The 72,089-nt window shown below is 39.2% G+C and overlaps 1 protein-coding gene, 1 long non-coding RNA gene and 6 other non-coding genes across 12 annotated transcripts; 7 read left to right on the forward strand and 1 right to left on the reverse strand.

Moving 5' to 3' along the window:
- Positions 1 to 1,420: 1,420 nt before the first annotated feature.
- LOC117420982 (ubiquitin carboxyl-terminal hydrolase 46) lies at positions 1,421 to 21,421 on the reverse strand. 4 transcript variants are annotated; one of them, XM_059026613.1, is made up of 9 exons: positions 21,008 to 21,421; positions 17,014 to 17,094; positions 15,749 to 15,926; positions 7,805 to 8,037; positions 7,317 to 7,393; positions 7,023 to 7,106; positions 5,769 to 5,966; positions 3,738 to 3,816; positions 1,421 to 2,461 (listed from the first exon to the last, which is right to left on the reverse strand). In XM_059026613.1, exons 1-9 carry the CDS (start codon positions 21,041 to 21,043, stop codon positions 2,360 to 2,362), a joined length of 1,068 nt encoding a protein of 355 aa, XP_058882596.1. In that variant the 5' UTR covers positions 21,044 to 21,421; the 3' UTR covers positions 1,421 to 2,359. The 4 variants fall into 4 exon arrangements, with proteins under 4 accessions (XP_058882596.1, XP_033890697.2, XP_058882588.1 ...); XM_034034806.3 differs by having other exon boundaries at positions 15,749 to 15,962; positions 21,008 to 21,420; XM_059026605.1 differs by lacking the exon at positions 21,008 to 21,421 and adding an exon at positions 19,267 to 19,374 and having other exon boundaries at positions 15,749 to 15,962.
- Positions 21,422 to 33,392: 11,971 nt separating this feature from the next.
- LOC117420763 (uncharacterized) lies at positions 33,393 to 41,567 on the forward strand. Of its 2 annotated transcripts, none has more exons than XR_009329077.1 (8): positions 33,393 to 33,461; positions 35,798 to 35,862; positions 36,432 to 36,506; positions 39,244 to 39,308; positions 39,876 to 39,950; positions 40,220 to 40,247; positions 40,846 to 40,899; positions 41,472 to 41,567. It is a non-coding gene; the product is annotated as an uncharacterized LOC117420763 (long non-coding RNA). The 2 variants fall into 2 exon arrangements; XR_009329078.1 differs by lacking the exon at positions 33,393 to 33,461 and adding an exon at positions 33,503 to 33,585.
- Positions 35,908 to 36,025, forward strand: LOC117421596 (small nucleolar RNA SNORA26). The gene has a single exon (XR_004547531.1). It is a non-coding gene; the product is annotated as a small nucleolar RNA SNORA26 (small nucleolar RNA).
- On the forward strand, positions 36,556 to 36,673 carry LOC117421595 (small nucleolar RNA SNORA26). The gene has a single exon (XR_004547530.3). It is a non-coding gene; the product is annotated as a small nucleolar RNA SNORA26 (small nucleolar RNA).
- Positions 39,354 to 39,471, forward strand: LOC117421594 (small nucleolar RNA SNORA26). The gene has a single exon (XR_004547529.1). It is a non-coding gene; the product is annotated as a small nucleolar RNA SNORA26 (small nucleolar RNA).
- LOC117421597 (small nucleolar RNA SNORA26) lies at positions 40,000 to 40,117 on the forward strand. The gene has a single exon (XR_004547532.3). It is a non-coding gene; the product is annotated as a small nucleolar RNA SNORA26 (small nucleolar RNA).
- Positions 40,286 to 40,361, forward strand: LOC117421589 (small nucleolar RNA SNORD47). The gene has a single exon (XR_004547523.1). It is a non-coding gene; the product is annotated as a small nucleolar RNA SNORD47 (small nucleolar RNA).
- LOC117421598 (small nucleolar RNA SNORA26) lies at positions 41,020 to 41,137 on the forward strand. The gene has a single exon (XR_004547533.1). It is a non-coding gene; the product is annotated as a small nucleolar RNA SNORA26 (small nucleolar RNA).
- Positions 41,568 to 72,089: the final 30,522 nt, after the last annotated feature.

Consider the following 72,089-nt stretch of genomic DNA (forward strand, 5'->3'; position numbering starts at 1 on the left):
CAGCATTTACATGCAGTACATACTCGGCCCACGTTAAATAGTTTTGTTTTCCCCATTAACGACCTGTTCTGTAATGTGTCACAAATAAAGGGCACAGATTACCACTCTTCTGCAGCCATTAACGGTTCCTGGTCCCTCAAACCCCAGGCCTGGATTCACTTTTACTTGCTCCTTTAACCTTTGAAAGACAATCTATTTCAAATGACATTGCTAGGTTATCCAAAAACAGGAAATACAAAAGTATTTTTTTTTCACTTTTACAAAACTAAAACGTTGCTATCACAATTATACACAAAAAACAGAACATATCTGTCAAACAATATCTATACAATATGACCTTCAAGAACGCTGAAGAAAATAAATCTGCAACATTGTGTGTGTATATATATACACACACACACAGTGTATATATATATATATATATATATATATATATATATATATATATATATATATATATATATATATTGAAATAGTTTTTTGTTCTCTCAAAAATTCAGATATTATCAGGTATTTTTGGATATGTGCTTGAGAGCTGTTGTGCCCACCTGAGGCCTTTTTGTTTCTTTTACACAGTATAGGGTGTGTTAAGTCACTTGTTATGCCAGAGTACTTGTATGTGCCATACTGTAATGCAATGAAACTTGGCAGATTTCCAGGAGGGTACGGCTCGCACCTTGTTCAATGTGACTATTTATTTCAGTAATGGCTTGTGCTCTTGGGATGACATTACCACTGCAGAACGTAGCAAAACCACAGAAAATGCTAACAGCATCATGAGTGCTTTCAAAGCTCTTTTACAGGCTGTTTTAAAGCATCTCCATGTACCGTGATGCAAGCACACACGGTCTTCTGTCGCAACCTGCCAAGTCAGCTGCTTACCTTACTCCCGACAGCCAAGTTTATAGTCCAAGCTGCCCACTATACAAGGGCAAAATACAGTTTTAGTTGTTCTTGTTTTGAGGGAGGTTGATTGTGTTCTTATCAGTACAAAGTTTGCAGATTAAATTGCAGATTTAAATATATATATTAAAAACAAGCAATTACACACATGAAATGCTTGTTATTTCTATGGTCTCTAAAGAAAAGGTCTGTAGCATTGCAAAATAATGCAATGCCATGAGAATAGACATTGCCTTTAGAGGTGAAAAAAAACAACAAAATGCCATCATCACATGACCATCACAGTAAAACCATCACTGTACCTACTGAAGGTTCCCCCACTGCACTGCATAACCCTGTTTGTTAAAACGTAAATAAAAAATAGGCCAATGCCTACCAATAAACACAATAAAAACTGAATCTTAATTGTTGACAATGATTTGTGTTGTTTGTTTCTAGAAATCTTACGATTGCACTTTTCCAGAGGCAATGATTTTTTAACAGTCTATTTACATGAGAAATACTCTTTCAATCACAATTTCTAAATTAAAAATACTTTATTGCAGACTAGAACTCACATGGCTACTTAATACAATGTCACGAGTCCGACGCCTACTGTTAACCTGAGTCAGTCTTGAACATTTTGGCAAGGAGCGGCAACATGTGTAATGAGAATAATCTTCAGGGTAGTAGAAAGTGTAGTGTGTACTTTGTCCACTACATAAACAGCATTGTCTTGCCCATTACACCCAAGCACTGAATATTTCACTGCCAAACTTAATAAAAATAAATAAAAACCCATTAAGCACTGAGATAATCACAGTTTTAAGTTGTTGTACACACACACACACACACACGGGTATTTTGCTTTTCACCTAATATCTAGATTACAAAAAATAATTGCTTAGGCATTTATATTTAAAATGTGGTAGTTTATACTTGTATTTTATTTACTGTTATGTAATAAAGCAGAATACAACTATATGTTGATCAGTATTATTTATATATAAAATACATTACGCAATTGTGTTCTTTTTTCCTGTGGATTTGGTTCATAGGCAGGATTCAATCAAGACAAATGTTATTGGATACTAATTATTTTGAAACCACTACCTATATACATTTGAGCAAGCTTGCCAAATTCTCTTCAGCAAGTCTAGGTTTAGTTTTGATCTGAAAGCATTATATCTTAAGATAAAGTGCTTTTTTTCCTATAAAATTGGATGAACTTGATCTTTTCTCGTTAATCCTAAACTCAGAACAGATAAAGTGACCGCATGATTAAAGCTCTGGATAATGTAAAGAATGCCTCATATGTGTGAATCATACCAAGCACGGGTATTCTGCCATTGATTACTCACTGGTGCAGCAGCCCACCTACAGCTAGTGAACATTGTCACTATTATCAGATATCCTCTTAATAGGGATGGGGAAGGGCCGCAAACGTTCCTCATTTTTAGTCTACTAAACTGCTAATTCATTCTCTCGATTGGTAAAATAAAATGTATCCAGACTCAGAGTTTTTGGAAATGTCAGAGGTTAGACCATAGAATTCTTCAATAGCCTGGGCGTCGATTTTCTGTGAAAACAAACAAGAAAAGGCTAAATTAAGACAATGCCTTCTCTTGATGTCGGTTCAGTATACCAGTTGCCTGCTTTACTACTACATATATTATTATTATTATTATTATTTATTTCTTAGCAGACGCCCTTATCCAGGGCGACTTACAATTGTTACAAGATATCACATTATTTTTACATACAATTACCCATTTATACAGTTGGGTTTTTACTGGAGCAATCTAGGTAAAGTACCTTGCTCAAGGGTACAACAGCAGTGTCCCCGACCGGGGATTGAACCCATGACCCTCGAGTTAAGAGTCCAGAGCCTTAACCACTACTCCACACTGCAACCACTCCTTACTCCTTGCTTGCCAACCTGTTCTGGAGCTATTCTTAGTATAAATAGTGCACACATATAATTAAACTAAATACAGTTTATAATCAAATAATTATTTAACGATAGCACCACTTGACAGTGATAAGTCAGTTTAACAATTTAATTTAAATGGAAGAATTATATATGTTGACATTGTGTAATGTATACATGTCTTAGTGTATTACAATGCTTCACGCTAGCTTCAGTTGTGTCACTTAACAGGTGCTACAGACATTGTGTAATACTGTTTTGGTTGTATCCATGGTTGAAGAGAAAGTGTTTAAGCTGTAGTATAAAATAAACCAGACACCTTTAATAGGGGTTTAAATCCAGATGGAAGATGCATCAGAAAAAGTTTAAACATTTTCTATCTTTCCTGTATTAACTGTGCTGAATGAAGACAGATCTGACTTTCAACGTGCAGATATAGCATGGGCAAAGTAATGCTGCTTTTTGTAGACAACCCTATTTTTTTGTAACTGTGCAAACTACTCGAGAGTACTTAAGAAAACTTGGTTGTTTGCTTCTGTTTTTTTTTTTTTTTTTTTTTTTAATTAACAGACATTTATCCTCTTTCAAAAAATAGGAGTTAATTTAAGACTGGACTAAACACTTTGAAAATATGGCCTAAAGGCATCTATTCAATTGATCTTAAGAGGTGGATTTAAACACGGCCATGGTGATCACGTGTGCACCAAGGTTATGAACATCAAATATCTACCAATGCATGTGTACCAAGGTTATGAACATCAAATATCTAACAGTGTCTCAATAGTGCTTTCTAGTCTGTAAAAATATGTAGCCCATACCAAGGACTTCAGTATTTAGATCTGCCACCTTTTGGATTGACTAAATAGACCCCAAAAGCATGTATTAGGAAAACTATAGCAAGGTACAGTACCTTTGTCATACTAACCTCTACAATGTCATCGTCAAACAACAGCCAAAACCCATGACTTTTCACTATGGTAATGTAGTGCCCTCTGTTAGGACCGCTGCAAAAGAATGGAAGAAAAAAATGGATACTGGAGAAAGTGGATGCATTCATTGTGTGCTCCCAGCAATTAAGAGTACATGCGCAGTATTCCATCTGCTCTTTCAAGACACAGGCTTTGTCAAGGAGTAGCTCAACAAGCAAGGCTGGTACAACTATCATTTAGATTATCTATGGCTTTCACAATAGATCAGTGGGCTTTATCGGTCCTTTTGTGTAAAAGGTCTTTCTTTATATTGTTTTCTATGGTGTAATACCCAAGCTAAGGAAAATGTAGATTTCCACTAAAGGTAGTTGAAAATTATATCTCTTGGCCATAGGGAGAAGAAAAGGATTCACTTTCTGTAGATTTATTTCTTAATTTGTTGTCATGAATTAGTTAATACAGTCTCAGGGTTGCAAACACTCTGACCTCACTTCCCAAACAGTCCACTACTAAAAAAATGTGCTGAGCTAGAAATTTAGCAATTTCCTACCATGTTCCACATGAAATCCAGTGCAAACACAGATTAAGCATCTTATTTATAAATATTATGTCTCTTGGGTCTGATATATAAGCTACCAGCTATGCCCCCATGGAAAACATTTAGCCACCTAAGTGCCTCTGTCTATTCCAGTATAAGATGAACCACACTCCTAATAAAGAGCCTATAATCTGCTCACCTACCATGTACATCATGTTTTGAAATTAACATTTCTATCTATCCTGGAACAAAACCAACACATTTCTAAATTCAATCAACCCCTAAAGTGGTTGATGATTTTTTTTTCCCTACCAGTCATAAAGCTAGGATAACTTAAGGTCTAGCTGACATGAATAATTGTATTTGCTGGTAGAAAACATTTATATTAGTTAGCTTATTGTATGGTTAATTGCTTGAATTACTCCAGTGCTAGCAGGTATCATTGTAAGAAATATCATTTGGAGTGTCCCTGTAACAAAGTGCCTTTGTCAAGGTTAATATATGGATTGGTATAGGTCTCAGGATTTATGGTCTAATACCGACAGCTGAACGTGAGAATATTAAAGATGTACTGAGTCCTTGGGATGGCCTCAACTAGAACTAAGATTGTGACTCAAAAGAGCCTGTTTGCTCTCCACCACAGTGCTTCTGAAATACAATCTATATGAAACTCGATTTTAGGTACTGAAGCAAAAAGAAACAAACTTTTTTTATTTTGAAGCCATATAAAAGGTATTCCTGATTTGTTATATAATATTGTTAAAACTGGCCTGGAAACAACTTTCAAACAGCAAAAGCTGTCAAAGTTCAGATACTGTGCTGCCAAGACGCATTCCCGACTACATTTCAGGACTAGGCATTGGCATTGCGGAGTAGACAGAAACACAGAAATACTCCTACCCCCACAAATAATATACAAAGAAAAATGTGCCCGATATAAAATTTTAAAAAAGACAGAAGTTCAAGATTCTGTTACTCTGGACTGCTTTTGCTCAAACAACCCACCCTTTTGTAGATACATTTTCCACAATAAAGAAATCACACTAACAAGGCAAATGTCTGCAACAATTGAACTAAAAATGGAGTAAGATAGCTAGTTCTTTGTTGGCTGCTCAGTGTTTTGAAATTGACCAGTTGCTTTGTTATGATGTTGTTATGAATTGCTAGCAGATTAATGTAGTTCCCATGGAATCTGAAGAGCAACCGCACTGGCTGCACACTGTGCAAGCTCCCTACAAAGCTTGGCTAATGCACGGCAGTCCTGTTAAAGCACCTCAATTACAATTGTGGGGCATTAACAGGACAATTGACAACTGTGTGGTGTACTGAGGACTGAAGGACTCCATCGAAGTAATTTCACTTGTGGCTTTAGCCCAGGCTTCCAAATGAGAAAGGTTAGTTGATTAATTTGGCTGTGGCATTTTTTTTATGATACACAGTTATGTATATGGCAAGTGCTCTGTGAGCTTTCAAACTTTCAACAGCATACCTTCCACAATGGACAACAACAGCTACGAGATCATACATGCGATCCAAATTGACAGCATCGCCTGAAGTGTTGAAGAGGCGTAACTCCAAAGGAAACACCACGCGGTAGGAGAGCTTGGTGTATCGGTGCAGCTGCTCCATGTACTTGAACCTCTTGAGGTGCAGAGCCAGAATCATCGGCAGCTTCTTCACTCGCATCCTGCACCATTGTAAAAACAAACATGGCATGTCAGGATTAACTCCTCCACTAAAAGTACACACCAAACTACAGCAACAGTCACTATCTAAATAATTCAGTATAGCTTTTCTGTTTATCAAGGGACAAAAATCTGACTTTGATGCAAATAGGCACATTGAAGATTACAAAGTAGTCCATTTGACATAGAATATCATATAGGCTGATATCCATTCTACAAGAGGTCAGAGCAGCTACCCACGAGTGGGCTTACTGACCACTGAGCTTGACTGGGTGAATATCAGCTTGTATCTTGCACAGAACCCTAAACTATATTGTTATTATAATATATATATATAGGGCTTCTAGCTTTCGGTCTTTATTTTCCATCTCTGCCTCCCTTTAAACCCTAATTATTAGTTGTTAAGCCTCAACTGAATACCAGATTGTTTAAATTAGCAACGCACTACTAGAAACCAACGCAGTGGAAATTAAGAAGCTGAATTCGGCGATTAGAGCCACAACGAAATGCAGGTTCAAATAGAATCAGGTGAGATCAATGCACGTCGTTTGTTAACTCAATCAAGATATGAGGGTAAAAAGAAACAGCTTCCTTTGGTAATTAGTGTTTGATTAAGACAGTGAATCGGCTCAAAATATGTTTAAAGGGACATCACGTGATCAAAAATAAAACCTGAAAACTAGAAGCCCTAATTATATACTTTTAAAAAATCCAATCATATCCATATCAGGGTATACTCTATATTACAAACTCCTAGCAATACCCCATTTTGCAAATTCACTTTGCTCCTCTGTCTCACTGACTTTCCACCTGAAACATAACCTACATTTACTTTGCAGAAGGATTTTCTTTCGTTACTGTGCCAAACCGGGATCAATATAAAAGACAATTGTTAATTGTTTAAATAAACATAACATAGTCTGTAATACTTGAAAGTGAGATGTCTCAAAGCCAGCATACTATTTCCTATCTTGTTTTAACACAGCATTCTCTGATCGTCAGAAATCTACAGCCAAGTTTCTCCCAGTAGTGCTCCTCTTGTCCTGGTGCAGACTGACCTTTTCTGTGCTTCCTGCTTACTGCAGCACATTTCACAGTAGTACTTGTATTCACTGCATAGTGTTTCTGTGTTGCTGAAATCCCTGTAAAAGATCACTTTAAATTAAAATTGTAACATTCAGATATTAAAATTAGGGTGACAGATTACTGTATCATTTCAAACCCCAGTAGAAGAGAATTCAAACTTAAAAGAAAGAAGATATCTGCAGCTTTCATATGAGCAGCAGAACAGAAAATAAAACATAACATGCTGGAGCCAGAACATAATCAGATCCAGTCTCATTTTTTCATACCTCAGACAATGCGTAATTGATGTGTTCTGCTCCACATCAACCGAAAGGTCAAGGAAATCCTCATCTTTGCTGCTTACCTACAGGGAGCAACACAGATTTATTGTTACTACACAGCTCAAAAGAAATGTACACATTAAAACTTTGATAAAAAAGAAATAAAAGCTTATTCATTTGTAATGAAACAACTTATTTCTGCTAAACACCCCTAACACCCCTACCATTTTCAGCAGTCAAATGCAGGCATGAAGTAACTAGAATGGGGTGTTTTCGTGAATAAACGCAAAGCATCCTCATGGGCCTAAGGTAAAGAGAACGATAGAACGTATTGTAAATATGAAAAAGTAAAAGTCAGTTGATGTCAATAAAAGAAAGGATTTCACTCAATTCTACCCTAAGCCACTTCTCCTTTATGTGCCAAAGATCTGTAATAGAATACGAGTACAAGGTATCAAGTAAATCATATGGAACTGGGTTTGTAAAGAACTCACTGTTTCACAGTTCAGGCACCGTGTCTCGTTGGTCAGTGTCCCCTGAAAGATGTCGTGCACCCAGGTGGGTTCGATCTTGTTGCTCTCCTCCACGTCGCTGGTGGTGCTGCCGTTCTTCAGCTTCCCGTTTTGTTTCTCCTGTGTCGTCTCCTCCTGCAGGATATCTGCCACCGTGTTCAGCAGGTAGTTCAGGAACTCGTGGGCGTCCTGCTGCATGTAATTATCAAAGAGATCTACAATAGGGAGAACCGAGAGGATCAAAAACCTTTCCAAGGAAGCCTAATGTATTGTAAAGATTTTTTTTTTTTTAAATTTTATTTTATTTTATTTATTTATGATTGTCGTTTTCCCTCCCAAAACTTTAAACTGCTCCTGTTCGCACGCGGTGTAGCCAATCAAAAAAATAATAATAATAATAATAATAATAATAATTTAGCAGACGCCTTTATCTAAGGCGACTTAGAGGGACTAGGGTGTGTGAACAATGCATCAGCTGCAGAGTCACTTACAACTACGTCTCACCCGAAAGACGGAGCATAAGGAGGTTAAGTGACTTGCTCAGGGTCACACAATGAGTCAGTGACTGAGGTGGGATTTGAACGGGGACCTCCTGGTTACAAGCCCATTTCTTTAACCAATCAACATGAAATTTAGCAGGTATCATCCTATGTAGATTACATATGGCCAAGATGGCAGCCTGATGCATTTTTTGGGAAAAACCTTTCAAAATCTTCTTGGGAACCAGTAAACCGATTGATCTGAAACTTTGCGTATCTCATCAGCAACCAAACCCGCTTCAAGTTTGTGAAGCAGAAGTTGCTGCGATACATTTTACTATCAAAATGGCTGCCACCAAATCCGCCAAAACACACCCAAATATATCAAACTGCTTCTGTTTGCAAACCGTTTAACCAACTAACTCCTAACTTGGTAGGCGTCATCCTGGGGACAATGTAATTCAAATATGGCAAAATTGTGTTCTTTCGTAAAAAAACAAGATGGCAGACCAGCTGAACACGGTTTAGTTGCCACTCTCTGTCAGACTGTAAAGGAGGTGGATGGAAAGCATCCAATTCCACAGACTGGTTGACATGAAATACCGAGATAGTCTTCGACAAAAAAAGCAGGATTGGTACGGAGTGTAACCTTTGTCCTGGTTTCTGCAAAAATGAAGCAGGTTTTCGCAATTGAGAATGCCTGCATCTCACTCACCTGCTTTGCGAAGGTGATTGCAAGCAAGAAAGCTGATTTGAGCTATACAAATCTCAGCTCTGCTGAAAGAAGGGCTCAAATGGAAGCTTCATGAGTGCATCAAGCACCACGTTAAGTCTCCAGCGAGGAACAATATCCTTCACCGAGCTCCTTTCAAAAATTGCCCCCGCCAGGAAGTGAGCTCCTGGGGAGACCAAGTCCATTTTTCCATGGCAAGCTGAAATAGCTGCAAGATATACCTTTAAATGTAGAGGAGGATTTCCCCTCATCAAACAGGTCCTGCAAAAATTGCAGTATAACTGCCATGGGACAGGTCACAGGGTTGAAACCCTGAGATAGGCACCACGTCTGAAAGATGCTCCACTTGTACCCGTACTGGGAACGCAGGGACGCTGCTCTGGCATTTTGCAGGGTGTCAATAACCCTATTGGACAGACTCGGATGGCTCAAATGCAGACCTTCAGGGGCCAGACCCAGAGCAGCAGGCTCGACTGGTCGGGATGCCATAAGGTCCCCCGCGCCTGACTGAGCAGGTCACGCCGCTTGAGCAGTCTCAGGAGCTACATTAGGGCTTAAAACCAGAGCCTCCAGGGCCAATAAGGGGCTACTAAGAGCACCTTGGCCCGGTCCTGCCTAATTTTCTCCAGACACAGCTAGGAACTCTCCTTGCCACCCCGGGCAGATGTACTGCCCGCAGTGAGAGAAGGTTCTCGTGTGCCCAGAGCAAAAGCTGTTGTCTCCCTCGAACCTCCTGCAAAAAAATCTGCAAGGCCAGGTAAACTGTCTGCAGCTCGAAAACATTTATGTGGAGACCCTGCCAAGGGGGGTTTCCAGAACCCCTGTGCCCCCCTGCCATTCCACACAGCGCCCCAGCCCAGGCTCGATGCATACACGTTGACGACCTCCCTTCTGGTGACACTGCCCAGCACTACCGAGAAGTCTGAGAAGGCGTGAGCTGGCTCATCGCATGATTTACCATAAGGCCCAACCATTGAAGGTGGCCGGTGACAATTTCTGTGTTGGCGTCTGTCTGTGCTGGAGACTGGGCACAAATATGCCAGTCGTCCAGATAATTGAGCACTCTGATGCCTTTGAGTCCCAGTGGCAACAGAATAGTTTCAATACACTTCGAAAAAGGCACAGGGAGCTAGAGAGAGGCCAAATGTTCCCTGAAAGGCGAACCTCAGGTACATCCCCATAAAACCAGCGCACAGGATGTGCAATGACTGCAATAGCTGTTGCATCGTCTTTCGGCTCAAGTACAGGTTGACCTTCCTGAGGGCAAGGATCGGACCGAAGTCACCATCCCAACTGGGCACTAGGAAGTGCCTGGAGTAGAACCCTTTCTCTCACTGGAGGGAATCTATCAGAGCTTAACTGCAGAGGATATGCTGCCTGACTCCACGTCCTCAGACATGAACACCAGCTCCTGTTTGCCCACCTCCTCAGAGGTGGCAACGGAGAGCACGTCATCCTGTTGCCAATCTGTGCTCGTAGCCCCCTGGGACCCCAAAGAGACAGGCGGGGCCCAAACGTTCACGCAGTAAATCTGCTAGAACCGTTGTTTTATGTTAAACAGCTGCCCAGAGCTTTTCCATCTGCTCTAAGTCCGCCAATCGTTTGGAACGGGGGAAGAGAAGAAGAGGCAGAGGAAGATGAGGAAGACTGTGAAGATGGCTTCCTGCGTGGGCTACTTTCCCGGGTGCGTAGTCCAGTCTCCCTTGGCACAGAGCCATGGGTTGAGGACACAGCCACCTCTCTACCAGAGGGTGATGGAGAAGAGCGTTGTGCAGGAGTGTGGAATGCAGAGTGCACTGTAGAGCTGCGGGAGAGACGTTTCTCAAGTGTGCGCTTAGAGAAATGTGCACAAAAATCGAAGAAACTGAGGTTTGCCAGTACCTCCATGGTGTGCTCTGGCCCCAGGCAGGAACAGCATCTGCTGTGCCTGTCCTCAATAGGCAGACTGGCCTTGCATGTCTCGCAGGGTTAAAACCCAGGCATGATGCAAGCAGCAATCAATGCAGTGTACAGTATACAGATGTACAGGTGCTGCCTCAATCTGCTTATAGATTGCAACCAGGTGAGTAAAGACCCGAACAAGACCAGTTTTGCACTGGACCGGGGGCGTAAGCACTGCTTGGTAGCGGGTCGGTTCGGTAGTGGTTCGGTGACTTTAGCACAGGGTTGGTACAGTACCGTGTCGGTTCGGTGGCACCGGATCGGTACTGGTTCAGTACCGGGACAGTACTGATACTGGTGCGTAGTCACAGTGGGCGGCAATGTACAGGGTTGCCAACCTGTACAAACTACTAGCAAAACCACTCAGTCAGTACCATACATGAGACTGAGGGAGGCCTGCTTGTTAGAAGTACTAGCAGCCTTCGTAATGGTGATGCAAAGCAGTCACCAAAACAGCAGCGAGATACTGTGGATGAGATTGCAAGCAAGCGCAGTGCTGCTGAGCCCAGCAGCTGTACACGTATTTCTGTAAAAAAAAAAAACCCAAAAAATACAAAAGAAAAATATTTCTCCACAGAAAACAACAATACAACAATTACAATTCACAAAATAAACGTCTCGTAATTTTGAAACGAGAATTTAATTTAGCTCCAACCGGAGATATGCAGCCTGGAGGGAGCACAAATTCAGCCGACTTACGTTGCTTGATCCCTGGGAAGGAGCAACTCAAGCTGCTGGCTTCACGCAGGTCACAAGGCCGCTGCGGGACGTAACAAACAACAGGCTGTAGTGCACAATATACGCATAATTACATTTAAAAAACACTACTGCAGTGTAAATTTAATATTGCATAAATTATGTAAAACACAATAATTAGCAGAAACTATAGAGTCATAAGTAACAAGTACTTATCGGATACCAGGCTTCCCTGTCCGTTCACTTCTTAAAAGGAAAAATGGTGCTGAGATCTGTGCGTGCAATCCTTTAAACCCTTGGGGGCGGGCATGACTGCGTCACAGGCTCGGCTGAGCAGCTTAAATATATCTAATTCAGGTTTCGGGTCTTTATGAGGTAAACACCCATTTGGTAATGGTTACATTTCGTACTTGAAAGGGAACAGTGGCTGATGTGTGGTCCTGGATTACTCCTAAACTGTGCCAAAATGGAAACACTGGAACATGAAAAAACAGCCCACATAAATCTAGAACAATTAAAAGGCATTTGCCAATTTCATTTGTCATTTACAATTATTTTCTGTCTTTGTTTCTGCTGTTTATATTTAATAGCTGAAACGGTTTAGACAGCAAGTAGTAATGCCATCTGCAACCAGACATTACACCAAGGTCACAGATTACTCATAGATTTTCATCAAAATTAGTTTAAAAAATGGATTACTGCCAGTCTGCAAAACTAATTGGGTCCCAACGGTTTGGTAACAGCCTGCCGCCGACAGAAATAAATGGGACTGATTTCAAAGCACATTCAATCCAGTGGCAGATGGAATCAAGAAATGAGTCTGTTAAGATAGCCAGACCTGCTGCTATTTCATTTTACAGCTAGGTGCAACATAGATGCAAAGAGGATGAGCTGCTTTGCTGGTGTGTGCAGGCAACACCTGACCACTTCACAACTGAATCCAAATTTATATATATATATATATATATATATTATACAGTACTGTGCCAAAGTTTTAGGCAGGTGTGAAAAAATGCTGTAAAGTAAGAATGCTTTCAAAAATAGACATGTTAATAGTTTACATTTATCAATTAACAAAATGCAAAGTGAGTGAACAGAAGAAAAATCTACATCATATCAATATTTGGTGTGACCACCCTTTGCCTTCAAAACAGCATCAATTCTTCTAGGTACACTTGCACACAGTTTTTGAAGGAACTCGGCAGGTAGGTTGGCCCAAACATCTTGGAGAACTAACCACAGTTCTTCTGTAGATTTAGGCAGCCTCAGTTGCTTCTCTCTCTTCATGTAATCCCAGACAGACTCGATGATGTTGAGATCAGGGCTCTGTGGGGGCCATACCATCACTTCCAGGACTCCTTGTTGTTCTTTACGCTGAAGATAGTTCTTAATGACTTTCGCTGTATGTTTGGGGTCGTTGTCATGCTGCAGAATAAATTTGGGGCCAATCAGATGCCTCCCTGATGGTATTGCATGATGGATAAGTATCTGCCTGTACTTCTCAGCACTGAGGAGACCATTAACTCTGACCAAATCCCCAACTCCATTTGCAGAAATGCAGCCCCAAACTTGCAAGGAACCTCCACCATGCTTCACTGTTGCCTGCAGACACTCATTCGTGTACCGCTCTCCAGCCCTTCGGCGAACAAACTGCCTTCTGCTACAGCCAAATATTTCAAATTTTGACTCATCAGTCCAGAGCACCTGCTGCCATTTTTCTGCACCCTAGTTCCTGTGTTTTCGTGCATAGTTGAGTCGCTTGGCCTTGTTTCCACGTCGGAGGTATGGCTTTTTGGCTTCCATGAAGGCCACTTCTGACCAGACTTCTCCGGACAGTAGATGGGTGTATCAGGGTCCCACTGTTTTCTGCCAATTCCTAGCTGATGGCACTGCTGGACATCTTCCGATTGCGAAGGGAAGTAAGCATGATGTGTCTTTCATCTGCTGCAGTAAGTTTCCTTGGCCGACCACTGCGTCTACGGTCCTCAACGTTGCCCGTTTCTTTGTGCTTCTTCAAAAGAGCTTGGACAGCACATCTGGAAACCACTGTCTGCCTTGAAATTTCTGCCTGGGAGAGACCTTGCTGATGCAGTATAACTACCTTGTGTCTTGTTGCTGTGCTCAGTCTTGCCATGGTGTATGACTTTTGACAGTAAACTGTCTTCAGCAACCTCACCTTGTTAGCTGAGTTTGGCTGTTCCTCACCCAGTTTTATTCCTCCTACACAGCTGTTTCTGTTTCAGTTAATGATTGTGTTTCAACCTACATATTGAATTGATAGCACCTGTCTGGTATAATTGTTTAATCATACACCTGACTATATGCCTACAAAATCCCTGACTTTGTGCAAGTGTACCTAGAAGAATTGATGCTGTTTTGAAGGCAAAGGGTGGTCACACCAAATATGGATTTGATTTAGATTTTTCTTCTGTTCACTCACTTTGCATTTAGTTAATTGATAAATATAATCTATTAACATGTCTATTTTTGAAAGCATTCTTACGTTACAGTATTTTTTCACACCTGCCTAAAACTTTTGCACAGTACTGTATATATATAAATTATGGTGCAACATACTTCTGTACTGAGGACAATTCCAATAGCCCCATCGGGATTAAAACAAAAACAGTGTTTGGTGACAAAAACTTGTATCTGGAAACAACGTATAATCTACTTGGGAGTTAAAAAATATTTTCTTAATAAACAACCTATTTTATAAAGAAAAATATTCTTTGACAAAGAGACCTCAGGCGTGAATTATTACAAGTCTGTTTATTCTTTGAAACAGAAAAAGAAAACAGTTCCAGTCGCAAACATCAAAGCTTCAAAGAAAACAGACACATCTTCCAAACAACAGAACACTCTCACTGAATAAGATATTTATCTTGTGGCAGATGTTGTGTTTACGATGCCCAGCTGTGTCAGACCAGGAACATTAACTTGACAATAAATGTCATACTGATGACATGAAAATACACGCCACAATTACATTTTCTATGTTTTAATTCAGGAGCTGGGCATAGGACTAATAAAATATGCCCTGTATTTTAAACCAACCAATCATAAAAGCATGTAACCAGGGGCAGCTGCTATTCATTGGAAGTTTAATTTTGCTTATATGATTGGTTAAAGCCATGTGCGCTCACACTTTCTGCTGATAATAAATCTGTGAATCTTCTGCAAAGCAAGCGTGCATCTTGAAACTCCAGATGGGACGCTGAAAGTTCACCATTTTCTTTTCATTTATACGTTGCCATGGCAACTGATGAAACTAACTTGAACTACTAGGGACTCTTCTTGTGAACCTGTTTAAAACGTTTGTCAAACCCAGGCAAAAAAGAGTGCCTTGGTTGCAGCAGGACTCATCTTGCCGACAGTGATACCTAACCTTTTAACTTATACCTGCTTTGAACTCTGCATCCTGATAATGCTGCTTATGTTACCACTAAAAACTGTACTGAATGAGACATCTTGCTGAGGAAGGACAATCCAGAGCTTCTACAAGAATCGTATCAGCGATTCTTCACAAAACTTATTTCTTCAAAAGCTAAGAAAGGCCAGATCAAGGAACAACGACCGTCGGGCTGCTGCTGCTGCTTCTGCTTCTTCAGCTGCTGCTTCTTCTTCTTCTTTATAAGACTACTTTATTTCTTCATAAGAGACTCCTGCACATCCCTCCAAGTCATAAAGGAAGGTAGGATAATAAGTGTTTAAATAAAATGTAAATTATATGTGATGTTTCATGGTTCTGAAGTATCCCTCATATATAGTTTTTTTTTAAGCATGTAACTTCTGAATAAACACATTTTTGAATGTTCAAGTAGTCTGTTCTTTCTTTGTCTGTTAAAGAAGCACTATCAAGTATTTAGAGGAATCCAAGGCGTAAAATAAATGATTAAATTGAGCCCTATATTAACAACTACTTAATAACCGTTTATCATGCTTAAAGAAGAACTATATTTTTACTTTAAATATGTGTATCTGTGGTAGACCAATAAAACCCTAGACATAAACATAATTAATAACAATATTTATCTCTCTGTAAAGTAGACCGATCCTGTTGTGCTCGACACTCACCATTCTCTTTCCGTAACCTGGAAATGAATTTCTTGGGAGGAATCACCCCGACCTTCTTCTTCTGCGTGGTGATGCTGTGAAACAGGTCAGCCAGGCACGTGAGCAGGTTCTCTTTCTTCTTCTGCTGGGCCTTGTATGCCAGCACATTCTCCCGGAATGGTCGACAGAAGTACAGCGCCTGCAACACCGAGTTACAGTAGCACGTGTTGCCAAACTGTCACAGAAAAAAAAAAAAAAAAAAAATACTGAAAAAACTAACAAATCTTTCCAAACTCCAGTCTCAAAAGAACCCTAATAATTGACACTTGAAAGGGAAGTTAATTTGTATTCCTTTTATTAATTTTGCAGCTGTCTTAAAGCTAAGCACTAACAAAAATTTGCTCCATAGATTTGCATTTAGAAGCATCAACATATTTAAAGTAATAAAGCAGTCAAACTTCCTGGAGGGCCGCAGTGCATTCGGATTTCCGTTCCACCCAAGCTCTCAATTACTTAATTGGTCTAATTATTTGATTAATTGGACATGTTTAACACATCTCTCCAGGCTTCAGAATATTTCATAGGTAGTGTACTTTGAATCAAGTGCATTTTTAAAATCATCAACTGTAAAAGACCTTGAAAGAATATTACATGTCCAATTGAACAAATAATTAGATAAATTAAGTTAATTGAGAGATTAAGTTGGAATGAAAACCAGAAGACCCTGCGGCCCTTGAGGACTGGAGTTTGACACCCCTGTAATAAAGGAACACTTACTTTGGGAACTTACTATGTTTTTTTTTTGCTGCACTTTTTTTATACTGAAAGCACAATAGAAGTTAGTATTTTGTAGCACTATAAAACTTCTTGTGAAAAACTTTTACCAGCTGCACAGAGACTTGCACTGTACCACCCCCTCCCTCTAAGGTCACAGTGAAAACGAGAACGACTGTATAATGACAGCTTGCCTCTAGACTTGTATGGAGGTACAGTAAGAGAGAACAAGTGTCGTTGCTTAGGGTCACTGTCAGTGATGACGGCTTCTATATGCAAAGCCACAGAATTTACCACGCTTAAAAGGGTATTCATGATTCAAAACATATTTTAAATGTGTTTGTTCACAGTAAGTTTACATGCTATTGTTTAAATTAACAGTTAACCCACTGATTTTGTACAGTTAGAAAACTATTACTCTATCAACACTTCCTAAATAAACCGTGTAAGTGTACGTTTTATCTTGTACAGTAAGCGTACAGTGAGGTTGATCAAAAGTGCCAGTTACTTACATTGACCAATCCGAAGTAGTGTTCATTGATTGGGAACTGCTCGGGACCAATGTCTTTTTCCAGAGCAGAGGCATTGGTGCCCTGTAAGAAAACACAATGAAGTATTTCATACTACAAGGCACTGGTAATTACAATGTTAAAATCCATTCACAGTAAAGTGTATAGTGGGTATAATCTAATTTCACTTTTGTACAGTAACCTACAAACAATAATTGAATGTCACTTCCAGCATTGAAGTTCATTAGCAGAGAAAGACATATTCAACCAAACATAATCCAATGTTTATACTGAATTAGGCTTTCAAGCATAAGTTCTCATTGCACAAATATTTCTAATAGGCAATTTCAACTTTCCTTTGACAAATTATTTTTCCTTCTCTTCAGTTGGAATGTCACTTTGTTGCTTCAATCAACTATCGATCTAGGAGGACTGAAGATCTCTCTCAAGCCAATCGCCAAAAAGGTTGCTTCCAGTACTATATATATGTATATAGTTTTTCATAGTAACTTCCATAACTTGCCTACTTCGGTAATTCTCTTTCCCTTTCTGAATCTTGAACCTTTCTTTGGCACGCAAACTCAATAGCAAGCTGATGAAATATAATGCACTTTTGTACATCTATTAGGGGGTTAAGTGGTTTTGAGCCCTGTTGTACTGCAGTCCAAAATGATGTGACCAATCTTACAATCTCACACTACACAGTCATAGTTGTGTTACTGTGGCCATATCGCGGACAGAAAAAAAGACTAGCCGACTGAAAATGGCAAATTAAGTAATCAAGAGTCTGGTCATGTTTCTTACCCACTGTCATTGCATAATTTACGAATATGGTCAGACAAGAAAGCTAGTACTGTAATGGCCATACTGTGATCGACCATTAAGAACAATAATGGTCTGCAACGATAGCAAATGATAGGATGAACAGGTGGCAAAATGATGGGTCTTTAGAACAGCTGGTTACAGGGACTCACAGATGCTAAATTTGTCAGGCTGAACTAAGAGCCAATTTATACATGTTCAAATAGATACAAAAACTAAATTAGCACTTTGCAAAACAGCTCTCAATGTTGGTTTACATACATTAAATGCAATTAATAAAAACATACTATTTAAATAAATAAATAAATAAATAAATAAACAAACAAACATCAACCTGTTAGCATACTAAAGCAGTCAATTGCTAAACTAACATTTTAAATGATCACGCAGTGGGTGAACCACCTGCCTTTTATTAAGCATGGTACCCAGAGGTACAATTCTTGAAACAGTTTATAATTAATAAAGCAATTAATAAAAATACCTAAACTAGTAACGAACAAGCACAGCTACTTCTAAAAATCGCAACTACTCATGTAAATGACATGCCATAACCCTGTACTGGCCTATACAAAGGCCAGTTATATATATATATACCACTACTACTGTACTACATACCAGTAACATCTAGGGGTAGCCCCCTCTTACCCAGTGACTCCATAAAACCCATTGGAACACATTTCCATTGTCCCTGTAACTCTCCTGCCAGGAGACCTAGCTAGCATGCAACATTATTTACTGTATTATAAAATGGAAGATCTTGATTAATGCAAGAGCTCCCATTAAACTATAAATTGATTTCAAGATGTGGTCACTGTACTGTAAATTATTCTTAGAACCTGCATTTCTGTATAGAATGCTCAGTGCATGAGCACTAAACAGAAGACCAAGTGTAATGAACCATTTCATAAAACCATTTCACCATTTCACAATAGGTGACCGGGCTATATTCAGTTATATGAAAGAACAAGGCTACAGCTAAGCAAAACATCTTGCTACCACTGTGGTTTTAAATCTTAATTAACCTAATTTATAATTCAAGCAAGCCCACTGTTTTGTAGATACCCCATTATGTCTACTTGCATGTCAGCAGCACTGACTATTTATTTATTTATTTTTTTACTCAACAGCATTGTGAGGAGTAAAGATTATAACACTTTAAAGTATTGGTTTAGGTGGGTCTGTGCACCATGTATATATTTCAAAGTCAAGTGAAGCCTAAAATAATAATACTGGGGTAGTCTATCTACTTGGTGATACTCAACAGCCTAAATCAAAAATCTATGTAACTTTTACAACTATATTATTATTATTTATTTCTTAGCTGACGCCCTTATCCAGGGCGACTTATAATTGTTACAAGATATCACATTATTTTTACATACAATTACCCATTTATACAGTTGGGTTTTTACTGGAGCAATCTAGGTAAAGTACCTTGCTCAAGGGTACAGCAGCAGTGTCGCCCATCTGGGATTGAACCCACAAACCTCCGGTCAAGAGTCCAGAGTCCTAACCACTACTCCACACTGCTTCCCTGTAAAATTCAAAAGATTCCCAAGTGAAAACCTCTTTGCATAACCAATAAGCCAGAACTCATGCAAGTCGGTCAAATCTGCTATCTAGAATCCGAGAGCATTATCTATACACTATAGTAGTTATACCTTCTGAAATAATTCCATGACTCTTACTTGTCATGCTCTTACTGAAAATTTGCTATGCAGGGCTCATATGTGCTGTACTGAAAGAAACACTTTATTTTCATTGCAAAAAATATATCTGGTACCACTACTAGATTAGAAAAAGCTTGGTTTGCACACCTGACTTCCATGCAGTCTTGCAATTCCTTGATCATTTCACCCTTTAATGCCTTCTTTACTGTCATTAACCCACCAACTGCTCCTAATGACTGACACGATTTAATCCAGAATATGCTGCACAAGTCAAATGACCTTGGAAGTGCATGCTAACAGAGAGCTGTAACCTAGCATGGCACCCGGTTTATTTAAAGAAAAATGAAACAACATGTTTTCTATGGCATGTACTTATTTCAAAACTTAACATGAAACCAACGGCAAATGCAATTGAGGATAATACAACTGCCATGGTGACCAGCAAGTAACCTCACGAAGTTTGCCAATATTTTTATCCTGAAAATAACAGAGTGCTGAAGTGTGGCTTTGCTTACACTATACTGTCAAATAAATGGCATTTTGCAAAAGCATTATATTATCCAGACTACAGTTGCAATTACATTGCATCCCCAAGACCTAAAAAGCACTTTTGGCACAACTGTCTTGAAGTGACTATACAATTTAGTGTTTCTTATATTGCTGTTTCCCCCCTTTTAAAGTACCGTAGTGTCATACAAAAATGGATTCGCCATAACAAGCTAGTGTTTTACTGTTGAATAATCCACAGAAAAAAATGCTGTGGTGACTCACAAGTGGAGTAGAACCACAAGTACATCCAATTTCACAATAAATGGGTTTCTGTAATGGTGGGGTTTTTGGTCTGAACAGGGTCTGCATGGGGACTGAACAGGGACATTCAGACTTTGAAATTACTAGGTGCCATAAATGTGAGACATGAGGCACCTGCTAAATCTGCACTTACCAGCTCATGAATAGGGCTACTCTGAGTCTGCGTGCTATTATAGATGTTTTCATGCAGCTATTTATGCTTAAACTCCTGATCATTTAAGTACTAGACTGAAGGTGGTTCTGAAACCCAAGGCTGCTGCGAGTTTGCTGTATGCATGTACAGATTACCCTATTATTTTCCCTACACGGCATCAACTCAAGTGCAACAAAACTGGTAAAATCACTTACAACAAAGAGAAAATTGAAGATAAAACGTTACTTTAAATCTAAAACTCGAATGCAAGTTTAAAATCAAAACAAGAAAAACGAATAATAATAATAATAATAATAATAATAATAATAATAATAATAATAATAATTCTTATTTATTGAGTGCCCGTGAATAAATTGGCGGTTGGTGTGCAATTCATTATCAACATTCACAGGTTTCTTAGGGCCTGTGCGTGGTTCTTTTCATTGGCATCACCGATGTGATGATGGTACTGTAGTACCAAACATTAAGCGAAAAAATCAGCTTTACACAGCATGACATTACATTGCATAAGTTTTGTCCCGTCTTTATATCGTTCACTTACCATGTTACAAATGGAGGCGATATTTCTGACAGTCATTTAAAGTGTCTCCCACACCGCCATCTTTATAAAATAAACATGATATATAAAGAAAACAGGAGGATCCTGGTGTGGAGAAATGCCGTTTGCAAGCCAGGGGTCACACTCCATCCCCTGCCCGCAGAACAGCAACACAGTCCTGGTAACACAGAGCAAAACAACCCGGTGTAGGATAATAATGTGTGCAAGTGGCAGACAGCGCAATATCAATCAATAGACTAGCGCCCAGCTCAACATCAACAGTTACAGGTAACACTGATAAATTGTAACCTTTAAGCTATGAAAAATACACCCCCGCCCATATCGGGTAGGTAGGGTCTGTCTATCTTTGCATCTGTGCAAAGATACGGCTTGAGAGACAGCGCAACCCCACAATCAGAGGCCAGGGCGGGGCCATCGTCGTGCTCCTGACCAATCAACTTGACAGCGGAGCAGCAGTTTCACCTTTTAAACTCTTTAAATTACATCAATGTTGCAGGTCGGGGAATTGTTTTTTGTGTGTTATTTTTGCTGATTTAATGTTATAGAAATCAAATGCCCAGTTACCATTGGTTTAAAAGCCTTATACCCCGTTATACTGTATTAGATATTTGAAATTTTCTGTGAAAACAACCATGGGATTCTAAATTCTATAAAAATGCATGTTTTTTGATGAGTTTATGGTGAATAAAGGTAAGGAATAATGGAAAGGTTAAACCTGGGTCAGTTCCAGAATAGAGTTCTAGATTGCAAATTGCCCTTTGATCAGACAAATTCAAGCAATCTGGGATGGTGGGTTGTATTGTATTTTATGGTGAATATTATATTGTGTGTGTGTGTGTATATATATATATATATATATATATATATATATATATATATATATATATATATATATATATATAGTTACGTTTGCAGTATACTGTGTATATTATATACTGTATGTGCATAATTTAATACATTGAAAACATAAACATTATTTTTTTCAACGATTTCCTGATCACAAGTAAAAAAAAAAAAATCTAATTAAGTCAACATGATGTTTTGATTTGTATAGATTCCATTGTATAGTTTCCATGAAATTTAAATATCAGCTTTACAGATAAAACATTTTAATAAAAATGAATTGGCCGGTTACTGGAGTCTGGCAGAAAAGTGAGTTACTTCCCAGCCAAACCAGACTGCAATAAGTCCTTAGAAGTGGATCAGGAAAACCATTATGACAGTGTCTATTAACGCTGCAAACATACAACTCTGAAGGTCGAGCAATTGTTTTGGAAACGGTATAAATATACCTTGTGCTAAACAATGATTTGAATTGTTTTGAAAGCTTTAGTGTAAAAACAGTTGCGCTGTGTGTGTGATTAATAATAATGCGCTTCTAAGTGGAGTTTGTTGATAATAAGAGGATAAAAACGCAAGGGTGTCTCTATGGCAACGCCCTTTTGTTAATGTGCTGGCTTTACAATTATTTTTAGTAGTAGTATTTATTTCTTAGCAGACTGACAGTTGTTATTACTAAATATCACAGTGCACTGTATCACATTACAGAATTGAGAGGAACGGAAGTTCTGTTTCAAATTGAACATTTGCCTGCAAAAATAGGTTTTTTATATAAATATAAAATAAGGTCTGGTATGCGTGGGACTCGAAACTATAACGTGAGGTTTGTTTTATACTTGCGACTGCAACCCAATTTCTGGTCTCAGTCAGTGGTCTTCGACGGTCGAAATGAATCATCTGCACTGCCGCGAGCTGCGTCTTTTTTTTAAAAAAAAAAGTCGTACGGCCTTTTCTTGTGTGTCTGCGACAGCAAAACACACAAGATAGGATGATGTTGAAAAATCCATCACTTGCCCCTAAACTGAATGAATTAAAGCATAAACGAACCTTTGCTAAAATGAATATTGACAATTAAAAATACAATGCGCAGGAAATGGTTGTATAATAAATAATAACAATAATAAATACAATACGACCGTCGGGGACCACTGACTGAGACCAAAAATTGGGTCGCAGTCGGAAGCATAAACCAAGCGTACGTGTTGTTATACTGTCAGTGCTGCACGATTAGTTGAGACAAGTAGTATTTTAAAAGATGAAGTCAGCCAGCTGATAATTCTCGGGACTTTTTTGGAGATTCTTCGAGTCATCATTCATCTTCTTCATCATCATAATCATCATTCTGAGATTCTGATCCTTGAGATCTTCAGCTCTGACAAATGTTTGTTTACTGTCAGTATAACGTTTTTTGTGGTCCCTATTGGTGCAAGAAGTTTTTTTTGTTTATTTTAAAGAACTTTATTAACAAAATATTATTCACTATTATAAAAACACACATCGAAAAAATCAATTTACAAATTCAAGACAATTTTCAGTATTTTCAAGACAACGAAATACAATTAGAAAGTGCCGTGAAAAAGTATTTGCCCCCTGTCTGATTTTCTGCATTTTTGCATTTTTTGACACTGAATGTTATCAGATCTTCAACCAAAACCTAATATTAGATAAAAGGGACCCTGAGTGAACAAATAACACAAAAATTTGATACATATTTCATTTATTTATTAAAGAAAGTTATGCAACACCCAATGCCCCTGTGTGAAAAGTAATCGCCCCCTTAGACTCAATAAGTGGTTACGCCACCTTTAGCAGCAATAACTGCAACCAAACACTTCCTGTAGTTATTGATTAATCTCTCACAGCGCCATGGAGGAATTTTGGCCCACTCCTCCATGCAGAACTGCTTCAACTCAGTGACATTTGTGGGTTTTCGAACAGGAACTGCTTGTTTCTGGTCCTGCCACAACATCTCAATGGGGTTAAGGTCTGGACTTTGACTAGGCCATTCCAAAACTTTAAATTTCTTGTTCTTCAACCATTCTGATGTAGACTTGTTTGTGTGTTTCGGATCATTGTCTTGCTGCATGACCCAGCTGCGCTTCAGCTTCAGCTCACGGACGGATGGCCTGACATTCTCCTGTAGAATTCTCTGATACACAGCAGAATTCATGGTTCCTTCAATGATGACAAGGTGTCCAGGTCCTGATGCAGCAAAGCATCCCCAAACCATGACACTACCACCACCATGCTTGACCGTTAGTATGAGGTTCTTACTGTGGAATGCAGTGTTTGGTTTTCGCCAGACATAACGGGGCCCATGTCAGCCAAAAAGTTCCACTTTTGACTCATCTGTCCATAGAACATTGTTCCAGAACTCTTGAGGATCATCCAGGTGCTTTTTGGCAAACTTGAGACGAGCATTCATGTTCTTCTTAGTGAGCAATGGTTTCCGCCTTGCTACTCTGCCATGAATCCCATTTTTGCCCAGTGTCTTTCAGATGGTGGAGTCATTAACAGTGACCTTAGCCGAGGCGAGAGAGGCCTGCGGATCCCTGGATGTTGTTCTAGGGTTCTTTGTGACTTCCTGGACAATTTTACGCCTTGCTCTTGGATAGATTTTGGCAGGACGGCCACTCCTGGGAAGATTCACTACTGTCCCAAACTTTGTCCATTTGGACAATATGGCTCTGACTGTGGTTCGGTTTCATCCCCCAGAGCCTTAGAAATGGCTTTGTAACCCTTTCCAGACTGATAGACATCAACAACTTTTTTTCCGGAGGTCTTCAGGAATTTCTTTTGTTCGTGGCATAATGTGCCTCTAGAACCTGTGTGCTGACAACTTCACTCTGATGGTAAGGGCTAAAGTTAGTCAGATTTATATTGGGCAGGGCTGGCCCAAATCAGGCCTGGTTGTTAACAAAGTACTCAAACAGCTGACCCTAATTATCCCTTTAATTGGTTTGAGTTAACTAGGGGGGCAATAACTTTTTCACACCTGAAAATTGCATGTTTGATTACCTTGCACACCAAACAAATGAAAGAAGCACCAAACTTTGGTGTCATTTTTTCTCTCAGACTCCCTCTATATACTACTACAACCCACAACAAAAATCTGACCAAATACAATGTGAAAAATGTGCAAAAATTGAGAAAATCAGACAGGGGGCAAATACTTTTTCACGGCACTGTATATATATATATATAGATATATAGATATATATATATATATATATATATATATATATATATAAGAAAAAAGAAAAGGATATTTCAGGTACTTAAAAAGGTAGAATAATTGATTACAAATCAATTATCAGGACGTTCTGGACTACAAGTCCTTCATCGGCTGAATACAAAAAAACTGTTTTTTTCTCAAGGATGAAAGCCACAGGATGAGCATACTTGTGGTGGACTGGATTGGGTGCCGCAGTGGAAGAACTAGTGAAATCTTGTAGTGAAATTATGTCAGCAGTTGTGGAATGCTCTGGCAGAGGCTCCCATTTGCCCATGGGAATGGACCGGGCGGCCATGGACTTGAATTCACATTGACTATGCAGGCCCATTTATGGGGGATACTTTCCTGGTTGTGGTAGACGCCCACTCCAAGTGGCTGAATGTGCTACCCAGTAAAGTCAGCCACTTCAGCTGCTACCATAGAGCACCTGGGACAGCTGTTCAGCGTTCATGGTTTGTCACACACTGTTGTATCGGGCAACTTCACAAGTACAGAGTTTGAAGGTTTTCTGTCAGCTAATGGGGTGCGCCACATCACCTTGGCACCTTATCACGAATGGTTTGGTGGAGAGAGCAGTACAAACCATGAAGTCTTCACATAAAAAAATTAAGGAAGGCACTCTGAAGAGACGCTAGTCCAGGTTTTTGACTTCTTATCGCACACGCGACAACTGGACTATCCCCAGCTGAAATGATGTTCAGCAGGCAAGTGAGAACCAGATGGGATCTACTTAAACCAGACATAGATGGTAGAGTCCTCCGTGGTCAAGAGCAGATGAAGCAGAGTCAGAAAGTCCAGCGGCCGGCTCGGGTGCTAGCCTCAGGATCAGCTGTTTGGGTTAAGGACTTCACCGGGAAGGCCAATGGTTACCCGGTTCCATTATCGGCCCAACAGGACCTCTTGCTTACAAGGTTATTGTGGCCAGTAACACAGTGAGGTGTCATGTGGACCATCTCTTGTCCAGGCTGGTGTCCTGTGTGGTTTCTGAGTTCGACCCATCATCTGACAGAACACCTACAGTGTTGGTCCCAGTACCGTTGGAAGGTCCCAGCAACAGCTCCGTCAACATCGAGTGTTCAACCTAGTCCAGCAACAGCAGGGTCTGACACTGTGATGGCTGCCCCATTGAACCCTGCACTAGTGATGCCAGAGCCAGCTGCAACACCTTTGCGCCGTTCGGCAAGGGTTCGGAGAGTGCCCTTGAGCATGGATATATAGTTAGCACTAGGGGAGAAGCTACGGGCAGAATAATCCTGCTTCCCTTTACCGCTAGAGATGGGGCAGTCCACCCCCACTCTGTTAAGTTTCTCGATTGCAAGACTGTTTGAGAGTTCAGAATCAAAGTTATGTTCGTATTATGGAGGGAGGAATGTGATAACCAAGGGGTTATAGTTGTGTGTATGCGTGTGAGAGTGTGTGTGTGTGTGAGTGGATAGATAAAGCTGTGTTGGAATAACAATAAACAGTTCAGTTACCTGCAGCCTGGTGTGTTCGTGTCTTCTATGAGAGTCTCCGATTTAAGTCTCCCAGTTCATGGCATGTCATTGACAGAGTGTCTGGTTATACCTTCTCACCAGGTTTGAAATTGCTGGCTGCGAGCACCCAAGACAGCGAGCCACAGTACACTGCCCTAGTCCAGCCTCCAACATGCTGTCGTGACAGACGTGGCATATTGTTTTTTTCGGTGATTTTCTTTATTGCTTTCATTCAAGCTTGCAGTTCAACAGCTGAAATCACTCCATATCCAGTGTACAATCAACTGTCTCACTAATTAGGTGATTAAGTGCATATGCTTCAGTCATAGTCACTCAAACGTGTCATGGTCAAGGATGAATGATCAAGTGATTAAAAAGAAACCAAAAACATTTTGTCAATGTCCATCATTTATATACCTTATTTTTTTTTAAATAAATGTGTTATAATACCAATAAGTTTCTTTTGATGCTCGATATATATATTGTAACCCGGCCGGCACTCATGGTCGTTCGTTTGCCCCTTTAAAAGCAGACCCAGGACACAGGAAATGGAGTTTAAGCATGGTTGCGCTATTTTTAATAAACAAGCAAAACACAAACAAAAATAAACACCTAACTCCGTGTTGGAGCACTGACTGTACAGGCAGGTCCATGACTAGCTCGCAGGACAGCTAAGCAAGCACAACAAACCACACAGGTTTAACACAGAAACAAAAAGGTTTTTACACTACCTTTTCTTTTTACGCTTGAGCACCCTGTCAAGTGGGCTTCTAAACACACCAGCAGCCCTGAACAGACTGGCTGCTTCCTTTATATACCCTGCACCTGGCTCTAATTTAAAATGATCACCAGGTGCAGGGGATAATTACTAATAAAACAATTAACAAAATATTTAAACAATTAAACAAAATGTGCATACGCACATGTTTTATGCAGGGAGGATATTAACCTCCTCCCTGCTGTGTTACACATCCTGTCCCTCAAGTGTGCAACACTGATCGGCCATTCCAAGACCACCCACCCTCAAGTCTGATTTCTTTAATCTTCGCCCTATTCCACGGGCAGGCTTGAGGTTGGGTTGGTCCCTCCGGCGCTTCCAGGAAGGGACCGTGAACCGGCGACACGGGACCCCACTGGGATGACAGGGGTGACTGCAGCGATGGCCGGGGAACAGGAGGATGCAGCAGCGGGCAGAGGTCTTCACCTGGGGACAGGCACAGTGATGTCTGATCACCCAGGGGGAGCGAAGCAGCGAACAGGGGGAGTACCAGCGACGTCTGGCAGCAGCCCAGCAACGTCTGGGTGCTCAGGGAGAACGGAATAGGGAACTGGGGGCAGAGCTGTGGCCGATGGTGCAGACTCCTGGGATCCAGGTCAAGTGCAGGGAGGTCTAGGCAGACAGGCAGGGTGTCCAGGAGCAAGGGCCAAGGGACTGCACTGACCAGTGCCGGACAATCTTCCGGGGTTGGGGGCTGGAGCTGTGGTGGAGGGGAGCTCTTCACCTCCTCTGGCTTGGGAGACAGCACCTCTTCTCCCTTGATTGCAGCCGGTGGCTCCAGAGACAGCTACGGCTCCACTTCCTCTGGCTTCAGGAAGGACTCCTCCTCCCGCCCTTGACTCAGCACCAGCTCCTCTGGTGCAGGAGACTGCTGGGCTTCTCTCGCTGGCTTCCAACATGCTCGGTCTCCCCTACTAACTCACCCTCCTTCTCCTCCTTCTCTCCCCTCTCAGACTGTGACCTCTCCTCCCTCCTCCACGTGCACCCTGGACCCTCTCCCCACTCACCTCTTTCAAGCTGCTGCTCCTGCTTTACTCTCCTTCATCTCTTCCCTTCTCAACACCTTCTCTCCTCTCTGGCCTCTTTCCCTCTGCCTTTAAACAAGCCTCTATCACCCCCTCCTCATAAAACCCCACCTCCCTCCAGTCTACCGTCCTGTCTCCCTCTTACCCTTCCTCTCTAAAACCCTCGAACGGGCAGTACACCGCCAGCTCTCTGCTTTCCTGTCTAACCACTTTCTGCTCGATCCTCTCCAGTCTGGTTTCCTCTCTGCTCACCCCACTGAAACTGCTCTCCTGTCTCACTAACTCACTAAACTCTGCCTGTGCTGCATCTCTCTTCTCTGTCCTAATTCTCCTCAATCTCTGCTGATTTTGACACTGTCGATCAATCCTCTGCATTGCTCTGGCCTGGTTCTCCTCCTACCTCTCCGACCTACCAGGTAACCTGGTGCGGCTCAACCTTCACACCTCACCCTCTCTCAACAGGTCCCCCAATGATCAGTCTTGAGTCCTCTCCTGTTCTCTCTCTATACCCGCTCCCTGGGCCCCCTCATCGCAGCCTCTGGTTTCTCATACCATTTCTATGCTGATGATGCTCAGATCTTCCTCTTCTTCCCCCCTCCTCTGACCCCACCATCCCCTCCCGTATCTCTACCTGTCTATCTGCTATCTCCTCCTGGATGCACTCACATCACCTCAAAGTCAACCTCTCTAAATCTGACCTTTTCTTCCCCTCCTCATCTCTATCTCCATTCCTCTGGAATCTACCACACTCTCTCCCTCCTCCTCAGCCAAGAACCTCGGAGTAACCTTATTATTATTGTTATTATTTATTTCTTAGCAGATGCCCTTATCCAGGGTGACTTACAATTGTTACAAGATATCACATTATTTTTTACATACAATTACCCATTTATACAGTTGGGTTTTTACTGGAGCAATTTTAGGTAAAGTACCTTGCTCAAGGGTACAGCAGCAGTGTCCCCCACCTTGGATTGAACCCACGACCCTCCAGTCAAGAGTCCAGAGCCCTAACCACTACTACACACTGCTGCCCCCAGCACATCTCCACTCTAGCATGCACCTGCCGTTTCTTCCTGAGCAACATACAAAGAATCCGACCCTTCCTCACCAACTACGTCACCCATCTCCTGGTCCAGGCCCTGGTACTCTCCCACCTAGACTACTGCAACTCCCTCCTGGCCGGCCTCCCTGAGTCCGCCACCCGTCTGCTCCAGCTCATCCAGAACTCAGCTGCTCGCCTGGTGTTCTCTCTGCCTCGCTTCTCCCATGCTACTCCACTGGCTCCCAATCACCGCTTGCATCCAGTTCAAGACTCTTGTACTCGCCTACCGATGTCTTGACCAAACTGCACCCAGCTACCTCCAGACCCTCATCTCTCCTTACACCCCCACCCGACCTCTCTGCTCCACCTGCACTAGAAGACTGGCTGTACCTCCTCTACGCTCCCCTGCCTCCAGAGCCCACTCCTTCAACACCCTCACCCTGCAGCGGTGGAACGACCTTCCTATGGATGTCAGGACTACCTAGTCCCTGACCACCTTCCAGCACCTCCTCAAGACACACCTCTTCAGACAGCCTTTAATGCACTTTAACTTGCACTTATCTGCTCCCTTTAAACCAGCACTTAACCCAATCTGCAGTATCTTGTATTTCACTCACACTCGTATCTAACCCTCATGAAACTATCAACACTGTTATCTGCTCTTGAACTGCCCCAACATCAAATCATACTGTGTTTTGTATTTGCTCTTATTAGAACTGAAGTCACTGTATTTTGTATCTTGCTCTTAAATTCTTGATATGTATTTTTTGTATACAACCAGGGAGGCTGTTTAGTCCAGTGGTTAAAGAAAAAGGCTTGTAACCTGGAGGTCCCTGTTCAAATCCCACCTCAGCCACTGACTCATTGTGTGACCCTGAGCAAGTCACTTAACCTCCTTGTGCTCCGTCTTTCGAGCACTAACTAACACACCGACCAAAACCTAACTGAAAACAGGACAGCTAAGCTATTTCCCTGTAACAAAACCCAAAACCCAAAACAAAATAAACACAGGTTTCACTATACCTTACTTCTTTGTACGCCTGCACACACTCACAAGCAGGATCTTCATACAGCAGCCCTGTGGAGACTGACTGCACTCTTTAAATACCCTGCACCTGGTTCTAATTTACAATCACTACCAGGTGCAGGGGATAATTAACAATAAAACAATTAAACTAAATGTAAGTAAACAATAAAGCAAAATAATTAAATTAAACCAAAATGTGCCTACGCACATGTTTTCTGCAGCAGGGAGGATTTTAACCCCCCTTCCCTGCTGTGTTTCAATATATACTATATATATACAGACGTGCTCAAATTTGTTGGTACCCCTCCACAAAAAACGAAGAATGCACAATTTTCTCTGAAATAACTTGAAACTGACAAAAATAATTGGCATCCACCATTGTTTATTCCATATTTAATAGAAATCAGACTTTGCTTTTGATTTTTTATTCAACATAATATTGTAAATAATAAAACAAATGAAAATGGCATTGTGGCAAAGTGCCCCCCTGTGTATGTTATATGTTACGTGTTGTGTGTAAATGTTGGTGTATAGGCATTGGTACATGGGATATAAGCGGGTTTGTGTTTCACGTGTGTGTAAATTGTATATTTGTATTAGGCACGGGGATGACACATCACATCACGTGCAAGTAAAAAGTAATAATATGTGAGCACAGGGAATTGCACTTTAATTAATTCACGTGCAGTTGTACCGAGATTCCAATTGAATGATTGACTAGCAATCGAGTCTCGGTACAACTGCATAAAAGCTGCATGTTTTCACTCACTGGTTGTTGGGTGTTCGGTGAGTGGAGAACAGGATTGGAGACTGAGGTAAAAAGAATAAGAGTAATAATAGTTAAATCTGCTCACCGTGTTTTGGTCGTCTGTCTGTGCACTGTTTAGTTCGTTTTGTTTGTCTTTTTATTTTGGCGTATAGTGCCGTGTCCTGTGTCTGTTCAAACCTTTTATTTTCTGCGACTGAGACAGAGCTTTCTGACACTGGGCAGTACGTTTCGCTCCAGAATGCCTTGATAGTCTTGAGATTTCATTGTGCCCTGCACAGATTCAAGGCACCCTGTGCCAGGCGCAGCAAAGCAGCCCCAAAACATAACCGAGCCTCCTCCATGTTTCACTGTAGGTATGGTGTTCTTTTCTTTGAAAGCTTCATTTTTTCGTCTGTGAACATAGAGCTGATGTGACTTGCCAAAAAGCTCCAGTTTTGACTCATCTGTCCAAAGGACATTCTCCCAGAAGGATTGTGGCTTGTCAATATGCATTTTAGCAAATTCCAGTCTGGCTTTTTTATGTTTTTCTTTCAAAAGTGGAGTCCTCCTGGGTCTTCTTCCATGGAGCCCACTTTCGCTCAAAAAGCGACGGATGGTGCGATCAGAAACTGACGTACCTTCACCTTGGAGTTCAGCTTGTATCTCTTTGGCAGTTATCCTTGGTTCTTTTTCTACCATTCGCACTATCCTTCTGTTCAATCTGGGGTCGATTTTCCTCTTGCGGCCGCGCCCAGGGAGGTTGGTTACAGTTCCATGGACCTTAAACTTCTTAACAATATTTGCAACTGTTGTCACAGGAACATCAAGCTGCTTGGAGATGGTCTTGTAGCCTTTACCTTTACCATGCTTGTCTATTATTTTCTTTCTGATCTCCTCAGACAACTCTTTCCTTTGCTTTCTCTGGTCCATGTTCAGTGTAGTGCACACAATGATACCAAACAGCACAATGACTACTTTTCTCCATTTAAATAGGCTGAATGACTGATTACAAGATTGGAGAAATGTGTGATACTAATTAAAGAAACTAATTAGTTTGAAATATCACTATAGTCCAATTATTTATTATCTTTTCTAAGGGGTACCAACAAATGTGTCCAGGCCATTTTCGAATATCTTTGTAGAATAAGCAATAATTCATCTCTTTTCACAGCTTCTTTGCTTTATTCTATGACATACCAAAGGCATGCAAGTATACATGATAAAATAGCTTTTAATTTCTTCACTTTTCAGGAGGAATGAAGCATTATTTCAATGAGCTGTAAGGGTACCAACAAATTTGAGCACGTCTGTATATATATATATATATATATATATATATATATATATATATATATATATATATATATAGGTAAAAAAAAAGGCAATTCAAACAGCAATACATTGCCTCAATATATTGTTGAACAATTTTGCTATTCCCATAATGTGTGTGTGTTTAAAAAAAGAAGTGATATCTGAAACAAAAACAAAAATGCCAAGTTATCAAAAGTTTCTACTTGGCTTGTGTTTTTCAGGCTCAATAAAAGCAGATCCTTTCCCCCCACTGCTTTGACAGTTGTGCTTATTTGCTTTGTGCTGGGCAAGGTTGCCCCAATGGTTTCTTGAAACTTGGCTTGTGTTTTTGATATCTCCACTTTAAATGGCTGGGCACTTTTGATAACTTGCCATTTTTATACATTTCCAATGTGTTTTTGTTTCAGATAGTACAATACAAGAGAAACTTCCTAACACAATAAGATCTAATTCAGGAATCTAATATTCTTAAATGTGAACTACATGAAATTTCTAGAGCATTACAAAAGAAATGTCTATGCTCCCAATGTTAGTCTTGACATGTGTTTATGTATAGCAGTTCAGTTTCTGAAATAGGTCAAATTAGCATGAAAAAAATAGAGGCAGTGTAATAGCAGTATAATTTAAACTGTTCAAAGGCAAGTAAAATTAAGTGTATCTGTGCCAATGGGATTTGTGATTGTGACGAAAAGTTTTATAGCATCAGTACAATGCAAATGCAGTCTTGAAATATTGTTTTAACATAATTAACATTGCAATGCAAATCTAACTTATTATATACACAGTAACAAAGTTGCTCAAATGTTACAACTCTGTATGGGCAAAGATATTTGGTATGGGTTCAAATAAAGGTGAGCTATACCTTTAAGAAGAAGGAGCTGAAAGTGTCGTGTATGTAGCTCCCAGCATGCTCTACTCGTTCTCATTCTCTAGAAGGAAAACCAGTAGCATGGAGGTATGTATTGCTGTTGCTCAAAACAAAAAAAAAGAAAAAAAGAAAAGAAAAGAAAGAAAGAAAGATCAGATTCTAATATTACTATCATAATTTATATTGAACACTCGGTGAGCTCAGAAGTGCTGTAAGTAATGTTCAGGTTATCATTAATCTAAGTTTAGTACCGGTAATACAATAATTGTAGATGTGAATTATGACAGTTAAGTACATAATCTGTGCTTTTGGTAGTGGGGATTCAGAATTGAACACGACTAGTAAAATAAAATTGTTTTTAGATTTTAATTAAATCGTGTAGTTGAGCGGGGTACATTAGAATTAAGTTCACGGGCGCTTCACCACGTGGGCTATTTGCCTGAAATATATATTTTTAATCGTTTCCGTTCTTAATGTATATATATATATATATATATATATATATATATATATATATATATATAAATATAAATTACAATAGACTCGTTCTTCGCTGGATAATTAGGTTTTATTGTACTGTATATGCATAGTAAATGTAGGCCATGCAAATGAGCTGTATATTATCTGGGCCTAAGGTTTTCCCTTATTCAGCCCAGAAACGTGACTTAGATTTGATGTGTTACATTGGTATTCCGTTGTAATGGAAAACACTGGAAAACATTTTAAGTGCATAACATTCACAAATTCAAAAAAAATAATGTAGAGATCATAGGCCCTGCTATACCAGGTAGAATACCATTGCTAGATCTAGGCACATGATAGCTTAAAATATAAAAAATTAGGACCCCAATCTGAAATATGACCCCATCGGCTTGGGGTTAATTGACATTATTAGAAACCCGAAATATTTTTGGGTTGTCTTGGGAATGACCCCATGGAGACGCAGACAATACACTTTACCCGAAGCCGATCAGAAGATCCGACCAACCATTCATCAAAGTGAGACAGGTTAGGTGCAAATGTGTCCGACTACTAGGCTACTTTGGAAATACAATTTAATTTAATGCAGAGATAAATACGTTACGGACCTATGCTTTTAAATAAAACGATCAAATCATCTTTTATTTATTTTACTTTACTGAAGCCGATCTGCGTTGGGCGGGAATGTGCTTCATCCCTTTTTAAATGTGGATGTATTTTAATATAAATAGTTTGACAATTGGGGCTACTCTGGAATAATTAAAAAGTCTGGTTAAAATTGTACATTTTTTAATAGTTACGTAAGATTTATAATGTTTTAAAGCTGTGGTTGAACAAAAGCTTACAATACAGACCCTCTTAGCTTAGATTTTCTTCAATGTATTAGTACCGCATTAACCTTTTTTGTAGTTTTTTTTTATTTATTTATTTTTATTTCGAAAGTAGCCAAATTTGACACATTTGGGGATATCCGAAGAGTAGTGGGCCTCGCGCATATTTATGTGATACAAACCTCAGTCATCAATTGGGATAGCAATGGTTTCCCACTTTATGAAAGATACTAATAATGTACGTGTTGCAGGAAACATAAAAAAAAAAAAAATCCCCGGTGATTATGTAAGTGTTAGCTCAGGGTCGCTCATATAAGTTAACTTAGAGCCTTGATAATATACAATATATAAAAATCACTACACAACATTGAGGAAGTTTGGAACGGTTTAAACGAGTCATTTCAGAATGACTTGCTTGCCTTTTGTTCTGTCCCATGAGATTCTGGCTGGCGCAGCACAACGCATTTTTGTCACAGATGGCTTTCCATAGAGATAATTGTGTGCCCAAAATCTGGTTTGTTTAGTTTTTGCTGTCAAACTTTTAAATAGAGGCTCAAGAGCTGCTGTGTTGATACTGTTATATATATATATATATATATATATATATATATATATATATATATATATATATATATATATATATATAATATATTAATATTTTAATATTTATAATCACACAGAGCTCTCTTTTCATTGCCATTTTGTTAAACTGTTGCGCAAATTCTGGTGAGGCGGTAAATGAGTGCAAGGTATTTTTGTCATTTGTAGCGAATACGAACATCCTGATTTTTGTATCTGAATGCATGTAAAAATTTGTCCCAACACATTATTTATATTTGTATGTGTGTGTGCACCCTAAATACTGTAGTAATCTACTCCCTTTTAAGGGAAACTTGTTCCAGCAAAACCAATAATGAGACCACTCAGGTTGTATGTCAGTGTTATGACCTGCCTTAGTGGCACAACTCTCCAATAAGGACAGGCACCCTCTTAGTCAGGCAGTGTTTAATGTACATTATCCGAAATGAATTGCACAATTAACAGGTTTCTATGAAGAACCTGGCGGGAATGAGTTCTAAAATGTCTTTTGAAATGTTTTCGCTCTAATTGCAGCATCTTTTGTGCGGAGTAATGGGAAGATTAGCATTACGAAGATCTGGAAAGCCTGACTTTTTAAGGTACACTACTACTGTACGTTTTGTGACATTCATGTCCCCTTAAAACTGCCCATTTAAGACAGATTGTGTTTTAAGTGGCCAACACAGGGGGGTAGACTAGTTCTCTCATAAACCTGAAGCAGAGGCGAAACCCCTGCTTTGGATCCTGTCGGGAGGTACAAATGTTATCCTACCACAAATATCTAGCTCCAGCTTTACAGGCAGGTGCTTTAGAGTTATCATGTATTGAGAACCGCTTATTCAGTTATGATTACCTTGCTAAGGACATTCTTTAGCACAAGAGATGTATCGGCCTAGATGTGAAGTTTATTGTTTGCATCAGATTCTGGGGATATGCGTGGCAGCTGCCTTAGCTGTCTGTCACACTTGGATGTAGTTAGAGAAGCCCTAAGCAATTATGATGAAACTTGGTTAGGATGTTCTTAAGCACAGTTGAGTATCAGTCTGGGTGTCTGTGGAGACATTCCACTGTCCCTTTTAAATCCTTCTAAGGAAACCTATAAAATGTAGTTTTATAGGAAGTTTTGTGTCTGATCTTGAATAATTCATAATTTTTTTCCCGTTCGTAGTGACTTTGGCATCTTGTGTGCACAGCAATGTGAAGTTCGGTATTCTGAGAATGACCTAGAAATACCGACTTGAAGGTATGAGCTACTTACTGTGTGAATTTATGGCATGCATGTCCCCTTAAAACTGCCCATTAAGACCGATTTGTGTTTTACGTGGCTAACACAGGGGGGTAGATTAGTTCTCTCATAAACCTGAAGCAGAGGCGAAACCCCTGCTTTGGATCCTGTCGGGAGGTACACATTTTATGATTGGGGATTATAACTGGGGCTTGAACTTGTGTTTGTGTGTGTATGTATATTACATATTAATTGGTGTGTAATTAGGGCTGTCAATTGCAGGTAACATCGGCGATTTAACATTTAAATATTTAACGTGTGTTAATCGCATTGCTGTGTTTTGAGCCATTCGGCACACCGTACTTCAGTCCCAGCTGCGGCGACATTCGATAGAGTGTCTGAGTGCAGTTATTGTTTAAATAGAAAGTTAGTCCCTGAACTGCGTTCTGGAGCAAAGCACTAAAAATGAATGGGAGTTTTTTTTTTTTTCTTAAATGTTCTGATAGCTCATTGGACAGAAAGATGCTTGTCTGCTGTTAAAGTGAGTTTTACAGTATCACACATGAGTACATCTAGTCTGCTGCGTGCTGAACACTCCTTCACTTCTCAAAATACATGAGCAGCTCTTCTGCTACAACCAACAACAATACAACAAGAAGTGAAACCCACCAGGTCACTGCAAGCCTATGAATCAAACTAGATGAACGATAGTTTTTTTTTTTTTATGTTCATTTCCTAGAAATGCTTACATTAGCTACATATTTATAATTATAAATAAAAAGTTTGTCCACAGTCACATTTAAAAATAGATATCCTGTTTTATTGTTTTGTGATCTCTGTATGCTGCTGATCAAGCTTGGACTGCACGTTTTATTGTGTTGGTTGTATTTGTAATTTCTAAATTATTGCCCATAGTAAATTTTGGTGCCGGTCTCATTGTATACATTTCCTGGTTAAATAAATGAGACACCTCGCGGTACTGTTGTACCCTGGTCTCTCTCGTTCATATTACATCATAAGAATATTCCTGGTTCCCACTAAACCAAAATGGCTACGTGTGCAGGTGGACACTCGCAGTTAAAACATAAACGAAATACTACTCGTCAGACACGTCAACAACTAGTAAAAGCACTGCAGAGACTCAGCAACTCCGCACCTTCTCGCATGCAGAGGCTCGGCAACTCCGCACCTTCTCGCAGAAAACAGGGTGCACAGAGACTTGTTGGACGACATAAAAAAAACTGCCGCAAGTTCAAGTGAGCCCAAACAAGCCAATGTTCTGCAGTTCGTCCTTGGTAAAGCAAAAACACACGATAACTGAGGTAGTTTGTAAATTGCTTCCAGTGATTAAAAATTGAAAAGGCTAATCCTAGTGTTTTGATTTGTATTTATTTGTCTAGTTAGGATTGCCTGCTTGTTCGAGTTTATTTGAACAAGTTATTTACAGTTTTCGAAATGTTTACGTGAATACATCTCTTTTGTATAACTGTACTAATTATTTACTTGCACCTCACAACATTGCAGGCAATGTGACAATCAAACTTGCATCTTGTTAATACTTTTTTTTTTTTTTTTAATGGTTTTGTTTTACGCATTTGGGTCAATGCCAAAAATAAATAATTTGACAAAAGATGGTGAGTTTGCACGGGGTACCGCATTCAGTCTCAAATACATAACTACATTTTAAACAATTTTATTTATAGTTAACCCTTTGCGGTCCATTTATTAAATGTGCGTCAGGCACGTCAGGTCTAATTAATTTTCACACGCGCAGTTAATTTTATACGCGCTGTTTAAAAGTATTTTTTTTCACAGTCAAACGGGTTTAAATGGCCCTGCATATCAACAAAGCACTCACTAGGCATCTCCAGCCCCACCCCACCCTTTCGTTTGCTATAGCGTTCAGCTATGTAAGAAATAAATAATAATAGTCGTACATACCGATCGATCATCTCTGGATCACTCGTTTTATCACCAAACTCCTCAATAATGCGATCCAAGTCATTATTTTATTACTATAACATCTGAAAAAAGCTCTGCAAATGTCCATGATAGTCTCTGTGCGCTGACGCACTCAGCCAGCTTGTTTACTATGAACGCCCCATTATCTGATACCTGATACCATGTATGACTATTCATGAGATACGCCTTTTTTTTTTTCCCCCCCCCCCCCGACTTGTCTCGGCTCCTGTCGCTCCCACTCGGCAATAGAATGGTTTTCTCGGCTTTTTCCGGAGAAAAAACGACTAAACACCCGTTTATTGCTTTGCTGTAATGATGTCGGACCCAGTCCGACAAAGGACCTGTGAGGAATAATTGCAATGTCGGACCCAGTCCGACAATGGACCGCAAAGGGTTAAGGATAATGGCATCTGTAATAAAACACATTTTTAATTAGAAGGATGTACTAATTGTATTAATTTAATATGTGATTAAAACCGAGATTAACTAAGATTAATTAATTGCTTGACAGCCCTAATATATTTTACACATTGACAAGTGCCCTAAATACTGTAATAATCCACTCCCTTTTAAGGGGAGCATTTCACCATTATTGAGACCACTCAGGTTGTATGTCAGTGTTACGACCTGCCTTAGTGGCACAACTCTCCAATAAGGACAGGCACCCTCTTAGTCAGGTAGTGATTTAATGTACATTATCCGAAATGAATTGCACAATTAACAGGTTTCAATGAAGAACCTGGCGGGAATGAGTTCTAAAATGTCTTTTGAAATGTTTTCGCTCTAATTGCAGCATCTTTTGTGCGGAGTAATGGGAAGATTAGCATTACGAAGATCTGGAAAACCTGACTTTTAAAGGTACACTACTACTGTACGTTTTGTGACATTCATGTCCCCTTAAAACTGCCCATTTAAGACAGATTGTGTTTTAAGTGGCCAACACAGGGGGGTAGACTAGTTCTCTCATAAACCTGAAGCAGAGGCGAAACCCCTGCTTTGGATCCTGTCGGGAGGTACAAATGTTATCCTACCACAAATATCTAGCTCCAGCTTTACAGGCGGGTGCTTTAGAGTTATCATGTATTGAGAACCACTTATTCAGTTATTATTACCTTGCTAAGGACATTCTTTAGCACAAGAGATGCATCTGCCTATATGTGAAGTCTATTGTTTGCATCAGATTCTGGGGATATGCGTGGCAGCTGCCTTAGCTGTCTGTCACACTTGGATGTAGCTAGAGAAGCCCTAAGCAATTATGATGAAACTTGGTTAGGATGTTCTTAAGCACAGTTGAGTATCGGCCTGGGTGTCTCGAGACATTCCTCTGTCCCTTTTAAATCCTTCTAAGGAAACCTATAAAATGTAGTTTTATAGGAAGTTTTGTGTCTGATCTTGAATAATTCATATTTTTTTTCCCGTTCGTAGTGACTTTGGCGTCTTGTGTGCACAGCAATGTGAAGTTCGGTATTCTGAGAATGACCCGGAAAGCCTGACTTGAAGGTATGAGCTACTTACTGTGTGAATTTGTGGCATGCGTGTCCCCTTAAAACTGCCCATTTAAGACCGATTGTGTTTTAAGTGGCTAACACAGGGGGGTAGATTAGTTCTCTCATAAACCTGAAGCAGAGGCAAAACCCCTGCTTTGGATCCTGTCGGGAGGTACATACTAATCAGCATTTTAACATGGCTCTGGTCTTATTACATAAGCCGTCATGGTTTGATATGCAAGACATAAAGTACTTACATTTGTGATCCTCCTTATTTTTCAGATGGTGCTAAACACCAGAGTGTTAACAGGTAAGCAGTTCTGTATTGCTGTGATTCACAAAAAACCTAACCTGTGGTGAACAGATTCTGACAAATTAATTCAGCTGATTTATACTACTTTACCATTCCATTTATTCTGAGGTGAACTTGACATGCTGGAAGTGGAGTGTTTCTACTTTTTTTTTTGGTTTGTATCTTTTATATAGAGCACTTGCATGACTGAGAACCTTTGGCATAGTGAAGGTGACACATATTTTAAATGCAAGTTGAGAGTACCTATATAACTCCTTTGATCTAAAATAAATGGCATGTACATCACTTAGGATAAATGGATGTATTCTTGAACTCTCTCACTGACAGTTGACGACAGTAAGAATTCTGATCTCATCCCATCCTGACTACTTGATGGTTGTTGCAATAGTTGTGGGCCACTATAGCCCTGTTGCTTGGATACATCCCAACAGGGATGGCCAATGGGACACGAAGATGCTTGGTTTTTAAATGGCTTTCGGCTATGGACCCTAAATGTGTCAAATATTTATGATCCACTCTGAGATGCTGTGCTAGTCATTGTACTGATTGTAAAATAAACCATCTATATGTCGTCTAATTTTCTAAAGTTTTTCAGGAACCATCTGGGATTTACTTGTACGCCACAGGTTGGGAGAAACTTGGCATGAAGGTATGAGATTATATTAGCGGTTTCATAGAATTAACGAAATTCTAGAATTATTAGAATTAACGAAAGCTTGACTTTAAAGGTATGATATTTGTGTGAATTTATGGCATGTATGTCCCCTTCAAGCCCATTTAAGACTGATTTTGTGTTTTAAGTGACCAACACGGGGGTAGACTAGTTCTCTCATAAACCTGAAGCGGAGGCTAAACCCCTGTTTTGGATCCTGTCGGGAGGTACAAATGTTCATACACCAACATGAAAAGTATACAGACCTTGCACACTGGGGCAAACATATGTGTTGCACTACTGCGTTGTACTGGAATTTGCTGAATTGACAAGATTTAAAATTAACTCCATTTACTACCTAATCAGATACAGTAATACCACTGAGAAATAAGCAGTTTTGTGTTCATATATAGGACATTTGTGGAAAGTCTATTTTTAAATAGGGTATATATTAAAATGGTGAAGCAAGCCAGTCATGTGTTGCAGGTTTTTGCAAAGCAAAATTACTGTTCAGTATTGCTTGACTTGCCTGAAAATTATGATAAATTGGTCTCCCTTTTCTTTTCCAGATTGGAATCCCAGGTAGAGATGGCTGTTTGAGTTTGTGCATGATTTCTGAAATGTTTACTTCAGAACACTAAAAATAAACTTTTTTTTTTAAAGTGTCCAGTGCTTTGGTTTATTATTTGGTTGAATGTGGCATGAATGTTTGCAGTGCTTCTCATATCCCAGGTACAATGATATTGTGGAGGTCTTTTTATGTAAGTTACACTTTAGAGAACCACTTACCCAATTGTGAAAAATACCAAGGACATGTATCATGAGTCATTGAGTACAGTATTGGAATCTCTGGATATGGATAGGTCCTGTCCATCTGTCTCTGGGTATATGGATGCGTCCTGTCCATCTGTCTGGGTATATGGATGGGTCCTGTCCATCTGTCTCTGGGTATATGGATTTGTCCTGTCAGTCTGTCTCTGGGTATATGGATGGGTCCTGTCCATCTGTCTGGGTATATGGATGCATCCTGTCCATCTGTCTCTGGGTATATGGATGCGTCCTGTCCGTCTGTCTCTGGGTATATGGATGCGTCCTGTCCATCTGTCTCTGGGTATATGGATGTGTCCTGTCCATCTGTCGGTATATGGATGGGTCCTGTCCATCTGTCTCTGGGTATATGGATGCGTCCTGTCCATCTGTCTCTGGGTATATGGATTCGTCCTGTCAGTCTGTCTCTGGGTATATGGATGCATCCTGTCAATCTGTCTCTGGGTATATGGATGCGTCCTGTCCATCTGTCTCTGGGTATATGGATGTGTCCTGTCCATCTGTCTGGGTATATGGATGCATCCTGTCCATCTGTCTCTGGGTATATGGATGCGTCCTGTCCGTCTGTCTCTGGGTATATGGATGCGTCCTGTCCATCTGTCTCTGGGTATATGGATGTGTCCTGTCCATCTGTCGGTATATGGATGGGTCCTGTCCATCTGTCTCTGGGTATATGGATGCGTCCTGTCCATCTGTCTCTGGGTATATGGATTCGTCCTGTCAGTCTGTCTCTGGGTATATGGATGCATCCTGTCAATCTGTCTCTGGGTATATGGATGGGTCCTGTCCATCTGTCTGGGTATATGGATGGGTCCTGTCCGTCTATGAGGGGCTTGTATGAAATTTCAAGTATGCTGCTGCTGCTATAACAACTGGTGGCATCTCAAACAACTTCAGTTCACTTTTATTGAAACTTCTAACTGCACCTTGACCTCTGACCTAAGATGACTGCTTTCTCCATTAGTGTTGCCACCTGGGCTGGTCAATGGGCTGAGTTTAAGCTGTACATTTGTTTGCTTACTCTTGTATCTACTTGTCGTCTGGATGCCATGCTGTGAACTGCTCATTGTCTGGCATTCTTGGTTATCGAATCCAGGATACACAAGACATAGAAATGTTGTCAGGATGGCAATAAATGGGGTGGTGTGCACAAGATAAACAAAACTCATATTTGGTATATTGCATGGTATCTCTCCCTGTGACATACTGAACGTTATATTTTTCAATGAAAAAAATAAGTTATAAAGACCAATTTGATTCTAAGATCAGCTTTTTATTGACTAGGCTTGGAATCCTGGAGCTCCTACAATAACTGGCTTTTGTTAAAGTAGCTTTATACACTTAAATGAGAAAATAAGAATTGCAGCAAGGTGTGAGTCACTCACTTCTGCTTGCTTAAACTAATGAAGTTTTAAACTACTCGCTTGGTTTTTTAATAAACTGATGTATTCCTATAAAGCCTGTAGGTCACTTACTTTTCATGGTTCTTATTGCAACCTTTATTTACTGTGCCTATAGAAAGGCTACACCCCCTTGAACTTTTTTCTCATTTTGTGTCAGTGCCTCAATTTCATGCATTTAAATGAGGATGTGTTTCCACTTATCTACACACCATACTTCACACTGTTAAGGGGGAAACAAGTTTTTATTGAGAAAAAAATGATATATTAAAAATACAAAACTGAAAGATAATTGGATAAGTCTCCACCCCCTTGAATTAATACTTGGTGGAAGCACCTTTGGCAGCAATTACAGAATGTTCTTTACAAAACTATTCAAGCTCTGTCAAGTTCCTTGGGGAGCGTTGATGGACAGCAATCTTCAACGGGTCGGCACCACCAAATTACCGGACTCAGTGACGGACGTGGGGGGGTGTATAGCAAACATCAGAACACAGTCTGATTTAAAGCACATTTTCCCCTATAAATAGAGGAGCTAAGCACATGAACATCAATGAAGAGCAGCACAACTGTATATAGCTACAGTAGTTATCTAGGCATAATAATAAATTCAACTTAGTGTTTTTGAATGTACCTCGCCGCTGCAGCTACATCGAAGTCCTTTGTGCTTGTTGCAGTTGCAATACGTAGACATGCATCAACACGACAGTTCTCGAGGCGATTCCTTGTGGATGTTTTAATTGAGTTTGTGTGGCTGAAGCCTCGTTCACAGCAACAGGTGTCAGGGCTCAGTGTCAGTAAAAGAAGTGACAGCCTTGCTAGTTCACTGTATTCATCCTCACTACTTGACATGAACAAAATACACCATAATATGGTAACGTCACTGCCACAGCGTCACTGTCACAGCCTCATCCTCGCAGTACAACGTATATTGCATTTCAACTTTGCTGGAGTCAATGTGCTTTATAAGTCTTGCAGCAAGTTTTTGAATTTGTGAGACTGGTGGCTTTTGGTTGCAGGGGTCCAAGTAAAGCATGCATTTCACCAGCTCTTTTTCAGGAAACCTGGCCTTGAATGCCTGTTCAGGTTTTTTTGCATATTCAGTGAACGTTGCATTTACCTTAGCAATCTCTTTCTGGCAAGTAGTGCTGCTCCTCGCACTCCCTTAGTATCTCTGTGACCTTGGCACTAGGGATGGACAGGTCGCTTGGAGTTACGAAAGATTCCAGTGTAGAATCCTCATTTGAAGGCTGTTTAAATGGCTTCAGAATTACCTTACAGTATTTCTCCAGAGAACAGTATGCGTTGTATAGATTAGAGTTCTCTTTCTGCAGCGCTAGATTCATTGATGCGAGAAGTGGCAAAACCCAATTCAAGAAACTTAGATATAGAATGAATTTAGGAGATTGTAGCATGTCATGGATATTCGGGCAACTTGTTCTATAACTCGGTGACCCATTCCCAAATGCCTCTCTCAAAATATTGCACTAGAGAATCCCGCAGTAGCTCAAACCTCTCAACGCAGGCAGCCAAACTTAACCAGCAAATTTTTTTGTAGTTAACCAGGTTTGAGTATTCCTCTTCATTCAGCTCACAGATCTGTCTAAACGCCTTTTTTTCTTATAACCCCACTGAAATGTCTAAGTGTTGTTTTGATTATGTCATCCACAAAGTCAGGTATGACTGATTCAGCGTCTTTAGCCATTAAGGCTTGGCGATGGGTCTTACAGTGCTGGACAAATAAATTGCCATAGCGATCTTTCAGTTGGCTTGAAACACTTTCACGTTGGGCTAGCATTACAGATGCCCCGTCTGATGTAAATCCCACAATTTTCTCTATAGGGTACTTGTTTCGGTCATTTTCCAAACAACCAACGATGGCTTCACTCAGATTTTGTGCATTACAACGCTTGGTTAGTTCAATTAAGCTCAAAAACTCAGAGCGAATTTCACCTGCGTCAACATTCACAAAACAATGATAAATTATTATTTGACTCTTGTCACTGTGGCCAGTGCTCTCGTCACACATTAAGTTTACAAACGGAGCATCTACTGCTGCTTGAACAGTTTCACTGCAAAGATAGCCATGAACGTAACTAATGCTTTGTCTGATTGTATAACAAGGCTTCAGCTGGCGGTTCAGTGTCATCAAGATTCTGCAGTAACCATAGTTACGGTAGAATATTTTCATTGTCAGTTTACGGGGAGAAGCAGAGGCCAAATCTAGCCTGTTTGCATCGCAATTGCAATATGTACATAGATAAATCATGTCTTTTTTCAACAGAGATTGTAAATCGTACTTTATTTGAATAAATTACCATGGACCGCAAACTTTTTACAACAGACACCTTGCCGATCCCTGATCTTCAAGTCATGCCACAAATTTTCGATTGGATTTAGGTCGGAGCTCTGACTGGGCCACTCAAAGACATTTACCTTTTTGTTCCTTAGCCACTCCAGTGTAGCTTTGGCTGTGTGCTTTGGGTCATTGTCATTCTGAAAGGTGAACTTCCGTCCTAGTTTCAGCTTTCTTGCAGAGGGCAGCAGGTTGTCCTCAAGGACTTCTCTGTACTTTGCTCCATTCATTTTCCCTTCTACCCTGACAAGTGCCCCAGTCTCTGGCGATGAGAAACATCCTCATAACATGATGCTGCCACGACCATGCTTGGTGTTCTTTGGGTGATGTGCTGTGTTGGGTTTGCGCCAAACATAACGCTTTGCATCTAGGCCAAAAAGTTCCATTTTAGTTTCGTCAGACCACAAAACTTTTTGCCACATGGCTACAGAATCTCCTGAGTGTTTTTTTTGCATACATCAAATGGGATTCAAGGTGGGCTTTCCTGAGTAATGGCTTCCTTCTTGCCACCCTACCATACAGGCCAGATTTGTGGAGTGCTTGGGATATTGTTGTCACATGCACACTTTGACCAGTCTTGGCCATAAAAGCCTATAGCTCTTGCAAAGTTGCCATTGGCCTCTCGGTAGCCTCTCTGATCAGTCTCCTTCTTCCTCGGTCATCCAGTTTGGAGGGACAGCCTGATCTAGGCAGGGTCTTGGTGGTGCCATACACCTTCCACTTCTTAATAATCGTCTTGACCGTGCTCCAAGAGATATTCAAGGTCTTTGATATTTTTTTATACCCATCCCCTGATCTGTGCCTTTCAACAACTTTGTCCCGGAGTTCTTTTGAAAGTGCCTTGGTGCTCATGGTTGAGTCTTTGCTTTGAATTGCACTACCCAGCAGAGGGAACCTACAGGAACTGCTGAATTTATCCTGAAATCATGTGAATCACTACAATTTAACACAGGTGGAGGCCACTTAACTTGGTGTGTGATTTTGAAGGCGATTGGTTACACCTGAGCTAATTTAGGATTGCTATTACAAGGGGGGTGGACACTTATCCAACCAAGCTATTTCAGTTTTTATTTTTAATTAATTTTCTACAAATTTCTAGAATATATTTTTCACCTGGAAGTTGTGGGGTAGGATGTGTAGATAAATGAATATATATATATATATATATATATATATATATTAATGCATTTTAATTCCAGGCTATAAGGCAACAAAAGCTGAAAATTTTGAAAGGGGGTGTAGACTTTCTATAGGCACTGTATATCCCTGCCAGGGCATAAGAATGTTACATTAAAAAAAGAAAAGAAATCTTGGGCACAACATTAACCCTTTGCGGTCCATTTATTCAGCATGTCTCAGGCGCGTCAAGTCCAGTTTATTTTCACACACGCAGTTTATTTTAGACACGCTGTTTAAAAGTATTTTTTTTCACAGTAAAACAGGTTTAAAAGGCACTGCATATCAACAGGACACTCAGTACTGCATCTCCAGCCCCGCCCCACCCCTTGTTCGCTGTATTTTTCACATACCTCTTCATAGTCGTGCATACTGATAAATCATCTCCTGATCACTCGTTTTATAACCAAACTCCTCAATAATGCTATCCAAGTCATTATTTTATTACTGTAACATCTCAAAAAGCTCTCCAAATGTCTGTGATATTCTTTGAGCGCTAGATGCGGAAGCAGCTATCTTGTTTATTTATGTCCGTGTTATCTCTGGTGCCGGGGCTATGTGTATTGCTCAGATCCGCCCCCCCCCCCTGGTCCTGGTCCAACATAGGACAGCAAAGGGTTAAACATGTAATCATACAATGCTCCAGCAGAGGTATTGCAAGCACAACTTTGAAGAAGAGATACTGTGTGAGATTTACTCACCCACTCTTTGAAGTTTTGACTTGCCATTTTAGGATTTACTTTGCATTATTTCATAAGCAGTCTTTGAATCTGGCACTTTGTAATTAAAAGTTTGGCAAAGGACAGTTGGAACTCATGCTACTGCTCAAAGCTAAAGTGCAGCTGTAATTTATAATTCAGTCCATTACCATTAAAGATAAGAGTTATAAATCATGACTAAGAATAACAGACATGTAAATCTACACATCCCTGTCACTGATGCAGACTAGTTTCATCCTGTCCATTGGGTAACTTGATAGAACCTGTGTGTTTTGCAGTTAACAAACTGACATTGTCATATTATATATTTAATTTCCAGTAATAACAAACCAGTTTATTTTCTTTTTTCCCCGCATGAAGAACTTGCAAGGATTTAGTTCAAGATCTGTTGCCAAATGATAATCTTTTGACAGATGTAGCAGTGGCTTCATATTGCCTCCCCACTATAGTTTGGAAAACATTCAAGTGGTATAATCAGTGTGCTCTTACTATCAAAAAAAAGAAAGAACATGGTTTAAATCCACATGATTTGGGCCAGGAAGTACTGCTTTGTCTGCCCTTGTTAATAAAAAATAGTGACCAAAACCTGTACATGTAACAGCTTAATTACTGAAAACATGGCACCAAAATAAATCTGCAATGAAGGGGGAAAAGAAAGAACAATTTCAAAAACTGCACCAAAAACCACCCTAATTTATTGTAAATGTGACAATGCTAACTACACAATAAATCATAGTTCTTTAATGTTACAGATTATGTGCAGAAGCCCATATATCTTGTCCTCCAAGGCTCAGTCCTGGGACCACTCCTGTTTTCTCTCTACACCCACTCCCTGGGTCCCCTCATCTCCCATGGCTTCTCGTATCACTTCTATGCTGATGGTGCCCAGATCTTCCTCTTCTTTGCCACCTCTGACTGACATTTCCTCCCGTATCTCTACCTGTCTCTCGGCCATCTCCTGGATGCATTTGCATCATCTCAAACTCAACCTCTACAAATCAGACCTCCTTCTCTTTCCCCTCTTCCTCTCCCACTACTGATCTATCTCTAGTCCTCTTGAATCCACCACTCTCTCCCTCCTCATCCACCAAGAACCTCGATGTCACCCGCAACCCTCGCTCTCCTACTCTCAGCACATCTCTACTCTGGCACGCTCCTGTCGCTTCTTCCTGAGCAACATATGCAGAATTCGCCCCTTCCTCACTGACTACTCCATCCAGCTCCTAGTTAAGTCCTGGTACTGTCCCACCTTGACTACTGCAACTCCTTCCTGGCCGGCCTCCCTGCCTCTGCTATGCGTCCGCCCAAGCTCATCCAAAACTGCTGCTCGCCTTGTTTTTTCTCTTCCTTGTTTCTCCCACCCTATACCGCTGCTCTGCTCTCTACACTGGCTCCCTATCGCTGCTCACATCCAATTCAACAGTCTTGTACTCGCCTATAGCAGTCTCGACCTTTCTGCTCCCTCCTATCTCCAGACTATCATTTCTCCCTACACCCCCTCTCTCCCCCTCTGGCAGACTAGCTGTACCCCCGCCTCCAGAGCCCGCTCAGCTCAGCTGTATTAGGGCAGTATTGTGTGGTTTCTTTCACAGCACAGGTTTGTGACTGATCTTTGATCATTAAAATCCAGTACCAAATCATTATACGTAGCAACTCTATATGGCACTGCTGCCATTTATGGAGCAGGGTATAGTATGCCAAAGCACTGCGGGGATACCTATAGCTGTTGTAGTGCTTCAGTAAAATATGAACTGAATACCTAGTGTACAAGACAGTGCTGTGGTAGAATATGTTTGAAACATACAAAATATACAATAACACTAATAAGTTTAATTTTGAAAACTGAGCACCGTCCGTCCCTCCCCCCTCCAGCTCGTTCAGAGGAAAATCTTTAATGTCTTCATTCGCCATCTTGACAGCAAAGCGTTGTATAGCGTAAGATGTATTGAAAGAAATGTCTCAAAACCCCTCTGCTGTTTGGGATTTTTTTGTTAAATACCCAGACAACCAAAAAAAAAGTTGAATGCAAACTGAAAGCGACTGTTGATGTATCATGGAGGCACAACCAATCTCTGGGGTCACTTGACAAGCGTAAATTCATATTATTATTTTTATTTTTAGTAGTAGTAAAATGTGAATTGGGTTGGTAGTGTGTCCTACTGACTTGTTTCAATCTGCCATTGAGACTGAGTTGAATACACTTTGGAATCAGTCCAGTTAGCTTGCATCGGTAGCAGACAGAGCTCAAACCAGTTTGAGTTGAGTCGCTGTCATACTCAGGTAATATAGTGGGCTGGAAATCATCAGTCTTGCCAAGCAGCTTTAAAAGAAGTTACCTGATGACATCCAAAGTATACAACACTGCTCATGTAAAAAAAAACATAAAAAAAACATATATAAGTAGATTACTGATGGATCTAGCAGCAGTGCCAGATATTGAAACAGGGTAAGATGAAGTTTTACAGTGTTTCAAAATGAGAAACCAACAATTGATTTCTACATTTATTTTCTACATTCTTTATTGTGCCCATACAACAGGAAGGTCTATTTTTAAAATGTAGAATGGTAGCTTGATTTATTATAATCTGCAGCTCAATTGTAAAGGTATGGTGCTACATATGGTTACAGACTCTGGTATGCTTTCAATTCTTGTTTTGTTAGAGCTCTCCGCAGCATTTGATACCGTTGATCGCGAGATTTTGTTAAGTCGTCTGCAGTCTCATGTAGGTCTTTCTGGAACGTTTCTAGACTGGTTTGTTTCCTATGTATCTCACCGCCACAAGTTTATCTCACTGGGCAACTGAAATACGTATGGTACAGTTTGGCGTTCCTCAGGGCTCTGTTTTGGGCCCTTTGTTGTTCAGTGTCTATATGTTACCTCTTGGGGACATTATTAGCAAATACAATCTTTGTTTTTCATTTTTATGATGGTGATACACAAATCTATGCATCATTTCCAGCGCAGGCAGATATGGCAATAGATACTCTTACAAAGTGTTTAACTCAGATCTGATCATGGATGGCTACAAACTGGTTGAAAATAAACCCAGATAAAACTGATGTTTTGTTAAACTGGCTCTAAACTGGGTTTAGCGAAATGTAATCCAGCCAATATTATTTTCAATGGTAATTCCATTTTACCTTCCACTAATGCAAATAACCTGGGTGTTATCTTGGACCCCAAGCTTTCTTTTGATTTCCATATTAATTCTGTTTTCTGAATAGCTTTTTATCATTTGAGAAATGTTGCCAAATTAAAGTTTAGGTCCTTACACCGGTTAGCAGTGAGCTACCAAATTGATTTTAAAGTTGCTGTAGTAACTTATAAGGCCCTTCATGGATTAGGGCCATCCTATCTCCAATAACTACTAACTCTGTATATTCCTACTCGTTCTTTGAGTTCAGAGAGTTTAGAACGTTTAGTTGTTCCAAAGAGTCGTCTTCAACTGGAGCCAGAGCTTTTTGCTGTTGTGCACCTCGGTTGTGGAACTCTATTCCAGTTACTGTTAGGCAGGTTGAAACATTGGAGTCTAAATTGAAAACATAGTTGTTTTAATGTGCTTTTATATAATGTGTTGTAACTGGAGTGTATTTGATACATTAACTATTTTGCTTTGTTTTTAACTTTGTTCTGCGCTCTGGGATGCCATGGTGTGAAGGGCGCTATATACACATAAATTTGTATTGTATTGTGTTGTATTTTAATTACTAAATTAAGATGACGTGCTTGAGTTGTTTCGAACCAAAGTAGTTTTATGAAAATATTTGACATCCACACACAAAGCTTATCGCAAGTCTTTAGCAGTGAAGGCTTGGCATGCATTTCTGACCAGATAAGTGTAGCAAGAAGAAAACCATTCTTGCCTCATGATTTGTTATTCATTTTGAATGCAACTCAGATGTGATTTGTTTATGTTCATCTGACTGCACAGAATTTACATTTTAGTTTCACTCCACAGGCAGACTGAGCCGGTTTGAGCTTGGCACGAAGGATACATACCACTAAGAAGTGAGTTCTGGATCTGACAGGCACATTTCAGGGGACATAGCCCCCAGTTAGTTAACACCGTGTTCAGAAATATGTGTTACAAATGTACATTAGGCTACAGGGGATGCTTTCCAGATGGAGTGACACAGGAAATAACATGCCTTGTTTTGAATTTGTGAAAACAGACCTGGAATCAAAACCATGTGCAGTATACTTGTCTATGTTAAGAATTTCATGAAGTTGCTGTTTTTGTCTAATTTAGTTGATGATGATAATGAGATTATAATTATCATTATTATTATCAGCAGCCTAAAAACGGGGTGCAGAATACTAAAATTATTATTATTGTTATTATTAGTAGTAGTAATACAGAGCTGTACAGTCCAATAATTTCAATGAGGGAAAAATATAGATAATATTTAGAAAATAACAGTATAATGAATTTAAATTGAAAGTTACATGAATATAATCAATGTTCTATGAAGTACAGTATCTTCTAGTATGCCTTATGTTAAGTATTACTATAATTTACATTACACATTTCATTTAACTATTTAACTGTCGGCCACACACTATATCGTGAACACGATAACTGCCTTGATGTTTTACCAATCTTCACCAAACTTCTATTTTATTGTCAGGGATTTGTCAATGCGTGACAAATCCCTGACAACCCACCTCTTCTGGATAAACCTGGACTCTCCATCCCCGCAGTTTCACCTCAGTGACTAACTCAGCTTACCAGAGTTTCTTCCTCTTGCATGCCTCATCCGTGGAATCCTCCCATGGCACTGTTAGCTCCACCAGGAGAACAAGGCATGCTGAGACTGACCAGAGGACAATGTCAGATTGAAGGCTAGGTGCAGCAATCTTGGGCATATAAAGCATTGGCCAACATCTGCCTGCATTTTCCAATCTCTAGCAGCCTCCCATTGACCCAGGCGAATCTTAGATCTAATAACCTTTCCTGTTGGTTGCTCTCCTGGACGGAGGAATGGTTTTCTCTGTGTGCAGCTATTATTGATATTGGAGACAAATTGTTGATCTTATTATGCCGTTCTTCCAGTGCTAATGTCAAGCATCGCAGCACCTGGTCATGATGACAAGTGAAGCGACCCTGGCTCAGAGCCACCTTACATTCTGTAAGAATGTGCTTCAGGGTAGCCGATAATGAACACAAGGGGCATGCAGGTTTCTCTACCCACACATTCAGGTTCTGTGGTAATGGAAGAACATCATATGCAGACTTGATTAGGAAGCTGATCCTCCTCTGTTCCAGCCAATCTTACGCTCGCTGTTGCACATTTCAAGGCCCTAATACTGACATGGTGAAGGCCAGTAGAGAAGGTGCAACCTGCCATGATTCCAACTTAGAGAAACTGCCAAGCCGTGGTTAACTCTGGAGTTGAAAAACAGAACTGCAAGTCCCCGGAGCAGGCTTTCACCAACCCTGTTTTGAACTCAAATGCAGCCCAAAGGCACTTATGTGACACCATATGCATTAGCTAAATCCGGGAATGTTACATGATGAAGCTCCTTCTTATCCTGTTTTGCCGACTGAATCTGTTGCCTGACATGCTCCAAGCATCCCAGAAAGCCTGGAATACCAGCTTTCTGTATAGAGGTGTCGATCAGGCGGTTCTTCAATAGATAAGCTGACAACCTTTGTGCCACAATTTTATATCTTACCTTCCACACTTAACAGGGGAATTGGCCGATGCTGGTAGATTATTTTTCTTTGCTCCGTGCCATGCTCTTGGGGACTACCTATTTCACCCACGCTACCTTCATCAACCTCCACAAGATTTTTGTAAACTCCTTTCTCATTGGGCCCAGGCGATGATGAAGCCATTGCTTTTTTCATAGGTTGCTCCACCTCTTTCCACTTAGGAGGAGCCCTCCATTTAGTATTCTGGTGGACTACTAGGTGGAATATCAGAGGGAATGGACATAGGCTCACCTCTTCTTGGATCAGTGTGCATCTCTTCAAGATATCCCTCCAATCCGGACTTAGTTGCTGTAAGTATACCATTCTTTTTGCTGGTGAATAAGTTCTTTACAAATTTGAACAGATCTTTATAAAAGCTGGTTCTTGCATGCTCCTTTTTAGAGCGCTTTCATAGGTGCTCCATTTTGTGCAACTTCACAAGCTTATGCTTTAGATAATTCAGCAGAAGACTGAGGTCCTCCTTCTGACTTTCTTCAATCCTCCTCCACTGCTTCACCTTTCTCTAACCAGGCGTTCAATCTTCAGCTGCCATTTAGACTTTCCTGGAATCATAGTTATTCATTGCTTTCTATCTTCTACTCCAAACCTCTCACACCCATACGCATAGATAGTATCCACAAACATATCCAGCTTCCTTTCTACTGTTTCACTTAACTTCTCCAGCAACAAACAGAGATTCACGTCATATGTGTCAAGCCATTTCCTTGGTTTGTGCCCATTAAGGTTCCTTTCTCTCTTAGGCTGGTTCATTTGACTAGGCTTATCAGGATCATTGGTTTCATCACTTGCTGTGCTCCTATTGGAACTACTCTTATCTATAACAGGGGTGCTGATATCCTGCTAACTGGTGTGCATTCCATTTGTGGATTTCACTCATCTGACTTGAGACCAGCGTTCCCTCTAAGGCTAAAATGCACATATTTTTCGCAGTAACTGGCAACAACCTTCAGACTCAGTTTACTAAAGTTCACAAGTTATTATCATAAATATCAACCTCAATCGAGACTCTGACGAAGAAATTAGCTCAAAACTATTTTTCTAGCTATACAATCCTTAAAGGAAATTGATCACTTCACTGTGTAAAGGATGTAGTCACTACACTGCACACCGTTGGTCTCATAAAGGCATTCTGTCTGGAGACTTTTTATATCTTGCAAATAACACTGTGGAATTAGGAAAGAAACAATTGAGAGGATTAATTATGCATTTACATTAAAAGGGGCGTGTGGCAAAGTGCCCCGCCCCTGTGTGCATTTGCGTGTTCTATGTTGTATGTATGCGTGCGTATGTTAATGTTGGTGTATAGATTGGTACACGGGATATAAACGGGTCTGTGTTTCACGTGTATTTAAAAAGTGTAGATTTGTATTCAGGCACGGGATTGCACATCACGCACGTGCATTTAAAATATAATATGTGAACACAGGGTTTCACGTAATGAATTCACGTGCTGGGATTCAAGTGAATAATTAATTAGTAATTGAATCCCAGCACAAACAGTATAAATAGATGCATGGTTAGTCACTCGTGGTTAGGTGTTCGGTGAGTGGAGAACGAGTGTGGAGAAGGAGAAACTAAATAATAAGAAAGAACGTAAATATAAAGTGAATAACTGTCTCACTCACCGTGTTTCGTTTGTCTGTCTGTTTACTGTGTAGTCCGTTTTGTTTGTCTTTTTTATTTTGGCGTGTAGTGCCGTGTCCCGTGTTTTTGTGTTTCAAACCTTTTATTTTCTGGTTATTATTACAATGCCAGTAAAAACTTAATTTGTGGAGTGCTGTACATAGGATTACTCTCACAGGACATTGCTGGACTGTTATTAAACTGTTTCATATTTTTTATAGACTGTAAATATGATTCTCACAGCTGTGCTGGACATTTGGTTTTCTGAACTGTTGTAATATAATTCTTAGGTTTTCCTGCTTATTTTAATGCCAGCAATGAGCCAAGTGATGTCTATAAACATTAAGACATTTACTTACTATTACAGCAATAAGAGTCTGATTGAAAAAATATTTAATTAAATTTACTTTTTTTAACTACCAACATTATATTTATGTTCAAATGCCATATTTAATTATTAATAAGTTGATAAAAAGTGGGAACAAATGGAATTGGTATTCCCAAGAATGGAACAATTAGTACAGTGTAACCCGCTTAATATCCCCATTACCGTGCAGAGTTATTTGGGGATATTATGCGGGTTGGGATATAAACAGGGTCTCATGTTATCCTATGGCGCTACCACGCAGTAGACAGTAAGGGACATTTAAGCACTCCATATTCAACCGTTTTACATATAAAGAAAGAAAACTGAATATAATCCATATCAGTATGTCTTTCATTGCAATATTGTACTAATATTACAGTACTGTAACAGCAAATAGGTTTTTCTAAATAGTATAAATAGTATAGTATTAAACAATAGCAGAAATTAATTATTTGTCTAGATAGCTCAAACAAACACGAACAATTGCTGCATACTTTAATTAGCTAGCTGACATTATATCAGTGCAGGGGGAAACCAGTCCACTAAAACACTTACTGCACCATAAGCTTAAGTTTATTGCTGTAACGTAACATAATTACTGTAGCTAACAACTCAAACAATGCTATGTGTACAGTGGCTCTCCTTCACCCCCCTTGGACTTTTCCACATTTTATTGTGTTACAACATGGAATCAAAATGGATTTAATTAGGAGTTTTTGCCACTGATCAACACAAAAAAGTCCATAATGTCAAAGTGAAAAATAAAATCTACAAATTGTTCTAAATTAATTACAAATATAAAACAGAAAATAATTGATTGCATAAGTATTCGCCCCCTTTGCTATGACACACCTAAATAAGCTCTGGTGCAACCAATTGTCTTTAGAAGTCACATAATTAGTTAAATGGAGTCCACCTGTGTGCAATTAAGGTGTTTCACATGATTTCAGGTTAAATACACCTGTCTCTGGGAGGTCCCACAGTTGGTTAGTACATTTCCTAACAAAAACTTCATGAAGATGAAGGAACATTCAAAGCAAATCCGGAATAAGGTTCTTCAAAAGCACCAATCAGGGGTAGGATATAAGAACATTTCCAAGGCATTGAATATCCCCCGGAGCACAGTAAAGTCAGTTATTAAGAAATGGAGAGAATATGGCACAACTGTGAATCTGTCTAGAACAGGCCGTCCTCAAAAACGGAGTATCCGGGCGAAAAGGGCACTAGTCAGGGAGGCCATCAAGAGGCCTATGGCAACTCTAAAGGAGTTACAGTCTTCCACGGCTGAGCTGGGAGACACTGTGCATACAGCAATAATAGCCCGGGTTCTTTCTCAAAACTGGCCTTTATGGGAGAGTGGCAAAAAGAAAGCCATTGTTGAAAAAAACTCACATCAAATCTTGGCTAGAGTTTGCCGGAAGGCATGTGGGAGACTCTGAGACCAAGTGGAAGAAGATTCTATGGTCTGATGAGTCCAAAATAGAGCTTTGTGGCCTCAATGCTAAGCGCTATGTTTCGCACAAGCCTAACACCGCACATCATCCTGAGAACACCATCCCTACCGTGAAGCATGGTGGTGGCAGCATCATGCTATGGGGATGCTTCACTGCGTCAGGGCCTGGAAAGCTTGTGAAGATAGAGGGGAAATGGATGCAGCAAAGTACAGAGAAATCCTGGAGGAAAACCTGCTGAAGTCTGCAAGAGACCTGGGACTTGGGAGAAGATTCATTTTTCAGCAGGACAATGACCCCAAACATACAGCCAAAGCCACACTGGAGTGGCTTAAAAACAAAAAGGTCAATGTCCTGGAGTGGCCCAGTCAAAGCCCAGACCTCAATCCAATTGAGAATATGTGGAAAGAGTTGAAAATTGCTGTTCACCAAAGATCCCCATCCAACTTGATGGAGCTTGAGCAATTTTGCAAAGAAGAATGGGCAAAAATTGCAGTGTCCAGATGTGCAAAGCTGGTAGAGGCTTAGCCAAATAGACTCATGGCTATAATTGCTGCCAAAGGTGCCTCTACCAAATATTGACTCAAGGGGGTGAATACTTATGCAATCTATTATTTTCTGTTTTGTATTTGTAATTAATTTAGAACAATTTGTAGATTTTATTTTTCACTTTGACATTATGGACTTGTTTTGGTCACCAGTTAACCATGCAGTCTATATCTATGATAACAGCCGACAGTGCTGCATAGGATCAAAGGATGACTCAAAATCAGAGGCAGAGCCACAATAAATGTCTTGTTTAAATGTAAAGTAAATTGTAAAATTGTTGAGATACTTGTGTTGGAATATTGTTACAAAATTGTATAATGCAACAAAAACATATTAAAAGGGTTAATGCGTGGCCGAAGGTTTCTCACTGATAATTTACCCTTTCCCAGTCAAAACGGCAAGTTTCTCAGTATCTAAAAAGCTTAGAGGGAACGCTGCTTGAGACCTTGACTGTTGTCACCTTGGTCCAGTCACAAGTACAAACCTGGAGTGACACATCTTGTTCCAGAACTCTCACTGCAGATCTTGAGCTGCACAATTAGGTTGTCTGTTGGATTTATTCCAGATTTTTCTGATTTTTATTACGTGAGAGTCGCTTATTTAGTTAAGAATATATGGCGATATTCAATAAAACTTTGAGACATAAGAAGACATGCCCTAAACACCCTGGTATATGAATACAATATATAATACTGAATGAACACATTTGTGTTTCCAATTTATGAAAGTAATTGTATATATATGTTTTCACATATATATACAACTTTAAACATTTGATATTATGTAACACAAGATAAACACTAATTTCAACTTTAATGTAACCCATGCTAACTCCTTTGAAAGCAAACTTTTCTTTTGCTCTGGAACATTTCTAAGTGCATTGCAGTTTAATGGTCTATGAACATACATCATTTTGTCTCACTGACTGGGGCATTAACTATAAAGGTGGTAGTTTCGCTCTGTGATAGTTTCACATTCTTGAAGCTATTGCTGATGACAGATAAATTAGCTGTGTATTTAACTGCTGGCTGGAGAGCACTACCGGAACATTCTTTACTCCACCTGGACACAATTTTAAGTTGTGGGCTAGAAGCATTTACACATGGGTGTAGCTCACTTATCCTTTTTTATGAAATTTTAATTGTAGCTGACTGTGCCTTTATGGACTTTTTAGAGACTATTATGGGAAAGGACCATAATATTGTGGCTGAATGAATTCACCCCTTCATCACTGTGAGATGGAACAGTCCTGCAGAGCACCTGTGAGATTATATTTGCACCCATCGGCTCTGCCCACTTGCTCAGTGCACCTTTGGGAATGTGCATGTTGGCATGGCAACCACAAAACAATGATTCTACTGTGTATTGCAGAAACTCAAGGGCAATTTTGGACTTTTTTTCCCATAAAAAAAAAAACAAAACCTCCACTGTTTTCCTGTAGCAACCAAAGTAAAAAAATCTGTAGCAACTAGATGCCTCAAATATGTTGTTTAAGACTACATGGCAACACATTCTATTTGACCAGGACATTTTTTTTTTAAATTTGATATATTTATTACATTAGGAATAAACCCCCACTCCAACTTTGACCAGATCTGACTTGCTCTTTTAGGTGAAATGAGAAAAGAATTGTTTGGTACTAGATGCTCGTGTAATATCCAGATAATGGATATCAGCTGCTGGTGGACTGAATAGTATTTTTGCAATCAGATAGTGGCTTTAAGGTTGGGATTAAGTTACATGTTAGGGTAAATGTGTGATTTAGGTTGGGATTAAGTTTATGAATTTATGTCCTTGGAAGTGTGGATGTTCCGGGAGCATTGCCACCGGACGAAGTAACTATGAGTGTTTATATTATACATGGGAACTACTACAACACGTGTTGAGAGAATTTGTTTTTAGTATCTAGCTTACATTTATTCAAATCCAATTATTTTATGTGTTTTTAAGTGTCCCATCCAGACATTGCTGACTGTGTCTGGTTCCAATGACGTTTGCAGCAGAAGATATTTCTTACTGACTTGCTATTATACTTTGGTTATATCTATTGTCACTTATGGAACTGCCATGTGTTATGAAAAGGGGGCCCTGGTCAGAATATGGTCCTCTGTGTATTTGTGGAATGCGGATGTGACCCCTGCACTGTGAATGTGAAATTACTTTGACAGCCACCATCTGTGTACAATAATGTATAGTCAGCCAGGACACAATAACACAGACAGGAATGCACCTATCTGACTCTGAAAGGACATGAAAAAGGGGGGTGATGTTTATCTTAAAACCAATTATCCTGAAATGCCTATGCGTGTTAGTAATGCTAAGCTATAGTAAACTTTGGCATCAGGTCAGAGGTTCAGAAATGGTTGGCACTGCCAAAGTGGCCAAGTGGTCCCATCAGCTGCAAGACAGATGTTACTGAAAATAAAATGGCTTTTCTGAGAGTTTTAGTCTATAATTGGTTTAATTAGTAAGCATGGAATTGTAGCAATAGGTCTTTATTATTTTTATGAAAACAATTAGACATGTACATGCTCATTAACAAAGAAGTGCTGTCCCCATGCTGGGTTGGGGATTTGGTTGTTTTTGAGTGACTGAGGTCAACATCCCTGTCGTCTTTTGATCAGTGCCATTTGATCTTTGACATTCACAAAGTCAACAGGGCCCCAGCGGACTCTTGAAATCTGAACTTTCAGTGAAAGAGTACCCCTACTTAACATATGTGCCTTTTCCAAACAAACACAATAGCTTGGAACCACTTATCACATAGAGTTATCTATACTTTCAGCTAATTTATTTTAATAAATGGTTTCAATTGATTTAGAACTGAACTATAAATGATTCTGAACTGTTGAGTTTTTTAACCTTATTGCTATAAAAACCTGTACTGATAAAGTCACATGCTAGCAAAACTTTAAAAAATACTCACTGGAACTGCAAATTTACCTTTTTTGTATATTTTTAAATAAGTTTTATGGATTCAAACAAAGCAAAGTGTTGTGCGAGTACAAGTACATGAATTTCACAAAGCTGAGTCATGTAACCCCGCATTATATACATTATATGAATATTCAGTTGATGGTATACTGGGACAATTTCTGTTTATGTAAATGACTGTGACATATAGACCTACAGTACTTTTGTGTTACATTCAGTAAGGAAGTAGGTTAAAACAGCATTGTAACTATTCTAAATACAAATCCTATCATTATCATGCTAATAATGGTAGCATTAGATTTTTTTTTAGCTATATTCATATGGTAAGGAAAGCATCATTTGTTCATTATATATATATATATATATATATATATATATATATATATATATATATACATACATACAATTGCTTTCATAAATTGGGAAAACAAATGTGTTCATTCAGTTGCTCTGGTAATTCAGCACCAATTCAATTGAAGTATAAGAATCCAGTCTCCCAGCAGCTGCTGCATATGACCATTATTTACTTTTGCTAATAGCGTTCTCTAGCCCACTACCCATCCACTGCAGAGCCTTTCACAACAGTACAATAAGGCTCTCTGTGCAGAGATCAGATATAATGACATATGTCTGCAGAGTGTCTGCTGTACAAATGAACCATGCCCTCATTTTGGTTGCTATGTACATCATAATGGTTAGGATAACAACTAAATTCCCTAGTGGTTAGCATATTTGAATGTGGATTTTAAGGACATGGGTTTGGTTGCTGGCTGGAGTTGACTCAGTCTTGACGCATGTCTCAAATGAGCACTTTGGGACAGCAAGTACAGGAAATCCAACTTGGTTCAATTCACACAAGTTTTTGCTTAGCACAGCAAATTAACCCTTTTTCTTTACTTGGTGAATACAGTTGTAACTAGCATTCAAAAACCAGAAAATGTATTTACTCTAAGTAACACTGATATCTAAATATATACCTTGCAATCAAAAAGCCAGCCACTAAGCACATGCAGGGAAGTATTGGGAAACTCTGGATCAATTATGTGCTGCTTAACTGGCAACATTTAGAAGCACTACAATACACCAGAATTTTAATAAACAAAATATATGTATACAGTAGGGCCATTAGACAAATATTTCAAAATTTTAAGAAATTACTGTTCCCTTTTAAATTTCTCTTTTGCTTCCTAAACTATAACTACTGCCAGAAGTAACAGCAAGAGCAGCCCTATTTGGTTCCCAAAAAAATAGATTAGATTGTAGGTACCATTGCATTATAGAACCCCCAATTGGACACATTAAATAGAATCCTCTGTTCTTCAGAATATAGGAATGGTTTCTGATGCAACATAAACAAATTAAAGTGTGGTAGAGCAGAGGCTGTGCACGTGGGTGCATGGGTATGTGTGTGTGTGTTTTTGGTGGCTAGCGGCCATCTTGGTGAAGGGGCAGCCTGGAACCAAGATGGCCACCATTTGCACCACCACATGGCTTTGATTGGATTCACTGTTTGATTGTTTAATTCTTTAAATGTTTGAGTGTTTGATTGTGAGGTAAGAAAAGTGTGGAATGAGGCCAGGTGGTAATTGATTGATTGACTGTCAATCAACCCCTGGCCACACGGTATAAAAGGAAGTACGAAATGTTTGTTTGTTTGTTTGTTTGTTTGTTTGTTTGTTTGTTTGTTTGTTTGTTTGTTTGTTTGTTTGTTTGTTTGTTTGTTTGTTTGTTTGTTTGTTTGATTGATTGATTGATTGTTTGTTTGTTTGAGAGGAGAGGAGAGGATTACTTTGAGGAGTGGATTATTTTTGCAGTGTTTTGTTAAAACCTTTGTCTGTTTGTTTTGTGTTATTATTAAAAGTGCGCGAAAGCACTTAACTTGCAGTTTCTATGTCTCGGTCTAATATTTCAAAGGGCGCATGCCACATAAGGGTTGCAGATAAGGACTTAGGGAACATCATTGAATGGTTCTATCTGGAATGTCCAGGAAAGTATGGCACCAGTCAAGATTTGTAATACATAGATCAGGGGTTTTCAACCGGGGTGGTGGTACTTCTGTCATAGGGGGTACGTGGGACGACTCAGAAATGCACAAATAAAAATGAAAATAAGAGAAAATAGTGATTTTTAAATTTTTTAACGGTATTATATATTCTGTAAACCACCATGTATCCTTATTTAATCTTTGTTTAGCAGCTCAAAGTTAACGGCTAATGGAAAAAACAAACAAACAAAAAACACATACTCTATCACGTCCACGTTTTCCACCTGTACGCATTTGCGATTTCAATTTGATACTTGTCGTATCAGTGAAGCACAGTGTTTCTGCGTTTTTTAGAAGTAGAAATGCTCTGGTAAATATATAGTCACCACAATACTTATACTATACGTTTTTTGTTTATTACTGCAGCTGCATTTTATTAACAGTAATATAGGCTGGTTAAATATGTGTTCGGTGTCTGATACGAAAAAAACACAAAAGTCAAAGTGCAAAGCGACATAAAGTTATACAGAGTCCCTTTGGATCATTTTTAGTTAGTATTTATAGTTTTATCTTGAGGTTAATGTTTTTGATGTTGTAAACATTTTAACGGCACACATAATTATGCTGAGGTAGGAAGTAAATCGTAATGTGATAAACATTTACAGTGCAGACTATTTTGTAATATTTATAATGACGTTTCCTGTGTCTTTCCTAAATACTGCTTTTTAATTATTTGCATCCAAAGACATGTACTTAAGTTTTAAGAATGAAGTCTACTGTTTGGTTTTCTGTGTCAGCAATTTGTCAGTCCCAGACTGTTGTGTAAAATTATATATTAAATAAACGCCAGAAAAAAGAAATGTGTTAACCAGATTATTCTGCTTTTTATTGCAACTGTGGTACCATTCAGAGAGCGAAAATTGTAGAGGGTACTTTAGCTGAAACCTCCTGACAGAAGGGGTACAGTTTCCAAAAAAGGTTGAAAACCCCCGACATAAAGGTTCATAGTGTCAGTAACAGCAGCACCCTTTACATATTCTTCTGGGAGACCACAGGACCAGTTCATCAATGTCTGAACTGTGAGAGAATTTACAGAGTTCATGTTTGGGAAGCAGGAAAAAGAGGCCTCATGGCCGTTTTGCACTCAATGAGGCTCAATTTACACTGCTTCTGCCATCCATTCCTGTCACAGCTATCACGTTTTTTACTAAAACCAATGGTATACTCTGATAAATTGGGCCCTGAAAAGGGGAGTGAATAGGGACTGGGTGAATTGAACTAAACTTCACTTCTGAGCTACATAAAAGTTAAAGTGGTACCCTGGTAAATTAATTAATAAATACTAAATACTAGGAACTTAGTAAATTCAGTGATAAATGTTTCAACTAAAAGTTTCCATCAATGTGTTCAATTTAATATCAAAGGTAAGGTAGAAAACATGGTAATGACATTCATCAGTAACACGAAAAGGTAGATCATGATGGCGTATGTCCACTGCACGCACATGTAAAAGTGTATGTTTGACATACAGACATATGCCTTAATATTACACAAGATTCTTCAACTCAATAACATTCTAAAAGAAAGTCCTTTACTATTCTCCAATAGGGAATAATAAAGAACAGGGACTAATGAATCACTATGGTAAATGTGTAGTATAAGCCAAATAAATGCATAGTTCCATAATAAACTATAATGTGGGGAAGCTTAGAGTACATTTTCTTTTCAGAACTGGTTGCCACACTGGCTGCTTCTTTTGAATATATGGATCGCTTCATGCATACATTGAAAAAGGCGAATACAATATCCTGAAAATGCTTTTGATATGGTGAATGACTGTAGATTGAATCTAGAAACACTCTGAAAGTCAATGCTTTATTTTTTCGCCCATTTATCATGTCCTTGACTTGCTTTATCCTGGAATTAATATTTTGGTTACAGTGGTGTTACCTAGTATTAAATCCTTTAACTTAAATAAAACCATTCTCTTCTCTGTTTTACACTGTTGGGTAAAAGCTTTGAAATAGCCACCTATGTGTTAATCCAAGCACATATCTTAATTGCCAAACTCTTTTAGACAATGGTGATAATACACATTAGTGCTGGACATGGTATGAAGGTGTCACTTCCACTGTTTCAGCCTTCTTTACAGCTTTCAAATAGCTTTTTATCTATTTAACATTTTTTATAAGCTGCCACAAAAAACACAGAGGGCATCAAAGCTATAATGAGAAGTACAGTGAGGTTTCAAAATATAATTTAGTTCCATTTTACAATGTGAATGTTAACTGTAAAATAATTTAGATGTACAGAGTAAACACAACATGAGGCAAACCTCACTGTATCTTCTCACAATATCTACTTAAGAGCTAACTCTGTTACAGGTGCTGTTCTGTGCTGCAGGGCGAGGATCTCGTGCTGAGTTTTAAGTTTTCCTATTAAAACCCTGCTGATTTTCGATAGGATGTGCTGCATTACCTTGATATGTCAAAACATAAAACTAGCAATCTGTCATGAAGCAATCCACTCATATTCACAACAGGATGCCTGTGTCACAGCATGCTGTAACGAAAAAAAAAACAAAAACCTTTACACACCACCTAGACGTCCTAGAGTGACGCAGCTCTGATGAGTGGACACAGGTAAATAGCAATCATGGCAGAATTTCTGTGTAAGCTTCCCATGTGCTTGCCGTGCTGCTCTTCTCACATGGTCTAAAGAACTGTCTTCATGCTCTCACACTGCATACAAATCCATACACCTCAAGTATTTTCTCAGTCTCCAATATGTTTGAAGCTTCAACGAACACCTTGCACTCCAATGTATTATATGCTGTATACAATGGCTCTTATGTCTTTGCTTTTGTAGCAGAAATAAGTTACAAAAACTGGCCCATTTTTTATTTAGCACAAACCACACCACACTCAGTAACGGGACACAAAGTAATTTCAGACTAATTTATGTGATTAACCCTTATCCATGTCAAAGCCCCTTGCGTTGAACTGAGTCCTTCTTGTACTGGGTTGCTGTATCAAATCTAGCAACTGGATAGAAAGGAGCCATGGATAAATAATGAAGGGCAGGGTATTTTTGATGATTAAACTTTGCCTTCCGTGATCTAGAGCAGAATACTTGGCTAGTGAAATGGAGGGGGTAAAGGGTTTGAGCAATTAACTGAAGGTTGGCAGATTTTGTACTCAAAGTTGAATGTACCTATTCGCCTGTTTTTACACACGTCGGAGTCCTTGAGGCATGTCATCCAGATTTACTCTGATCTCAGCCTTGGCTTTGGCCCTGAGTGTCCTTGGTCCAAGGACTTCAATAACAGAGCATTTGAAACGTCAAATTCCTCACGCAGCAGTATAGCAAAATGTGTTTGTTTTCTCTTTTCTGCAAACAATGTTTGGAACGAAGTATTTTTCCATGAGGGCTTACAAGTATATGAACTTATCATAGACCTGCATATAAAGGTTCTTGACACTGTTCCTGATATAAAAGGCCTCCAGCCTTGGCCTCAGCTTGCCTTGAAGATCCTGGCCTCAGCATCGACCTCGGGTCTTTTGGCTGGCCTCGTGGATTTTGGCCTTGAATCCAGGAGTGATTTCTGGTCCTTCAGTTTAGTCAGCCGTTTTAAGAATCCAAACTGCCAGATAGTAACTTTATTGAATGAAACCCCAAATAAGAATAAGAATATGTGATAACTGCAAAAATATTTAAAGGGTGCCCTAGCTCTTCCCCTTGCCTGCAGACTTGCTATGCTGTATTATGTCTACATCCTCACAACTCCTTTTATGTCTGGCTTCCCTTCCTGGAAGACGGGGTGGAAGGGCAGATATGCACAGTTTTGGCAATTTAACAAACGCAGCTAAGTCATAGTAAAAATGTACCATACCGTAACCAGCCAAAATATTCCCTTTAATGATTGCTTTAATTGTAGTGTCTCCCACATAGGTGGGTCAGTGTCATGATAACTCTCAATTTCCCTGCTGTAATAACTACTGAATACACAACTGATTAAGTGAAGACTGAGATTCTAAGTTTCGGATCATTAATAAATATTACAGCTTGAAATACCCGATGATCGTTGAGCCATCTATTTAGAAACTGCCATCCTATTTTTTTTGTTTTGTTTTGCAGAAGCAGGGTTTTTATGATACAGCAGTCACATATGTATCAACGAAGACCCTGCTAAAGAAGTGCTTCATAACTTTTAATGTTTTAAATAGTGATGCAAATTACATCTTCTGAAGTTTACACCAATTTGACAAACCAGATTTAAAAGTCTTTCTTCTTGACGTATTAAAAAGTAAAATGTTGGTCTTTAATCTTAACTGGCTGTCACAAGTAAACATATCTTCACATTAATACAAAAACATGACAAAACTATTGCATTTAATATTGCCTGTGTAGTATAACCACATTTAAATTGTTAAAAGTAAACTAAATTAAATCAAACCATGAAATAAATGTTGACACAAGAATGCAACCCTACCCCCCCAAAAAAACAAGAAACACGAAGAAACATTTTTTAATCCCATTCTATTTTGGGCCACACATTATTTTTTCAGATATAAAGTTACCTAATGAAACATCTTGGTTTGGTTGTTCTTTCTGTAATCCACTGTCTGCAGGTGCTTAATCCTGTGTCAGACAGTTCTATTCTTTACTGACAGAGCTGCTGTCAAATGTGATGAATCCACTATTTAGTGTGTAAGTGCTGGTGTTAACCCTCAGTGCTTCTGTCAGTGGTTTCTTATTTTAGTGGTATGTATGTCTTTCTTTGCTCACAGTAAATGTTCAGCAATACCATTATGTTAAACTGCATCATTTAAACAAACATGATTTTGCAGTACTGTCCGTTGTATTTAACTCAAATGAAAGAACAGTCCTGAATAAAGCTAAACCGCAAGTCGTACAGTACAATGTTGTGAAATAATCCGGGCAGTTCATTGAACAAAGCCCACTTAAAAAGTTTATATTTCTGTTATGTGACTTTGTTTGATACTTTTCATTATTTACACTTTCCAGACCTTTGTGTGTGGTGAAATGCCTTCAAATCTACTAAGTCTTTTTCCAGACAAGAACTTCCTGTTAAATCTGATGCTTTTAAATCGCAAAGCCAGTTTACATACAGAAACCCAGTGCCATATTATTTTATACAAAACCCCAACACAACCCTTAATAGGGAATCACATCTCTTAGCAAATGTTTGCAACTTTTGACTCTCTTTCTAGGTAGAATTACTGGTTGTCATGAAGGTCACCTTTTGTCCTTCTCCAATGCCTTTAGACCAGGGCTTCTCAAACTCGGTCCTGGGGACCCCCTGTGGCTGCCGGTTTTCATTCCAACCGAGCTCTCAGTTACTTAACTATACCCTTAATTGAACTAATAATTTGCTTAATTAGACCTTTTTACTTGTTTTCAGCTCTTGAACAGTTCCAGTTCAAGTTACTTATCAAATGTTATATGCAACTGTTCAAGAGCTGAAAACAAGTAAAAAGGTCTAATTAAGCTTTAGATAGTATTGTTAAAAGAAATGCAGTTTTTTTACAAAGCCATTGTTGTAAAATTAAGTGTAAGGATTATTATTGAAAGTAACTGCCATTAGTCTCACACATCAAGGGTGGCAGGTAAGCTAAGCCCTCGATGATCCCCTAACTGCAACTCATGATCCCTTGGGACCAGCCTGTGGGGTGGTAGATGGGTAGGGAGGGAAACTAATTAAAATTAAGTGATAATCTCCAGAAAACAGAATTACAATTAACTGCACACTACAGCATGTAATTACCGAACATGCAGCATTTTAAGTAAATACTGTAGATAGGATTTGTTTCACAGCTGGATGAAATTACTTAAAAGACGTAAATCTTCTTAATATTCTCATCGCTTTGGAACCCAAAGGGAACAATAGTACAGTACTCCAAGAGTTTCTCATAGACATCACCTTTAAAATGGGTGCTGATAAACACACAGTACCGATATTCATCGAGGGGAGCACATTCATTTTTTCTTCTTGTGGATGTCAGGGAGGGACCTTGATTTCCAGAAAGTCATGGTATCCTGTCTTCTTTAGCATATGACATGTTTTATTCCCAATGCATACAGCATATTCCATATTTTCTACTGCAGCAGACCTTTTGGTGAACTTTGTGGTTGCCACATTTTAAGTATTTTAAATGTATTTATTAAAATATTTCACCAGGATACACAACTAAGATTCCAGATAAATACAGGGCCCATCGAGCATACAAAGAACTAACAGTGTTCTGAGTAGCTCAAATCTGTGACAAAGTCTTTATACTAGCGAGGGAGACAGATGTGAGTTTACAGTAAGAGTAACTGAAGCTGTTTATGTCAGGTTCGTCCTTTCGCTGGAATATTTAGTTGGATATTGAACAAAAGATTCAATGTAACCAAATAACAAAAAAACAAACAAACATATATGAATAATGCTAATTCTTTCCACTTTTACTTGGAACAATACACTAATAGATATAAAAAATTGTATAAATGTGTACAGACTAATGAGTCTAATGCACAATGAGGTTTAAGTTAAAAGTGACTTCTACTTTGAAATAAAAATGTAACACATTAGACACCCTGGCGTGTCTCAAACGTTGGAGGGGTGATTGACGTTTCAAATGCAATAATAATGGCTTTACCACTGTTTTCTCTCTGTTGATTTTCCTGCATTTCAGCCTTTGAGCTGCTGGGATTTAGGCAGAGCCAAAGGGGGTTACGTTATTTTTGGAACGGCACAGCTATAAGTAGACAACATTGTTTAAAGAACACTATGTACTGCAACAGAAACAAGCCATATTTCTATTTTTAACTTTTAATACACATGGCTTTCTCACGTAAAATATACACTAACTTGGATATTTAAAAATAAACTGCTCTATTCTATGTGGACGTAGCTAGAATACACATGCACACACACAAAAATACTATTTCTGTTATACAAAATGAATTTAATTAAAAATGATGTGCCTGCACTCCCCAGTTCTTAGTTCTTTACTGTAAAATATACTTGGTTGTTACCTAATAAACCCATATTGTAAATATGACTTAAAACGACTGAACAAATAGAGTGTACAGATGGCCAAATTATATGGTATAATGCAGTAAATAAACACCAATAAGTTACATTTTAGAGTAGAACTATATTATTAATCTGAAACAAAAACACATCGGAAATGTGAAAAAAAAATGCCAAGTTATCAAAAACACAAGCCAAGTTTCAATATTTATGAATGTATTTATTTATTTGTGTATTACTTTCACCAAATATATAGGCTATCCTTCAGCATAGCTAATTCTCAGAAATGAACGTTCCTTCTTGTCCAGTGGGGACCACAAATAGCGTTACTCTCATCAACCAGTATCGAGAGGAAACCGTACCTTCTTACGCCAAAAAGGACCACAATGAGCGTTACGCTGACAGGAACCAACATTTTTCAGAAATCAAGATCAGAATCTCAGAATCTCAGAATGATGAGATGACTCGAAAAAAAAAAAAAATCTCCAAAATGCATATGCGTGGATAAAACTCCTTGAGGTCTTCAATTATTTATTTATTTTTTTTTTATCAATAAATCGTTTAATATAAACGATACAGACGTCAAAAATAAATGCGTTCCCTAGTATATTTCAATGTTGACAAAACAAGTTAATTGTCATTAAACTCAGTAGTCCTGTAACATACATTTGCGTGGATAAAAGTGTAACAAAACGGGAGAAAAAGGAGGACATTTTTACCTTACTTTGGCGACTTATTTATCTTACTGTATTACAGGCATTGAATCCTTTTCTACATTTCACTGTTCCTCTCAATACAGCAGAGCATGGAAGCTTTTAACTATTTATTTCTTCTAAAAAATATTCTTATGTGTTTAAAAAAAAAAAAAGCAACTGTTATAAATTAGAACATTTCAAAGAAGATAAGAGTATGGTTTATTTTCTGCAATATGTACTGTTATACTAGAAGACATGAAAAAAGTTATATTATTTTCTTTATTATTAAATGTTATGTATCAGTTCCTATTGTCTTTAATGTAGCACACTAACTGCCCTCTCTGTTTTCTTTAGTAAAATGCAGAAATACTAGGTGTTGTAACACCTCCCACTCATCTGCCAAAACTGCTCCCTGCCTTTCGTGACAGGAGAAGCATTCTGTTTTCATCTGGCGATGTGTTTTTTTTTACCTCATTGACTCTGCTTACTCCTCTCAACCAAAAGTCTTTCTTTATATTCTCCTTTTTTGACCAAACATAGTAATGACAGACAACCTACAAAAAAATCCTCCTGTCAAGGACCACTAATGCACATTTTGGGGAATGTGAAGAAAATGAAACATTTGTCTACTTTCAGTTTTACCTTAATGACAATTATACCTTATATGTAAAAGTTTTGATGAAGTTTTAAAAGCATACATTTTTACATACAGTACTTTCATACACGAACTAGGCATGTATACTGAATCACTTAAGCACAAAATTAGGTATTGTAAATCATTACCTGATCTCTTCTACATGTTCATGTGTACAAATGAGCAGTAATGTTTGTACTAATGTTTCTTGAATTTTAATTCATTCCACTCTTGGATATTATTGCATGGAATGCCTGAGTGATGGCAGTAACTAGCAAGGACCTGTCTGTGGCAAATGAAACACATTAATTTAATACTTCAGCGGGAGCCTGTCATCACATCTCTTATCAAATATACATTCCAGACTACAATAACAAGAGGTCTGGCTGCCAAATACTCCAAAGACAATTGATAGGAAAGAAAGAACGAAAGAATGGAAGAGAAAAAGAAAGAAAGAAAGAATGAAAGAAATAAACTTTCACTTTAGAACCAGAACCAGCATTTGGCACTTGAAACAAAACTTGACTCTCTTATGTGTCAACAGAAGATATTAATATATTAAATGTGCCAAAAAAAACCCCAAAACTTTGCTGCTATAAAATATGAAGACTGTGAAGCTAAACCTGGGCATGGATGTATCTACATTGGATTATACACTAATATGGTTTGATCTGCAGCTATAATTTAAAACTAGAAAACAACTTAATTTGTAAAATATAATACTAAGACATTATCCTGTAATGCACTGTAATCTTATTTACCAGCTAAAATCTGGCTAATAAGTGGTATTCACATAGGCAAGCAATGTTTAAAATCCTCAACAGTTCAAATAAATTAGAAACAGGAATAAAGTACAGTAGAATACTTTCTGGATGGAGATACTGAAGCCAGTACTATACAGTATTGATTTTATTACGGTTAACCTTTAAATCATAGTTCTGCCAGCTAAACAGTTGCCTGTGGGTACTCTCATACTGCTTGAAAGCTGAATGGAAGGAACTAGTAGTACTAGTGCGGACACGACTGACACATATTGAAATAAGCACACTGTATGTGGTCATTTATAGACATTTAATAGACATTTCCAGTGCCGGTGCTTGAAATAATGATGGGCACAGCCTTATTAATGTGCATTCAAAATTCACAAAGTGGCTCAAAAATGGAAATATACGACACCTGGGACATTATCAGTTGTTTATGTTTAAACTCCTCCAGCAGAAGAAGGATAATCAGCATGATGGATTGCAGCCCAGGTAGTCTCAGTTGCTGATGTTTGTAAGACTAATCAAGTGGACACATTTTGTGGCCATTTAATCTCTTGATTCCATAAGATCTGTGTCTAAAAAGGATACCTACCTGAAGAAAGACAAAAGGGTCAGCAGAAGTAATGGTATCATGGTGGGTTATTCTTTGAGGAGTAAAAGATTGAGCTTTTTGACAATTCTGCCAATATTGGGGAAGATATGATAAGAATGAGGTTTAACACTAATGTAATAGGAATGTTAGAAATTATTGTGGGTCCAAATTAGTGGGGGCTATTAAAATTGTTACTGTTGTACATTTCACTGTACAACATATTTATAGTTGTCCCTGGATACATTATTTATGTTTTCATTGAACAGGAACAATGTGTTATTAGGACTGGAAATGTTTTTTTTTTCTATTACATTCTATAAAAGTCATATAGACCTTGTTAACCTTTCTAATAAAACAAT

This window comes from Acipenser ruthenus, chromosome 1 (genome assembly GCF_902713425.1).
Source record: "Acipenser ruthenus chromosome 1, fAciRut3.2 maternal haplotype, whole genome shotgun sequence".
Classification (NCBI taxonomy): domain Eukaryota; kingdom Metazoa; phylum Chordata; class Actinopteri; order Acipenseriformes; family Acipenseridae; genus Acipenser; species Acipenser ruthenus.

What these genes read in the sequence shown, in the direction of transcription:
- LOC117420982 (XM_034034806.3), bottom strand. Translation starts at nt 21,043, where the DNA reads ATGACTGTCAGAAATATCGCCTCCATTTGTAACATG. An exon ending in GGTGCCTGAACTGTGAAACA is followed by an intron (nt 7,394 to 7,804) that starts GTGAGTTCTTTA and finishes TGCTCCCTGTAG; the next exon opens with GTAAGCAGCAAAGATGAGGA. An exon ending in TCAATTACGCATTGTCTGAG is followed by an intron (nt 7,107 to 7,316) that starts GTATGAAAAAAT and finishes GATCTTTTACAG; the next exon opens with GGATTTCAGCAACACAGAAA.